Here is a 58,059-nt window from a genome sequence, read left to right on the forward strand (position 1 = left end):
AAGCTCATGCTCAAATAAATTGGTTAGTCTCTAAGGTGCCACAAGTCCTCCTTTTCTTTTTGCGAATACAGACTGACACGGCTGCTACTCTGAAACCAATGATTAATTAACCTGTTGAACTGGCGATAGTTCACCTCCCAATGACTTCATAACTATCGGCTTCAGTTACCTTTGGTAAATGAAATAACCAAACAATCATTCACTGCCTGATAGTAAAACTAATCTGAAAAGTTTCCAAAATAAATCACTTTAAAAATGTACAGTGTGTACCTTCTAAAAATGAAACCTACATCGATCTCTGAGTTATGAAGAATATGTATTAAGGTTATAAAAAACCAACAAGAATGCACTTTTAGGTATGCATCCGATGGAGTGAGCTGTAGCTCACGAAAGCTCATGCTCAAATAAATTGGTTAGTCTCTAAGGCGCCACAAGTACACTTTTAGGTAGAAATCCATGATTAAATCGAGCCTTCCTGACTAGTGATTTAAATCATGAATTAGAACAGGATATAAATCAAATCCACCGTCACACACCCAGAGCCCTGCACAGGAAGCAGCCAATCCCCCCCCATATACTCCCCCGCACAGACACGGATCACCCCTCTCCCGGAGCTGGCTGGGGGCCGGGCAGATCCCGCGGGCTGCAGCTATGCACCCCCGCTGCAGTGGCCTGGCTGATGGGGGGGCAGCTGCTGCCCGCACCCGCCCCGCTGAGCCCGCTGGAGGGGGGCCGACCGGGCCGGCTGCAGCGAGCCCAGAGCCGCCCTGGGCCCGCTGAGCTGCGCACCCCGCCTCGCCCCCGGACCCGCTGCGGCGCCCGGCCCTCGACCCGGCTTTACCGAGCTCCGTCTGCAGCCCGCGCTCTCCACCCGGCTCGGCTGCAGCCCGGCCCCGGCTGTTGACCAGGGGCCTCGCCCGCCCCGGGCGCTGTGCAGCGCGGGGACGCCAGGCGGCCGCACGAGTCACGGCAGGGCAGGGCTCCTGCCTCTCACCGCGGGGCTGGCCGCGCTCACGCAGACCCTGCCCTGCTCCTGACAACCCCCCCCGGCCGTCCAGCCTGGCACCCGCAGGAGCCAGGCCAGCTGTAGCTCACGAAAGCTCATGCTCAAATAAATTGGTTAGTCTCTAAGGTGCCATAAGTACTCCTTTTCTTTTTACGAAGACAGACTAACACGGCTATTACTCTGAAACCTCCTATGGACCGTCACCGCCAGTTCCAGATCGCTCAGGGCAAGAGCCCATGTTCAGACAGGTCACCAGTGTCCTTGGGCCAGCCCGGGGTGCAAAGCCAAGGGCCTCATGAATGGCCTGTTATTGCCAATACTCCCCTACAGAGCAGCGTGTGCCCGATGGGACGTGACAAGCGGCCACCCCATGTAGAATCATAGACAATTAGGGTTGGACAAGACCTCAGGAGGTCATCATCCAGCCCTTGGTCTCACCGCCCTCCTGCCTTTTGTATTTGGGATACCAGGTGAGCCCGAGCCCTTTGCAGAGGCACCCAAGGGAATTAAATTATTTGGGCAAGATCACTGGCTCAGGGACCTTTGAAAAGCCCGGCTTCGAAGACTTCCGGGATTGTGAAAACCCCCTATATAGTTAGGTTGTCAATCAGCGACCCCATGTTCAAATCACTCCACGTTTCCCAGGAAAATTCCAGTCCAGATTCAGCCTTAAGCTGATCTGACCATTTTTGTTTCCATGATTCTCAGTAGCTTCATATTGTTTTTCCAGTAATATGATGATAAAACAGCTGTATGGTGTGCTAGCATGAGATGCCTGTCTGTGGGCTGTTGAACTAATGGCTTCATACCATATAAAGTCCTTTTTCCTAGGAGCAGGAATGTTAGCCTTGTTCTCCTGGCTAGCTCCAAGATCCAGCTCCAAGGTCCTGTCTCACTCATTCAACGTTGAGTGAAAGTATCTGCGGGACACAGGCCTTTCTGGCTTTTCCAAAGCTGCTGACTCATGTTGCTGGCATAGCTGCTGTTACGTTCCACTCCACTTGAGTGGTCTGTGACTACATCTCTGCACAACACAGTGAGCTAGGTCTTTCGTTTGTTTCTAAGGTGCTTGGGATCTTTAGGGAGAGTAAGGGTGCTAATTAAATGCAAAAAGAAAAGGAGTTATTTTTGCGAATACAGACTAACACGGCTGCTACTCTGAAACCTGTAATTAAATGCAAGATCATTAATTTTACTGATAGCCAGTCTGGATGTGTGCATTGGTAAGGAGAGCAATGAATGAAAAGAGGAATCCCCAGGTTTAGCACAGCCTCAATACACTGAGATGAGCTGCACAGCCTTCACCCCACCCCAGCTCTGACCCAAGGAAGACAGAGACTGTGGTGGAGGGAAGAATGCAAGGGAAAAAAAAAAAGAAAGAAAGAAACCCAGAAACTAGAGGAGAGAGAAAACCAGACAAAACCAAACAGATGAGAGCATAATGGTTTTTTAAAAAATGTTTTTTTAAAAATACATCTGATGAAGTGGGTTCCAGCCCACAAAAGCATCTGCCCAAATAAATGTGTTAGTCTCTAAGGTGCCACAAGGACGCCTCGTTGTTTTTGCTGATGCAGACGAACACGGCCACCCCTCCAAAACCTGTCAACATTTTTCTGTAAGAGGAAAAATATGCATCAAAATTATACAGAAATAAAAGCCAATTTCAAAGAACCTTGCAGATGGACTTTGGATCCACACACACTGGTTTCATTGGAACTTACGACCTGTGCCTAACCATCATCATGCTCGCTTTGTATCTCGTCCCTACCTGTTTCATCGGCTTGGGTTGTAAGTTCCTCAGGCCAAGGACAGCGCCTGCCATAGGTAGGGCCCTACCAAAGTCACGGCCATGAAAAATGTGTCACGGACCATGAAATCTGGTCTCCCCCTGTAAAATATGCTCTTTTGTGTGCTTTTACCCTATATTATACAGATTTCACAGGGGAGACCAGCGCTTCTCAAATTGGGGTTTGCAGGGGGGTTGCAAGGTTATTTTGGGGGGGGTCGCGGTATTGCCACCCTTACTTCTGCGCTGCTGCCTTCAGAGCTGGGTGGTCGGAGAGCGGCGGCTGCTGACTGAGGACCCAGCTCTGCGGGCAGCAGCATAGAAGTAAGGGTAGCGGTACTGCAACCCCCCCCTACAATAACCTTGCAACCCCTCCCCCCCACACACAGCTCCTTTAAATAGCTGAAATCATAACATTTAAAATTTTTAAAATCCTATGCTGTGAAATTGACCAAAATGGACCGTGAATTTGGTAGGGCCCTACTCATAGTGTGGCACTGTCAAATATAATGATTGTACCCTCTGAAGGACAAACAGCAGCGACTTCTCTTTCGTCACATTGATGGATTTTAAGTGCAGAGTGCCAGCAGCTGGATCACAGGCACCGACTTTTGTTTTTTTTCCAGTGGGGGCTTCGCCCCTGCTCCACCTTTGCTCCACCTCTTCCCACCCCCTGCCCTGAGGTCCCACCTGCCACTCGCTCCTCTCCACCCCTCCCCTGAGTGCCTCCCGCTCGCTGATCCACAGCCAGCCCCACGGGTTCCAGAACAGCTGATCCGCAGCCAGCCAGGGAGCCGGCCAGCCACTGTGGGTGGCGGGTGCTGAGTGTCCCCTGTTTTTTTCCCCCGTGGATGCTTCAGCCCCAGAGCACCCACGGAGTTGGTGCCTATGAGCTGGACCTAGGTACAGAGAATCCCCAATACAACTGTTTTCCCTCTGACAGACGGCAAGGATATGGAGTTGAGCGTCTCCCTGGTGCTTCAGAATTTGCCAAAATCTTGGTATCACTGAGGAACAAGCAGATGCCGAGAGGATCTGGCCCACCTTCACTTGCATAGAAACAAGATACAGCAGGTTGCTAGCGCCCCCACCCCTCTGCTGCCTTAAAAACATAAGGTGCATTTTAAAAAAATGTATCGAGTTCGATCTAAATTGATACAATTAGGTTGAGTAGAAAAGTCGGGGCGGGTGTGCGGGCGTCCCTGTGCATACAGTAGCACTTCAGCTGAGCTCTGACGTCTCCAATTGCCCTTGCGCTCCGTTCTGCCCTCTCGGCATAAGTCCCACAGGCTTGCTGCAGATCCAGTATCGCACCGTGTCGCACCAGGAAGAGGTGACGGCTTCATCATTCAGATACGCACACTCGCCGTGCGCTCTGACTGCGAACCTGCATTGCAAGCAGCACAGAATTAAAGTCAAGGCTTCGTATTCTGTGCAGCGCAGCAGACAGAAAGCAAGCGGCAAGGGCCTCTAAATTATGTAGCACTGTCCCCTTTCACTTTTGTACAGTCCAGTTCGTCTAACAGCCCCTTGTTATGGTTCACATTAAACGCTGCTCTCCGATTTTTAATTTCACTGTGATGCAAAATTTTGGTGCAAAGTTCCAAACACAATTGCATCACAGAAGTTGTCAAGGAGAACTGGGAAGTTTAAGCAGCTAGGTTAGGAAGAGCTGGGGCTTTTCTTATCTAGGAAAATACTGAGTTTGGGGACCCAAGCAATTGAAATGTTGGTCACTGGGAAGGGGATGCATCACTTTTGTCTCTCCCCATTTTGGGGACATGAAGGAGAAGACTAAATTTGAGGGAGGGGGTTGAATTTTTCTTTCACAACGCCAGCAATCCGTGATAGCAACTATCTGCCCCAGGATCTGGGACTTCATCCAGTGGCGATGCGGAAAGTATGCTGGCTTGATGCTTCTGTTAAAATGGTCAGCAACAAAACAGTTGTGTGTGGACGTTGAAAACAGCCTTAGTAGGGTTGGGTTAAGTCCAGCTGTAATCAGCTGAGCTATTAAGACTTGTCTCAGAAGTATCCTTTCAAGTTACAACAGCAGTTCTGTCCATTTCCTCAGGGATATGTTTTACTACTCAAAACAGTTCAACATAAAGCAAAGAACTAAACCGGGCTCTGCTTCCAGCAAGCACCTACCTGCTCCCTGCAGCTCTCAGCGGAGCAGCTTGCTGACCTTTGATCTAAGCTTGCAAGTCACCTGATCCTCTCTTGTGATCCCTGGTCTCAGCCCTATCAGCTGGGAGGCAGCTAACTCGTCACATCTGTAGCTAAGCCAACTTCCCTGATAGGGCCCCCCATTGACAAGAAAGACAACTCACCAGTGATTGAATTCGGTGCCATTGGTCCATTTCCAGGACTGACCCGGTTCCCTCCGGAGGCCGATCCAGTGCTCAGAGAGGTCTTTATGGCGCTTAATGAAAGCCTTTCCAAAAGAGGAAGATATTCATCATAAAATATCAGAGTCGGAAGGGCCTCAGGAGGTCATCTAGTCCAACCCCCTGCTCAAAGCAGGACCAATCCCCCAATTTTTGCCCCAGATCCCTAAATGGTCCCTGCAAGGATTGAACTCACAACCCTGGGTTTAGCAGGCCGATGCTCAAACCACTGAACTATCCCTCCCATCCTGTCACAATCTGCATTTGAGTCTCTCTGTGCTGCCGATGGGGCCTAGTGCAGTCTGCAGAGCTGTTCTAGCTGCCAGCGACAGCAAAGTCGCCCTTGTTAAGGTTACGGCTGGGGCCTTACCAAATTCACGGCCGTGAAAAACGCGTCATGGACCATGAAATCAGACCTCCTCCTTGAAATCTACCTATGCGGGGGGTGTGGGGGGGTGAAGTGCAGGGCTGGGGGCATCCTAGCTAGGGGCTCCTACTGTGCCCCCGACTCCAGTTGCTAGTCCCTGGGATGGGGTGGGACAGGACTTACACTTCCCTTGCACAGCTGCTCTCAGGGGAGATCAGACCCACCTCCGGGTACCTCCCCCAGCTGCAGGAAGCTCCAGGGCTGGGCAGCAGCTCCGGAGGTACCCAGAGGTCGGTCAGATCTCCCCCCAACTCCCGCCTGCAAGCAGCTGTGCCGGGGAAGAGCAAGTCCTGTCCCTCCCGAGCCCAGCCCGGACTAGCAGCTTGGAGCCTCGGGCTGGGGGGCTCCCAGCAGCATGGGGGCGATTAGATCCACCTCCAGGAACCTCCACCTCTGGGGGAGGAATGATGGGGGGGGCACAACCCTCAAAAGCTTGGGGACCACTGCTCTAAAGTCTGAAAGGGTCTCTCTCTCACCATTTCCTGCTGGGTGTCAATCGCAGCCAAGGAGGCACTGGAGGAGGAGCAGTTCCTCTGGCTGTTGTTCCAGTTCCCTTCGGCCTCAGAGAAATAATAGCATTTCCCTCCGAACCCGACCCAGCCGTCCAGGCAGCAGCGAGCAGCAGCCGGAGGATCAGGACCAGCGGACGGTGGGTTAGATGCTACCACTGAAAATGAGAAAGTCAAACAGGGTCAGAGATTCTCTCCCTCTCTGTATAGGAGGGGGGTAAGGGGCAATAAATGTTCTCAGAACTAGAGCCCTTCATTAAACCAACCGGAGGATCTGAGGGACAAAAAGGGGCATGAGAAATGACCCCAAATCACAGTCAAACTCTCAGCATGGAATAGGAAATCTTGGGCCTCAGGAGGAGAGGGGATACGTAGTCTGGGAGACACCATCATCCCCCTAGTCTCCAGGCAGGGGTCACGGTCCCCTAGCTGTAGATGCAGGGGAGCTGCTCTGGGAGTGCTGTGGGAGTCAGGGCTGGTACCTCTGCCCTAGCCCCAGGCACCCCACACCAGCAAAGCCCCAGGGAATGGCCCAGCCTCTGCCAGGGGAGGCTGGTGACATGGGCAGTGGGGAGGTGCCACTCAGAGCCAGTTCCCAGCCGGGACGGACGTCCCTCTTCTGTCACAGACTCGGAGGCAATGCTGAGAGGGCAACTTTGGCCCTCCCCCTCCCTTGATTCTCCCATGATCCCCCCCCCCCGCCCCGCGCTGTGGAGTCGGCTGGGAACAGACACGAATGTGCAGAGGGGGCGATGAGCCCATCCCCAGGGCTGCAGATCACAGGAGCGATTTAGGCAGTAGGGGGCTGGGGACTCATATTTTGAGGAGTCTGTTTCGGTTCTTTGCATTACTTCCTAGGAGGGCAGGTGAATGAGTTACACTCGCATTTCCCTGAAAGGACGGAACATCTCCAATTCCTGCATCCTACTGCACAGGTGACACGCTCCCCCAAGACGCGGGCCATCAAGGCAATATCGCTCTTGGTTTAAAACGCAGCAAGAACAGCAGAAAAGCTTCCAGCCCCAGGTTTGAACCCAGCTCAGTGCACCACAGGTGCTGGAACTAGGGGGGCTGCTGCACCCCCTGGCTTGAAGTGGTTTCCATCATCATATCCAGGGTCTACAGATTGGTTCAATGGCTCTCAGTGCCCCCAGTAGAAGTTGTTCCAGCACATTCTACCTCCACATGAGACAGAGGCCTTGTCTACACTAGAAAGTTGGATTGCTTTAGTGATCCTGATAGAAATTAAGCCATCTCACCCCCTAGTGTGGATGTGGTTATGCCAGTATAAAAGTGCCCACAGCAGCATAGCTATTCCTGTATGGGAAAGGGGAATACGCTATATTGGTGTAAGGCACCTTTCTCACACTATAACTGTGTCCACACGAGAGGTAATACCGACGTAATCGTGTCAGGAATAAATCACACCCCTGACACTGTTATACTGGTACTATTTCCAAGTATAAATCAGGCCTGAGAGTCACATGTTACAGAGTGAAAAAGGAAGAGTTTGAAAAAGGCTGTGATGATCAGTCATGCTTTGATACAGTGGCACGGCATTAAAACCTACTGTCCCTGGTGTGTGGCTGACGCATAATGCCCCCTCTTGTCCAAGGATAGTGCAGCTGCCGCTCTGGGCCTCAGTTTCCCTCTCCAAGGTTGGTCTCCTCAGCTTCCCAGCCACTGCTTTGTGCTGCAGATGTGGCTTCATCCTCCATTCAAGTCCACAACAAACATATCCCCTTCCAGGTTACCAAGGGTCCAAATTAAGAAGTCCCAAACAAACAAAGATGTCCCCCTGAACTTCCCATCAGCTCACCCTCTACACCCAGTTCCTAGCCCTTTTCCTTACAGACCCTTGCTCAAGACCTTCCAAGGGAGCCTGCCTGTTCCCTGTGGGTCTAGCTCTCAGTCCCTTTATAAGACCCAGGTGATTAAGCTCTCACTTGACCCTCCTTAGTCCCCCTCCCTCAGGCTAGGAAGCAACTAATTAACTAGCGCAGCGGTGGGGCTGGCCCCATCTCCCCTTAAAGGGACCAGTTCCCCTGTGACACCTAGATGCCATTTCATGTTACTGATTGTCACAGCGATTCCAGACACTGTCTATGGCAAATCTCTGGCCCCCTCTACCATAGGTGCTGACTTCCTGCATTCCCGGGGGTGCTCGAAATGCAATCCTTTCATTGCAGTAGAGGCACAGGGATGGTCACCCCTGGGTGACAGGAGAGAGCTGATTTAAAGGGCCAGTGATGAAGTAGTCAGAGGGCCAAGGAGTGGAAGTTGGAGGCTGAGGAGGTGTGAATGTGTGACTGTGATCCCTCCAAGGCGAAACAGGAAGTGCAGAGACTGAGGGCTGGGAACTCACCAGCCAGAACAATGATGATAACGATCAAAACTAAGAGGACTCCAGCTACGAGAGCACGTTTCTTGAACTTGCGGTTACATGAATATCCTAAAATAGGGAGAGAAAAACAATTAGTGCACTTTGGGGAAGCAGTGTTATCTAAATAATAACAGAAATTATTTGATTTCCAGTGAGACAAGATGTGTGAGGTAATAGCTTTTATTGGACCCATTTCTGTTGGTGAAAGAGACAGCATTCAAGCTACACAGATCTCTTCTTTAATTCTGTGTAAACTCAAAAGCGTGTCTCTCTCAGCAACAGAAGGTGGTCCAATAAAATACATCACCTCCCCTGCCTTGTCTCTGTAATGTCCTGGGACCCACACGGCTGCAAGTACACTGCAGTGGTTGATTTCCAGTAACATCTACAGACTCCAGCTGAGATCAGGGCCCCATTGAGCCAAGCCCTGCACAGACACACAGGGAGAGACAGTCCCTGCCCTAAAGGGCTTACAATCTAAATAGACAAGACACATAAAGGAAGGTTTACTTTCCCCATTCTACAGTTGAGGAACTGAGGCATAGAAAGATTAAGTGACTTGCCCAAGGTCACAAAGGAAGTCAGAGCGAGGAATTGAACCCAATTCTCCTTAGTTTTAATCCAGTGCCTTAACCACAAGTCCCCACAGTTTCTCTAGGGAAGCACATTCCCTACTCTCAACCCACAGCACCGGAGCAAGGCCCTAGATTTCTGAAGAGTTGACTCCCAGGTCTCTGTGTCTAAACCACAGAAAATACTTCAGGTCCATGCTGGGCAATGGCCAATACCAGAACAAGGCACAGCCTTCCAGCAGGGGTCCTGATCTCAGCAGGACCTCTAGGTGCTGTGGTAATATAAACAATAATGTAGGGATCCGTTCTATTATCAGAGATCCAGGATAAGGTACAGAACACTGATTCTCTTGGGAACTAAGGCATTAACTGCACAAAAATTTGTATTCCTTTAATGACGCCAGTACAGCCCCCCCCTAGTGTGAACACATTTATATAGGTATCAAGGTACCATAAGCTTTTTCTACAGGTGATAACCCCATCTTTGCCAACCACACCAGGAATCGAACACACACTGACCAGACAAGTGGTTCTTGAGCTGTGGCCCAGCCAGCACAGAGCTGCGGCCCACGTGACATCCTCAGGGCCACACAGGTCGTATGGGATGCGGCCCACAATGGTAATAGGTTGAGAACCACTGGACTAGAGAATTGCACATGCACAGACCAGAATAAGAGAGTCCACATGGGGGTTGTACTGGGGTAGGTATATCCGTTTAAAGTCACATCTTAGCTTATATGGGGATAATTTTCCCATGTGGCCAAGCCCTTAGTCTCTGTCTCTCCCGCTAAGCATTTCCTAGAGAGTGAGGGTTAAGGGCGCTTGTCTCCATGGGAGAATTTACTGGTACAGGCCATGCCAATAATATTAAACCACTACGGTTATACCGGGGTAGCTCCCCATGGAGATACATTTATTCCAGAATAGGAGTGTCCACACAGGGAGTTATACTGGTATAACTACAATGGTATAATTATACTGGTAAATTTCTCTGTGCAGACAAGCCCTAAGTTACCTGGTTTGTCTCCTCCGTCCAGGTGTCCATGACAATTAAGAGGCTCCATCAGCTGCTGGTGCTGCTGAATAGAATTCTCTCCTCCTCCCTCTGCATTTTCATTGCCATTAAGACGCTCTTCCATTTGGAGTTTCCCCGCAGAACGATCTCCGTGTCCGTCCTCTCTCTGCAAGGCACACGAGCTATGGACACTGCTGCATGTGCCGGGCTCTCTCTCTCTCACTATAACCGTGTCTGAGCTGGAGGTAGCAGAGTCCAGAGAGCTGTAGAGATTCCAGCCTCCGATCTCCTCACCTCCAAAGCTTGCTCATGGTTCTGAAATCACAGATAGAGGACACTGGAAGGATTAGTGACATTTGTCATTCGGTGCTTTGCTGATCAAAACAAACACCCAAAACTTTTAGCAGTAGAATAAATCTTACACTTAAATAGCATCCTTAATCCAAGGGTACTTTAGGACAGAAGTGTCAAACATCCGGCCTCTCTGATGTATTTATGTGCCTTGCAGTATTCAGATAGCCCAGGTAAAGGAGTCTTTGTGGCACCTCAGAGACTAACAAATTTATTTGGGCATAAGCTTTCATGGGCTATAACCCACTTCATCAGGTGCATGGAGTGAAAAATACAGTAGGCAGGTGTAAATGTACAGCACATGAAAAGATGGGAATTGCCTTACCAAGCAGGGGGTGAGTGCTAACGAGGCTAATTCAATCAGGGTGGATGTGGCCCATTCCCAACAGTTGACAAGAAGGGGTGAATAGCCCAGAACCTCATCTTTCATTAAGAAAAAAGTAAAATGTCTAGGCCTTATGGTTGGGACGAAAACCTTCCAACGGTGACACAAGGGTAAATCAGTTCACTGTTATCTGCCTGAACGTCAGCAAAGAGCCTCAAACTATGACTTGAGGAGGACTTGTGAGCTCCCCATATCCCATTTAATCTCATTGGCGTGTCAGCTCTAAAGCCCAATACTGACATTGAAGTGTCAACATTAACTATGTAATCACTGATCATTTTAGCAGAGGACGGTGGGGAAGAGGGTGGAAATTGTTGCAGGGAAGGAAACACAGAGAGAAGAAGGGAGGAGAGACAGAGGGAAGAGAGAGAGAAAGGGCTTTTCTATAGGTGCAAGTTGCATCAGTACAACCAGAGGGGCGAATTTAAACCCATTTAGTTAACCTGTGCAAACTCCTGAGTGGATGCTCTTAGGTTTAGACTTTAAAAAGGGCAGAAGTAGCAGTGGGCCTAAAGGTGAGGATATTTTCTCACTGAAGGATACTGAATGAGGCAATGAGTAGGGTGACCATACGTCCTGTTGTGGCCAGGATAGTCCTCGTTCGAAGCCCTGTCCTGGCCAACCCGACTTTTTTGACAAAAACGGGCATTTGTGCTGTTTGCTGTTCCCAACTGATCAGTTGGCAAGCACAAACGAACAAATGCCCAGTTTACCAGAAAAGATGGGTGTGCCCCCCTAGGGGGGGCATGGAGAAACGGGGGGAGGCGAGGTGCTGGGCAGTGGGAGGTCAGCCACAGCCACGGTTGGCATGGAGCTCGGGGGGGTCAGTCACAGGTGGCACGGGGCACGAAGCTCAGGGGTGGGATCAGCCCCAGCCCTGAGCAATGCAGATCTCACGGGGGAGGGGTCAGCCCCAGCCGTGGACAGCATGGGACGTGGGTGCTCAGTCCCAGCTGCGGGCGGCACGGGGCTTGGGCGGCATGGGGATCGGGCAGCATGGGGCACAGAGCTCGGGGGACAGGGAGGAGTAGCCTCAGCCCTGGGCAGCACAGAATTCTGGCGGGGGGGGGGGGGAGGTGTCAGACCCAGCCGTGGGCAGCATGGGGCACGGAGCTTGGGGTGGGATAGGGAGTCAGCCCCAGCCCCGGGTGGCGGGGGTGGCTCTGGCTAGCCTTGTGGGGGGCGGAGGGGGTTTGCGGGGCAGCTCAGGCGAGCCCCAGGCCGTTCCATTTTTACTTCAGGAAATATGGTCACTCTAACAGTAAAGCATGCAACAAATACTAAAAGTTCAGTCCCCATCATTTACCGTTTGTATTACAGTGGCACACAGAGGTAGGGCCCCTTGTGCCAGGTACAATACAAACCTATAACACAGAGACAGTCCCTGCCTGAAGGAGGGCACAATCAAAGGGTCTGCCCATGCTGCAATCAGGAGTTGAGATTGTAGATGTATCTGAATCATCTTTGATGCAGCTAGATCAAAGCGAGCTGGAGTAACAACAGCTGCACGTCACCGCGGGAGCACGGACAGAGGCACGAGTTAGCAACATGAGTTAGCAACATACGCAGGAGACCGACAGCTTGTTCAGCCCACGCCGCCATGGCTGTGTCCGTGGCTATTGTTACTGGAGCGAGCTCTGGTATTCTAGCTCGGTACGTCTACCCACTCTGCAATCACACCTCCCAGCTGCAGTGTAGACGTACCCTAAATCCAGGGCAAGGGGCAATAGGGGAAGCACAAGGTACCAATGAGATAGTTATGAACAGTGGGCTAGGCAGCGGTCACAGCTTTCCCGCTGCCTGACCATGGCCATGTGTTCTGCCAGCAGCAGGGCAGGAATCTGGGTGTTTTCCTTCGTGCCCCAGCTACTGGCATGTGGGGGTTATCTCAGCTTTCATGAAAAAACAAACAAACCGAAAAACACCCTCAGAGCGTCTAGCCCTCGCCCTCGGTGAGAAAAACTCGAGGCCGTGATGCGAGTGCAGCTACCGGCTAGAAAAAGGACCCGCATGGATTACTTTTCAAAAAGTCATTCATTATTTTTATGCCAGTCTCGTGATGACGCGGGATTTTTGGACGCTTGGGGTTGGTGAGACTGTCTCTCCCCAGGGTTGTGAGTTCAATCCTTGAGGGGGGCATTTAGGGATCTGGGGCAAAAATTGGGGATTGGTCCTGCTTTGAGCAGGGGGTTGGACTAGATGATCTCCTGAGGTCCCTTCCATCTCTGATATTCTATGATTCCTCCATGTCACCCGGCCACCCCATGCAGCCCAGCCCCCCTATGCCACCCAGCCCCTCTCCATGCTCCCAGCCCCCCTCCATGCAGCCGAGCCCCGCCCTTCTGCCCGGCCTGCTCCCGCCACTCCCATCTCCCCCCTCCACACGGCCCCGCCCCCCCTCATTGAACTCAGTGCGCAGCCGCAGGGCCGGGCGGCGCGCTCAGGCGCCGCTTCGGCTTCTGTATTCTGTCCCCTTCGCCTCCCCGTAGGACGTTCGCCGCAGCCGCCGCCGCCATTTTGGTATTGGCGTCGGCCGGGCCTGGGAATCTTCCTTCGGGTCTGTGATGGTTCACGCAGCACCCCCCCCCCCCCGGCCAAGGTGGAGCCGCCCCCAGAGCAGGAGCGGGGGGACCCAGGCGTCCTGCCCGGAACACGAGCGCCTCATAGCCCCCTCCCCTCCCCCCCTTTTCATCTGCGGGGCCCTCGCCCCCCCCCCGGCCTTCGCTCCGAGAGCGGGGCTGAAACCCCCAGGCCGCCCCTCATCAGTGTGGGGGGGATCGAGGGTTCCCCCCCGAAATAGAGGTGCGCCCTCCCCAGACCCCCCCCCAGGATTAGTGCAGGAAGAGGGGAGGATTAGGGGTGCCCCAGCACAGCTGCCCCTATAAAAGGGGGGAGGTGCACCCCCCCCAGAACCGCCCCAGGATTAGTGCAGGAAGAGGGGAGGATTAGGGCTGTCCCAGCACAGCTGCCCCTATAAAAGGGGGGAGGTGCACCCCCCCAGAACCCCCCCAGGATTAGTGCAGGAGGAGGAAGGGGGGTCTCTAAGCCCCCCCAATTCCTCTTCTCCCACGACCAGACACGGGCAGCTCCACTTCCAGGTAGTGAGGCAGTTACCACCTTTGTATCCGCTCCTGCTGCGGCGCCCCTGGCCCAGCAAATCTCATCTGGATCCCGCCTGCAACTCCCTGGCTCGGTAATACTCTGCTTCCTAAACCTCGGTTCTTCTCTTATCTAAACTCTGCAGGTGCATCCTTGCCCCGGTCTTTGTAATACACCCCCATAAAGGGATTAACCTTAAAAACCATCAGAGAAAGTACTGAGTGAGAGTCACAGTGAGCTGTCCTAACTCACTTCAGGCGAGAAGCCAGAATGAGTCAGTTCATTTCATAACCAGTTGTGATACAGTCTCAGTTTGAAAAAGTGCAAAGCAATGTGGGACAGTGCAAAATATGGGCTGTGAAAGGGTCTCAACCAAGTGTGTGGGGGCTGCCCCTCAGGACACAGGTGTATAAGAGGTTGGGATGGATTTGCTATCCCCCACCAGTGTGAAATGGGGGCTCTGAGGGTAGGGCCAGATTAACTCTCCTGTGGGCCTGGGGCTAATAGATTTTGTGGGGCTGCAGGAGATTTCGAGTGGGCTCAGAACAGGGGCAGGGGATTGGGGTGCAGGAAGGGATGCTGCTCCAGCTGTGGGGTGGGGCCAGGGATGGGACGGGGTTGCGGTGCAGCAGGAGATGGGCTCTGGGAGGGAGCTTGGGTGCGGGAGGGGGCTGTGGGGTAGGGGGTTGGGGTGCGGGAGAGGGTGCGGGGTGTAGGCTCCGGCCAGGAGGCGCTTACCTTGGGCGGCTCCTGGTCAGCGGTGCAGCAGGGCTAAGGCAGGTTTCCTGCCTGCCCTGGCTCCGCACTGCTCTGCTCCCCGAGGTGGCCAGCATGTCCGGCCACTAGGCAGAGGGGCCAGGCTGCTCTGTGCGGTGCACACTGCCCGAGCCCGCAGGTGCCGCCTCCGCAGCTCCCTCTGGCTGTGGTACCCAGCCAAGGGGAGCTGCGGAGCCAGCGCTGGGGACAGGGACAGTGTGCAGAGATTCCCCGAATGCCCCTTGCCTGGGGCACATTGGCGAGCCGGCGCTTGCGGCTCCACCCCAGGGTGAGGGGTGGCTCGGGGACTGGTGTCCGGCCTGTGGCACAGAGACTTGCTGTGGGCCGGATGAAAAGACGCAGCAGGCTGCATGTGGCCTGCGGGGCCCCCCTTAGCCCGAGGCTGCAGCCCCTAAAGCCCCTACATTAATCCGGCCTTGTCTGAGGGGGTCCCAATGGATTTGAGTTTGAAGTGATTTTTACTCCTTGAGGGCATTTGGGGGTGTAAGCAAATGTAGGCAGGGAGTGAGGTCCTTCGTCCTTCTCTGTCAGAGGTAGATTCATCAGGCATCCTCCCCAGATGTAGTGTGTGTTTGGAGTTTGGTTCCCCACTACATCAAGCGTCATCTGAACAAATGTGGGAAAGCATGGAAATGCAGAGTTAAGTTCATCTAAATACCCTGAAATCTGTCCAGTGTCCCCATCACCCAGTCTGTCCTATCCATGACATGGGCCCTTTCCCTTGGAATTTCTGTCCCCCCGGCTTGAATTTTTTGACTTTCCTGGCACACTGCAAAGCTCATATGCACCGAGGATGGGATTTGTGGCTAATGGGAAAGTGCACTGGGGAATTTTAAGGTGCCTTGATCACATCTGATGTTTCAGTGGTGTGTGGGGGAGGAAGTAATGCTGCTTTGGTCACATTTTACTTCATATCTCCTATATCCATGTGTTTTGTACATGTGTGTTCAGCCCAGGTCCTCTTTGGTGTGAAACTTGTTTAAATCTGAAATCTAAATAAAGAAATAGATACATGCTGGTGACAACTGTCAGAACTAGTTGGCATCTTAATCCCTGTTTGCCTTGGCAGTTTGTCATGGTCCCTGGGAACACAAAAAGAAAAGGAGTACTTGTGGCACCTTAGAGACTAACCAATTTATTTGAGCATAAGCTTTCGTGAGCTTCCGATGAAGTGAGCTGTAGCTCACGAAAGCTTATGCGCAAATAAATTGGTTAGTCTCTAAGGTGCCACAAGTACTCCTTTTCTTTTTGCGAATACAGACTAACACGGCTGTTACTCTGAAACCTGGGAACACAAGCACTGTATACTTCAGTGGCTGGCTGTGGACTCTGAAGAAGTCTCCAGTTTTCAGGTGTTGGTCTTATTAGCTATATCCCCCAGAGTTTATGGAGCAGGATATGTGTAATTGAATCACAAGTGTATACAGGATTCAAGGCTTCCAGGATAAAATAAAGTCTAACCTCTTGTATATAATAAAAGGTTAAAATGGCTGTGAAACTCCCCATGGCTGGTGTGAGGGAATTATAAGGGAGAGATGGGGAAGAGGCTGGATACTTTTTGCTGTGTAACTGAAGTGTAAGAGGAGAGAGAGTGGCTTGGTAGATTGGGCCTTCTCTTCAGGAGGAACAAAAAGTGTGTTTAACATGTGTTAGGTGTTAGAACCTTAGTGCAGACAGAGCAATTTGTATTTTAACATGTGTTAGCTGGTCAAGGTAAAACCTATGCTCCCTCCAGTGGTTGACCCCCACCAGCTAACACATTAAAATATAAATCACCCTCTCTATATTAGGGTTGTAACATGTCTGCAACACACCTTTTTTCCTAGTGAAGACCAGGCCTTAGAGGACAGTCTGATCATGTAGGGGGCAGATACAGAAACAAAGTTAAGGCCATTTGTGGGAACCTGAACGCTTCAGTTCAATGCTGTCCAGTTTTTTAAAGTTTCCCCTTAACTGAAAAACTTCCTGTTTCGGTTTTTAGAAATGTCATACATTTTATATTCATAAAAACCGTGCTGTTGACGAAAGCTCAGGGCATGAGTACATAATTTCATAACGCACTGCAGCTGACTCCTACAGGGAGCTCTCTAGCACACCATGCTCTTTAGATGGCTGGTTACGTGCTTTGTGCACAACAAACTCAGGGGCTGGTCCCGTAAGCACTGCAAACACTAGGCTGTACAGGCTCTAACTCTGTGTGGGTTCTCTTTAAATACACCCAGTAAGCAAGGGGAGGAATCTTTAGTACATCTGGCAGGAAAGAAAAGGTGAAAATACCCTTAGTCATTGTCCCCAGATGCTACAAACATTTAAACACCTGCTTAACTTTATGCACATGAGTAGTCCCACTCAATGGGACTATTCAGACATTAAGTCAAGCACATGTAATGCATAAGTATATGTATAGCTCCACCCTAGACTGTCTCAGGTATGCTTTGGGTGTTCAGTTTATTAATCTCCTGCTTCTGGCATTTCAGGAAATTCCCCAGGCACATAGAGGCAGACTCACTGAGCAATTTTTGATCACATATCTGTCATATCTTAATTCTCCTCACTCAGATTGAAACCTCAATTCAGGCCCTAGTTCTCTATTCAACTGATGTGGATATTTCTCTCTCTGCTGGCTCAACGTCAGCGATGTCTACGCTACCATGGTAAGTCGACCGACGCTCCCTGGAAGGTGGTACCTGTAACTGAGGCTGCAGAAGAGTTTTCTTTATAAATCCAGGTTTTCAGATACTTCACTTCTTGACCTTTTGCAGGTCTCCCAACGTGGAGAAGGGACAAACTAAGGTGTGGTTTAGTTCCAAATATCTGTTGTTGTTTATTATTTATATTGTGGCAGCACCAGGACCTCATGGTGCTGTTTTTAGCATTAATTTAAAAGGGGGTTGCTTAATAGGTGGAGATATAGGTTTGCTATATCCTATCCATAAGTAGGTAGGACCATAATGGGAAACTAGGACTGGTTGAAGCCATGAATACTTCCCTCTAATGAGCGGAGATCAGCAATGAGTCTGTCTGTGGTTGGGTTTGATTTTCTAGAATGCTGTGTTAGTGTGAGATTGATGGAAGGTTTATGCTATCTTAGGCTTTTCTATGGTGCCCATCACCATACTGTCTAAGTTTGTGGTTACTGCTTTGAAGGGTGAGTTTTCTCTTCTTTGTGAAAGCAAAGCATCCTCTGTCATACTGAGATCCCTATTTGTTTTGATTGTTACTGTTTTGAAGTTCTTTTTTCTTCGTGGAAACATTGTCATACTGAGATTCCTATTTGTACTGATGGGTTATTTATATATTGGTGTCTTACAAATCGTTGTTATTATTTGAGGATGCCTCTTCATATTCCCACCAATGGGTAAGAAGTCCTCGGGTGATTGAACCCTTTCAGAATTATGCTCATTTGGAACCTCATGACCCTTATGGCACTGTGGTATGAGATTATATCAGGGATGTGGTCCTTATCACTGCATTTCCTTTCTGTGGGTGTCTCTTTATTCCTGTAGTCTAGTTTGACCAGACTTCAAGCCCCTTTGTACCTTTAATTTTATAATAAGGTATGTCTTCACTGCAGAGTTAACCCAGGTGAGTGGCACTGGAGTCTGACGCACCTGGTTTAGCCTAGACTGGCTGAGATCAGCCACACTGGAAAGCTATACTCAAATCACTGTGTCCTGGTGTGGCACTCACTTGTGTGACTCACTAGGACTTCTGGGGCCATACCCCAGGTTTCTTTGTGCTGCAGGAAGGTGAGCTGCTCTACGATTCTTTGCCAGTGAGTTGTCCCCCCTGCAGGGCATACAGCAGGAATTGTGTGAAGCCATTGGAGGACTATCAGCATTGGAGTGGCTTAGCCTGTATCCTCACTACAAAGTAGGCGGGTTACCAGACTCAGTGAAGTGAACACCTAGGCTTTTGCCTGTAGTCCGAGGGTTTAAAGCACCACCAAACTCAGGTTAGAGTTTTGGGTATGCGTACGGGACAGGGGTTGGGGCAACATGTGAGTAAAAGCCCGAGTTAGCTGTGCAGTGAAAACACACCCTGAATGATAAGATGGCTGAAGTGTGCGGCAGCATCGATCTGACTTGATGGCACTCTAACAGACTATGGTGGGTGCTTTTAAAAAGACAAAAAAAGCTTGTTTAAAGGAGAGTTGTTCTCCAGAGCAATGTGAGGATTGTCAAGGTTTTATCTCCCGCTTTCTCAGGCCCAAAGGCCAGGGATCTCCTTATCTCAAGTGGCTCTTCAGAGCTGGACATTGGAGCACAGCAAATTCTGGCTGTGGTTCCATGAAGGACCACGATAGGCCATCTTTAGCTGCCAAAACCCCATCCTCAGGTAAAGGGAAGCCTCTGGATTCCTTAGTCAAAGCTTTCAATGCTAAAGTTTGGAACCGGTTCTGATCCAGGCTCTACACTAAAGAACATAAGTCATCTGTAAGTGATGGTGCAAAATTACCACCCACACTTTCTCCAGTACCACAAATGAACCGGGAGCTGTTGTGCTGGCAACCCCCTCAGGGCTGAACATTAAGGACTCCAGGAAGCAGTGGGGCCCCAGGACAGGCTCCCCCTCCAGTGCTGAGCAGAGGGCCTGCCAAGATCCCAACTCTAGTTCTTGGCTAAGACAGTGCCAGGCATTGATGAGCCCACCTCTGGTGGGAAGGACTCGGGAGGATGTTGCATATTTGGTGGCTCTGTTGGGGATGCAAACGTGCAGCCTTGAGCCTCCAAATCCAACAGTTTAGTTGGAATATGTCAAAAGCTCTTGGTTTGCTTTTCTCTGCCCTTAAACTTGAGTGGCAGGGGAAGCATTCTGAGGAGAAAGGCAGGCCCTGGGAAGAAGAGGAACCATTATGCCAGCGGAGGTCATGGATCAGATGTGGATGGATCAGATCATTCACTTCTACAGACCTCAGTTCTGGAGGCCTCAGATACCATCCCGACACCTCAAATCCATTTGAGGTCTAGATTCCATCAGTATTCTGGTGCCACTGACTCTCTTTCTCCTTCACTTGGCACTTTCCCATCAGGTAGCTCTGGTGCTGTATAGTGCAGGACTCTTCAGTGCTCAGATGTCAGTTCTAGGGGTTGTCAGGGTTAGCACAGCTGCCTGCTAGCTAGGGTTGCAAACCTTCCAGGATTGGCGTGGAGTCTCCAGGAATTAAAGACTCATCTTTAATTAAAGATTAATGTCATGTGATGAAACCTCCAGGAATACATGCAACCACAATTGGCAACCCTACTGCTAGCTAGAAACTTTTTTTAAATGAAAGTTTAGATCCTGCACAATCTGAGTATGTTAAAAGTCACATAAATACCGCATGTGAGCCAAATCCATTTTACATGCCATATATTCGATGTACACCCTGCTCTAGATTCTCAAATCCACGTTGCATTAAGATCTTTCTGCTTCTTCCTGCACTGTAAATCTAACATGTGACCTTTCCTTTCCATCCACAGTAGTAAACCTCGTCACCTTACATCTTGACCACTGCAGATCCTCCTTTGTGGCCTTGGAAATTCCCCTCTTGCCTCATTTATTCAAACCAAAACTGCATTTTTCTGGCTCATCACTTCAACCACATCACCCCTCTTTTTGCACCCCTTCCCTTTCTCCACTGCATCAAACAGAGAATTTGTCTTCCCTTTTAAGGCTCTCTACAGCCTGTTCTCATGCTACCTAACACCTCTCATTTGCTGTCAAAATGTTGACTCCCCCCATCCGTTCTGCCACTGATGCCAGCCTTCACTGCCCATTGGTCAAGTTTTCCAGTAAGCACCTTCAGGCATTCTCCCATGCTGCCCCTTATGCTTGGAAGGAGTTTCCCATAAAAATCCACACAGCCACCATGTAGTCCCCTTTCAAATTCTTCTTTGCTGTGCTGCCAAGGTAGCTTGAATCTCTATGGATAGAAATTCCATGCTTGAATAATAAGAGTATAGAAATAGGAATATACTACCAACCACCTGACCAGGATGGTGACTGTGAAATGCTCAGGAAGATTAGAGAAGCTACAAAAATCAGAAAACCCAATAATAATGGGGGATTTCACTTATCTCTGTACTGACTGGGTACATGTCACCTCAAGATGGGATGCAGAGATAAAATTTCTAGACACCATTGATGACTGCTTCTTGAAGCAGCTAGTTTTGTAACCAACATGAGGAGAGGCAATTCTTGATTTCATCCTAAAACAGGATCTGGTCCAAGAGATGAATATAGTGGAACTACTTGGTAATAGCAACCATAATATAATTAAATTTAACATCCGGGGGAGCGGGAAGGGGGAAATACCAAAGAAGCCCATCACAGTAGCATTTAACTTCAAAAAGGGGAACTACACAAAAATGAAGAAGCTAGTTAAATAGAAATTAAAAGGAATAGTCAGAAGGGTGAAATGCCTGCAAGCTGCATGGAAGCTATTTAAAAACACCATAATAGAGGGATTAACTAACATGTATACCCCCATAACATGTATACCCCCAATAAAACCAACAACAGTAAAAGGACCAAAAATTGCCACCATGGCTAAACAGAGTAAAAGAGGTGGTTAGAAACAAAAAGATATCCTTTAAAAATTGGAAGTCAAATCCTACTGAGAAAAATAGAAAGCAGCATAAACTCTGGCAAGTCAAGTGTAAAAGTATAATTACACAGGCCAAAAAAGAAGTTGACGAGTAATTAGCAAAAAACACAAAAACTAACAGTGAATTTTTTTTTAAGTATATCAGAAGCAGGAAGCCTGCCAAACAATTAGTGGGGACCACTGGACAATCGAAGTGCCAAAGGAGCACTCAAGGAAGATAAGGCCGTTACAGAGAAGTTAAATTCTTTGCATCTGTCTTCACTGCAGAGGATGTGAAACCTAAACCTTTGACAGCCAGAAGCTGTGGATGACCTGGATGGATCACTTGATAAATTGCCTTGTTCTGTTCATTCCCTCTGATGCATCTGGCACTGACCACTGTCGGAAGACAGGATACTGGGCTGGATGGACCTTTGGTCTGACCCAGTATGGCTGTTCTTATGTTCTGCTATGGTGCCTAGGCAGCTGGCGTGCTGAGACCACTACTTATTATGCTGATAATTGTCACGTTATTTCCTTTTGCTCCCGTCGTTGCATTTATTTGTTGTATCACCTTATACTTAGCTTGTAAGCTCCTTTGAGCAGGGACTGTCTCTTTGTTATATCTGTACATTGCCCAGCACAGTGGGGCCCTGGCTTCTGGGCAGAATCTCAGTACAAATAATAATAATTGGGTCTCATGCTTGTTGGAGATGTCATGTATCTCCTGATCTACTGACATAGTGAATGGAGTGGTGCTTCATCTGGTAGCTTGGGTTATGGAGCTTTAACTGTCACTGGACTCTCTCTTTTGGGGTACAGGACACCCTTTTGCTTTCTAGAAAGCCCTCTACCATGAAGTGTTATGCACAAACCTAAAGGAGATTTTTTGCACGAGCATCTTACGATAACCTGCCTCCTGAATCTGCACCAGTCCCTCTTGTCTTGAACTATTTGCTGCATCTTAAAACATTTGGACTGTCAGTCTCTTTTATAAAGTTCTATTTTTCTGCCATCTCAGTTTATGATTCTGTGGATTGGGGTGAAGCCGTTTAGTCATCTGACCATATCAAGGTTTATTAAAGGGCTGATTAATGCGTAACCGCTGCTCAGAGACCCTATTCTGATGTTGAATTTGAATGTGGTACCAACAAGACTGAGGGAGGCACTTTTTGGGCAGCTTAGGAGAATTCCACCTGTCCCTAAAGTCAGTTTTGTTGATGAACATAACATCTGCAGGACAAATGAGCATGCTGCAGTTCTTAATGGCTGATCCACCCTTGACAGCCTTCCACAAAGTCCAGGTGGTTCTGCAGTCTCAGCCTAAGCTTCTCTCTAAAGGCATCTCTGAAATCCACCTAAATCAGCCTATTATATGGCAAGTGTTTTCCCCTCAAGCCACATAAACAACCTGAAGTGATTAAACTGCACACTTCAGATGTCAAGGGGGTCCTTAATTTCAATTTAAGCAGGGCGAAGCCTTTCAGAAAGTCTCAGACTTCCTGTGGAATAAGATTAATGCCGTCTTCTTTCATATTTGCTAAATACACACACACTGGCACGCACTGGTGAAGGTCCTGCTGCCTGTAAATCTTAGAGCTCATTCTGCCAGGGCCAAGGCTGCATCTGTGGATTACCTCCAGGAATGTTTGAGCTTTGCAAAGCAGCTGCAGGGAGTTCTGCATATACATTCGCGCAGTGCTACTTTAGATTTAGCATCCCGCTCTGATGCTAGGCTAGGGAGAATGGGCTTACACAACCCTTATTTAGTTGTCTTTAGTCCACCTTCCACCTGGGTTATACTCTTTTCTGACTCCCATCTCAAAAAAAAAGATAATTTATTTACTAGTTCTTCCAAAGTGTTGTCTCTGCATAATCATACCACCCCTGTCCTTTTCCCTTTCCTTCAGAGTTCGCTGTCCGTGTGAGTTTCAGGTGTAAGGAACTGAGGCAGTTACTTCCAGAAATGTTTATTCCTTTGTTGAATTTGACCCTTTATATAACCTCTGACCTCCTCAGCTGGTCCTCATAGAGCTTAAAATGGACATGGCTTTTAATGAGCTCTGAAGCTCGCAGAGCCATAGGATGCCACGCAGAGTCAGCCCTTCAGCAACAGTTACTGGTGACTAACATCTTTTGATAGAGACCAGATCTGCGGAAGCTGGATGTGGACAATTCTCAGGATGGAAATGGCTTGGATCTAATAATTCTTCTGTGCCAAAGTGTTAATATTTAAATTCTCTCCCTTTGGGTTTTCCCCAGAAATGTTGTTCTTATTAAATGACTTGTATAGTTGCATCACCCTATGAAATGAATGTGCTGGAATCTTTCCTCACCTGGATATTTCTAAAAATATTTTGTGTCTGTGCTATTTCTTGTCGGACTTCACTGAGGAAACATGTTTTTAATTTTGGATAGTAGTATATAAATGTTTCTACCACTTTCTGGTCTGCACTTAAACTTACCAGCCTAGCTATATTGGTCAGGGGTCTGATTCTCTCTCCTCCCACCACCGAACGACCTGTCGACAGAGCTCCCCAGTAGATTGCAGCTAAGCCAGCAGAAAAGCACTTCTGTCGGCTTAGCTTATTTCATTTGGGGAGGTGTTGTTATTACACTGCTAGAAGTATCAGCTTCTGCTGGTGGGCATGTGTCTACACCAGAGGGCTATGCTGGCACTGTTGTGGCAAGAGAGCTGTGCCAACAAAGCTCCATAAGCCTAGACCTGGTCCCAGTTTGCTATGTCCGTTGATGCTTAAAAATTGTAAAATATTGAGATTTTCTTATGAGAGTCTGCCTGTTTCTCTGGTATAGAATTTTGTTGTATGGGTCTAGTTGTGAATTGGGAGAAACATTGCATTGTAGCTGCCTCCCCGAAATTTGTAATGCCTTGTGTGTCTCAGTCTGACAGGACATTTGCGATCTAAGCCCTGATTCTGCAAGCTTTTAAACTTTATTTGTTAGTTGAGCACATGATTAGCTCTACTGAAATCAATGGGATTACTTATGTCCGTAGTTCTCAAACTTTTGCATTGGTGACCCCTTTCACACAGCAAACCTCTGAGTGCGACTCCCCTTACAAATTAAAAACACATTTTTTATATTTAACGCTATTATAAATGCTAGAGGCAAAGCGGGGTTTGGGGGTGGAGGCTGACAGCTCGTAACCCCCACTTAATAACCTTGCAACCCCCCAAGGGGTCATAACCCACAGTTTGAGAACCCCTGATTTATGTGCTTAAAGTTAATCGTGTAAGAGTTTGCAGGAATGGGGTTCTAATTTGCAAGGTTGGTGATAGTGAGTCTGCCCCTTGGTGTAAGACCTCATTGGTTTAGGGCAGTGGCTGTGTAAAATACATTGTCTTGGGGAGGGGGGGGAAATAGCCTCTGAGAATGTGTACTTTGAAGCCATACATTTTACTGCTGGTTTTTGGCTGTTGCTAAAAGTTGTCACTTTTTCATTGGAGGTTTAAGAAATATTTGTTTAGAAGACATGGCTATGGTGAGATATTAAGAACGTTTGTGACTTTTGAAGCTACCTATTCAGATTTAATGTGTTTAATAATCTTCTCTGTAATTAATTCCAATTGTAATCTCTCTCCAACAATTTTGAAAGGGAGAAAACACTTTTTAAAAACGTTACAAGATTTCTTTTCACTCATATATTTTCGTGATGGTTTTGTATCTATTAGGTGTTGCTGCTTATGATTTTCAGTTAGTTGTTGTGCTTTAGCAGTAATATTAAGCAATCTTGGTGAAACCGTGGGCCCACTGAAGTGAATGTGAGTTTTGCCACTGACTTCAATAGTCAGGATTTTATTTTGAGTCTACCTTGCCATGATTTCAGTTCTCTTTTCTGAGAGGGAATCATGAGTGTTGCATAGCAGCTTCTGTGAGCAGGTTATGTTGCAATCTGATTTTTTTCTTTTTATGCTTTGTTTCGAGTACAGATTTTGCAATTCTTTATCTGCATGATCTGTGTCAGATTTTCATTCTGATATGAATGTGTTTAACAGTGCAGAGTATGTATGTCTAAGAATTCTGTGACGCTACCCTTTTTAAGAAAATCTTTTGGAACCCATCGCAGATTATTAGAATAAATTTCTTTGGGTTTGGGGATGATTTTTTGCCTAATATTATTCACTTACCGTAGCCTCTGGGATTTGCTTCCAAACGAATTTTAAACGGGATCTAGAAATGCTGAGTGGGAATGTCATGGAGAGTTTTATAGCTGTGGTTCTTAACAAAAAATTGAAGCATAAAAGTGGATGTTGCCCGGTTGATTTTTGTGGTGTGCTTTGAGCTGGGCTGGAGACCGTGGGTTGTGTCCGCTGCCTGCTCAGGGCAGGGAGGTTGCTGCGGTGTGTTTAATTGGTGGGAGTGTGTTAATTGATTTCCGGAATTAAGGGAGTGGATATGAGGACCAGAGGCAGCTCGAGATCAGCAGATAAAGTAGCAAGGGCGGCCGGCGTTAAAAAAGCAACTCGGGAGGCATCAGAAAAATACCCTCCCCCTCTCCCAAAGGGCTCCCCCGCCCCCGGCTAATGGATTTGGCTCTTCCCAGAAGAGGCAGCTGGAGAGTTTGGCTGCGTTGAACAAGCTGGCCCTGACCTCAGCACGCAGATCTGCAGCAGGGTGTGATCCCGCGGCCGGGGGCGGCATCCAGCCAGCCAAGCTCGGTCTGGCGCCAGTTCCCCCGTCTGCCCCCGGACACACGCCCCCCGCGGCCGGCCCCTCTCCAGGCCTCCCCGGGCAGGGGAGCGGCGCAGAGACGTGGGCAGCCCTGGCCGCTCTTCGCTCCTAACGCGCCGGCTCAGCTCTCCCGGGCGCAGCTGGTTAAAGGGCTGCCCCAGCCCGGCGCTCCCGCGCAGCCCCCCACCTACCTTCTCGCCGCTGGGGCTGGAAGATCCCCGGGCACAGCGCTGCTGCCGGGGCCGCTCCACGCGATCGCTTCTGGGGCGAGAGCCAGAGGGGCGGGCCCGCCTGCCGCTGGATGCCGTCGGTGTTTCCTCCCCCCTTGAGGTTTCCACTCTCCTGATCCCAGGCGGGGACTTCACCGCTCCCCCCTTCTCCCTCCCAATTCGCGGTGCGGCCCCCTCTTCCCAGTGGGCTGTTACGGGAGGCGGAGGGGAGTTCCCATTGGAGCGACGGAAGCACTCACCTCACACCCAAAGGGCGCCCCTCCCTTCAGTCCTACATATACTGTGTAACTGCACCCACATACGTAGGACCGAGGAGTTCAAGGGCACTGCTTACGGTCCCGACCCTACTTCTTGTATATGGGTTTGTACAGGTTCCAGGGCCCATTGCAAGGCCCGTGATAAATGATTTCTCCTAAGGGAAAGTCCCCCACCTCACTGGGTAAACAGCAGAGGGGAAGTCCAGAAGTTCTCTGCCTCCGTTGCTAGGGGGACTTCTCCCCCCTAGCTAACAGCTGTAACAAGAAAACCTGGTTGTAGTTTGAAGATGCCACAATTGGAGAAAAAAATGATCCTTCACTGCCTAGGGGATATGTATCTTGTTACTCACACCACTGTGCATACCTAAAACCATACAGGTGTAAGTCCTTGTAACTTCACTGACATTCACTGGTATTTAAACAAATAAATAAAAACAAAAAGACCTCAAACAAATGCATAATGCAACCATTGAACTGAACGGAAAAAGAACCTTGCCCTATGTGGAGTTTCTGTACCCCAGAAAGGGAAAAGACTCCATTAAGCCCACTAGGGAGTTTTATTCCCATCACTGTTTCCCTGCTGAAGGCGTTGTGATATTACAGGGATAGGCAGCAGTAAAAACCCCGAGATAGAGCAATTCCTTAGGAAAGGTTCAAGGAAATCTTTAGCTGTTACCCCTCAAGAAAGAGATCTTGGAGTCATTGTGGACAGTTCTCTGAAAACATCCACTCAATGTGCAGGGGCAGTCAAAAAAGCAAACAGAATGCTGGGAATAATTAAGAAAGGGATAGATAATAGGACAGAAAATACCATGTTGCCTCTATATAAATCCATGGTACGCCCAGGTCTTGAATACTGCGTGCAGATGTGGTCGCCCCATCTCAAAAAAGATATGTTGGATTTGGAAAAGGTTCAGAAAAGGGCAACAGAAATTATTAGGGGTACAGAACAGCTTCCCTATGAGGAGAGATTAATAAGACTGGGACTTTTCAGCTTGGAAAAGAGACGACTAAGGGGAGATGTGATTGAGGTCTATAAAATCATGACTGGTGTAGAGAAAGTAAATAAGGAAGTGTTGTTTACTACTTCTCATAACACAAGAACTAGGGGGTCACCAAATGAAATGAATAGGCAGCAGGTTTAAGACAAATAAAAGGAAGTATTTCTTCACACAATGCATAATCAACCTGTGGAACTCCTTGCCAGAAGATGTTGTGAAGGCTAAGACCATAACAGGGATCAAAAGAGAACTAGATAAATTAATGAAGGATAGGTCCATCAGTGGCTATTAGCCAGGATGGGCAGGAATGGTGTTCCTAGCTCTGTTTGCCAGAAGCTGGGAATGAGCGACAGGGGATGGATCACTTGATGATTCCCTGTTCTGTTCATTCCCTCTGGGGCACCTGGCACTGGCCACTGTCAGAAGAGAGGTTTCAGAGTAGCAGCCGTGTTAGTCTGTATTCGCAAAAAGAAAAGGAGGACTTGTGGCACCTTAGAGACTAACCAATTTATTAGAGCATAAGCTTTCGTGAGCTACAGCTCACTTCCTCAGATGCATACGCAAAAAGAAAAGGAGGACTTGTGGCACCTTAGAGACTAACCAATTTATTAGAGCATAAGCTTTCGTGAGCTACAGCTACAGCTCAGATGCATCTGAGGAAGTGAGCTGTAGCTCACGAAAGCTTATGCTCTAATAAATTGGTTAGTCTCTAAGGTGCCACAAGTCCTCCTTTTCTTGTCAGAAGAGAGGATACTGGGCTAGATGGACCTTTGGTCTGACCCAGTAGGGCCATTCTTATGTTCTTTGTTCTTATGAAACCAGACGCAGAAAGGGTCTAAAACTGTGGAACTAGGTAAATAGCCTGTCCTAATGCATTTAACAAGTGTATAACAGAACCACAGGGAACAAATAAAGAGGCCGCTTAGAAGGTTTTCAGAGTTGTGAGTCTGGGAATGTGTATCTTTTTTAGAGGAACTGGGCATGCCCAAATTTTAGTGCAGGCGCTGCCTTCTACTCCCAGTGTGGCCTGACACAACATAAACTTGCCTTACCTCAGTTTTCCAATCTGTAAAATGGGGATGGTGGTAATGACCTAGCCCACTGCTATGTTGTGTCGACTTCTCCATTAGTGTGCCAGATTCGTGAGAGGTATGTGCTAAGTCTGATTATTGCTGAGTTTGTTTAACCCACCACCACATAAAATAGCTCTGTCTGGGCCTGTCAGTATTGCCAACTTTCATGATAACATTATAAGTCTTATCATATTTAGTGTTTTTTCTTACAGCTACAGCTCCTGGTGTCAAGTGAAGACAGAATCTCAGCTTTCATTTTAAAAGAAAAAGTAAATATCTAGCCCTCTGTGACTGCATGTGACTGCTAACGGCTCAAAAACCAGACGGCAAAGAAAGAACCCACCATGTATTATTATTAAACTCACGATTTTTGGAGGCCTGCCTCAGCATTTTTAAATCCTTGGGGCTGGCAATGCTGAATAAAAGTGGTATGTTTAAAACTTGACAACTAACACGTCTCAAAATGCCAGTGCAGACAGGGCAAGTTGCATTGTCACATGTGCTAGCTGTGGGTAGCCTGTCGTTTACCTTGACCAGCTAACACATGTTGAAATACAATGCGACCTATCTACACTAGAGTTTTAAGCACGTTAGCTCTCACACTTTTGAACCACCCCTTTTATCCTAGCGTGTGGACAGGCCCTCTGAAATACTGGTTAAAAACCCCCAGTACAGCTGTGTGGCAGGTGGGCTGCTTATTTCCTGAATTGACTGACTTCTTATGAAAAACCTATTGCTGAGTGTGAAGTGAAGAGAGTGTCAGCCGTGGTAACCACAACAGTGGCATAAAAGATTGTTAAAGGAAATAAGGAAAGTCGTGAACTCCTTGCCCTTCCTGCTCTTTCAAGCAAGGACAAAAATAGAGAAGATCTTTGCAGAGTAAGATCACGCTCAGTCATGGATGCCGTTTCAGATTTTGGTAAGGGGGGACAACTTTAACTGTGATAGCAGGGGCTACTTAGGCAACTGAAAACTCTACGTTTTTTTGCAGACAATAACTTAGAAAATTACCTGTCCCTCTCCCTCTCTCTCATATCTCTAATACTCAGCACTAATGCTAACACGTTCTAATATCTTGTGTCATGTCACTTAAAGGACACTGGTTAGGTTTAAAATTTTAAAGTATATTCTTACTCTTGAATACAACAATTGTAGAAAAATCTAGATTGCTTTCTACCATTTAAGCCACTTACTTCTTGAAGTTCACCAAGCTTGGAATAGATCATTTACCTTTTGAAAACATCCTACTAGGGCAAAGCCCCCATGAGTTTATACCTGCACCTGCCTGGGGTGTTACCGTACTAAATAGAATAGACCAGAAATTGACTTTAAACAGGAATGAAACCGACACTTTCAAGTTACTTTCACAGTATTGCCAACCCCAAATGTTTAAAAATCATGAGTCAGGCTCACCAAAAATCGTGAGATTGGCTTAAAAATCATATTTTGTAAAAATAATAGATGTAGTATTCTTTTTATTTGCCTTCTGCTTTTTGAGCCTTTAGGGTGCACTGGGGTCACGTTGTGAAGCTTTCTGCACAGCTACAAGGGCCAGAAACTTACTTGTTCTTTAAGAATGAAGGCTGAAATCCTCACATCTCCACTTGACTCCAGGAGCCGGGGCTTTAAGGAAAACAATAATTATTGTGAGACTCGTGACAAAATCACGAGAGTTGAAAACACTGCTTTCACTTCTGTTTGAGACTAGTTACTTTCCTGAAGGCTCTTAAGAAAAACACTACGGTGATTGAGTTGCAGTTCTCACAGGAGAGTACTTAAAACCAAACACCAGGAAAATCCCACATTTTAAAGCTGAGAGAAAAAAACGGAGTCTTCTGAGATATATCAGGGCCACTGCAGGGAGGAAAGGAAAATAAACAGGCACATGAGCTCAAGAGGAAGAGCTGTCCAGAAAGGAAGTTGGAGGGTCAAATCTTCCAGTGCTTAATCAGGTAAAATTTCTGTTGCCATCAGCGCCTCCACTCATAGATATTAACATGTTCAATAATTATACACTTCAGACTTAAATATCTTGAGCCACCTTATCCAGGGCTACACATTTTATATGCATTGGCTCAGGGACTATATTTTCTGGCATATTCTGAACAGTGCTGAGCATACAGATGGTGTCAGTGAATAAGAACGGCCGTACTGGGTCTGCTAGGCATCTAGTGGGGTTTACAAAGCACCTAGCCTTGTGGGCGCTTTTGAAAATCCCACTAGGCACCCCTGCACTTAGCTAGTTCCTGAAGCCCTTACTCAGTTTTCATCTAGTCTGCTCAGGTCAAACTCCCAACAGGGCCTTGTCTACAACTAGCTTCTCTCGATTAAGCTAAATTCAGCAACAGAATTAAATTAAATTGATATAAGGCAGTTGTAAACCGCTTTAAGAATGACCACCCAGGAGTTTGCATCAGTTTAACTACATTTATTTAAAAAACAATTTTGGTTAAACCAGCGTGTGTAGCCTATGTTTGATTCTGATTGTCTCTTGACTTCAGTGGAGTTTACTCCTTATATATGCCCAGGGTGAGCAAGAGGAGAATCAGGCCCAGGGGCTCCAGTGGGGTTGCTCCCGATTCACACTGAGAGCGAATGAGAAAAGAATTCAGTCCAGTGACTCTGATGAGAGGATAGCCCTGAGGGAGGACTTAGTAAAAAGAGTACTGGGGACTCGAGATTGAGCTCACAGCCTTCAATGATCTCGCTGGGGTGGGACTCTCTGCAGAACTGAGGGGCTGGGAGGGAAAACTTCTGAGCCTGCTGAGGGATGGGGCAGGCACCAGAATTATTCTCTGATCCTTCATTTAAAAAAAAGGAAGAAAGACTGTGCTGTTTTACAGCATGGTCCAGCACTGCCAAAGCCTTTAGAATAAGCTTCAGTGTTTGGGACTAGAACTGTAAAATATAGTAGTGAGATGTTTTCTCACTGAGAGAAGGATGCATCAGGGGGTATGGGAAAAATCTCATCCCTCACAATGGAGTCTCCTGATTTTGTGTCCTTTTCCTTCCTAGTATTATTCCAGATTGTAACTTCTGGTGCCCGTAGTGCATGGGGGTGACTCCTTTGGTGCTCTTTCTCACAGCTTGTCTGAACCATTTTTTATTCCCCACTGTAGCTGGTCTGCCTTTTTTTCTGAAGTCTGATTGCATCCCAAAGAGGAATCACTGAAATATTGGAGCGTGAACATCAGGCACCTCAATTCAGGGAGAGTACAAATGGGTTCTGCCCTTACGTTAAAAAAACAAACAAACAAAAAACACAACAAAACTGATCAATAAGACCTCAAAATAATGACTGTAAACACAGAAGTCCTGGTGGTATGTTATGTACTATTAATATTGAGTATTGTTGTACTTCCTTATAAGCATGTTTCCACCAGGACATGTAGAAGTCTGTATTAAATATCAGTTATATTTCATGCCCAGCCTGATAAATTTCCATTGTTGCATTTTGGTGATTTGTGATGGACTGACTGTGGGGCTCTTGTGTTGGACACATAGAATATCCTGAATTCATATCTAGCCAACCTATGTCACTGGGCACGGAGCTGATTTCTACCCCCACTTTCCCTTCCTTCAAGACATGGAGAAGGAGCCATGCTACTGAAATAGTGCAGCTTTTGTAGACTAAACTGAAAGAATTTCCCTCTGTGCTAACTTTAACCCCATTCTTCACTATTTGGAAATTGGCCCAATAATTGAAATGTAAAAACTTAGCAGAGAATCTGACAAATTACTCCCACAGGTGGGAGTGACCAAATCTATTAGGATGTAAAATCTTTACATGGGAGAGGGGAGAAATGGTCACATAGATAATTTAGGGTTCCGTTGAAATCGATGGGAGAGTTGTCATTGACCTCAGCAGCAGGCCCCCAATGGATTACACATTTAGGATCTGATCCAAACTCCACTGAAATCAGCAGCAGTATTTCCATTGGCTTCAATGGGCTTTGGATGAGACCCTTCAATGGGCTTTGGATGAGACCAGATTTTAGCGCTTTGGCAACCCTAAAAGAAGAAGGGTTTCCAAAGCGCTAAAACCTGGGCAAGGTTTTCAAAAGTGACTGGTGTCCTTGGGTGTGAGAACTTAAAGAAGCCTGACTTTCAGAGGGTGGGTACTCAGCAGTTTTTGAAAACAAAGCCCCTTTCAGGTGTCTCAAACTGGGACCCCAAAATCACTTGCCAAGATTTTTTTTTTAAAGTGATCACCTCTCATAAACTAGATGCCTGTTCCTGGTCCCATTGGAAGGCCAGTTGACTGAAAGGGAAGCGGGATTGGGCCGTGTAGGTAATAAAGGAAGTATTTCAAGCACCACTGAGATGCAGCCAGCTTTGCAGCTGTACGTGGTGGTGTTTAACAGTGCTTTGCAATGGAGTGCTTTTTGTACTAGCAAAAGAGGCATAAAAAGGAAATGAATTGACCACAAGAATGCACCCAAAGGGAATAACAAATACTCAAATAAGACTTGTTTAGAACAAAGCCCATTTGGGACTCTGAGTAAAGAGGAAGCCTCCTCTCTTGGTGATATTTTGGTAAGATTGTGCATGAATAGAGCAACAGAAAAAAACATTCTGGTGCTAAAAGCTCACTCTGCCTCACCTCATGCAAAATAAAATCTCTAGGGAAACTGAGTCACTGGGGTTTAAAAGCAGGCGGAGTGGCATCTGGGCTAGAAAGCAGAAAATCCAAATAGTGCTAGCAAGGGCTTTTTCTCTAGCTGTGCGCACTTTTCTGTCTGTAGCATTTGGTATTTATTTCCCCCCTTTTCATGATGGCGCCCTCACAAAACACAGACTGTGTCATCGTTCTTGACAAACTGATTTGCTCAGAGTTATAGAGCTAGAGAAGGTAGAAGCGAACGTAAAGCTCTTTACTATCTCAAAAGAAGTTCTGTGTTTCATACTGTGGATCCTAAAGTGATGAGACTAGATCAGAAGAGCTTTGGGTTAGAGCTAAGGGTTTAAGGGCTATAGTCCTAAGGAGGGTTTATTTTTTAACATCTGTGGCTAATATTGAGATCCTGGATCTCTAGATCAAGGCCCTAGGGAATTCCCAGTCTCTCCCCAATGCCTCTGAGGCAGGGTGTAGTTGTTAGGTGTGATCCCTTTAGCACAAATACAAGAGCGGATGGTAGGGGGCTTACATTAATTTATAACCCTGAGCAAGTGTATTAGCCCAGCATCAGCAGCTGACAAACTAGTTCTTCTGCATTGCGAAGCAGGAAGCCTGGCCTCAGGCAGTGAGCAGGAGTGCCACCCCTCCCCAGCCCCCCAAGCCTCTCTCCACCAGTTAGCATCTGCAGAAGCTGTGCACTTATTCCCAAAACCAGGGACACGGGGTGTAATTACAGGGGCATCCCAACACTGTGAACTTTCACCGTAGGTTTCATAGGCTGGTGTGGGATTCACGCTGAACAAAGCAAAATTGTATCTCAGCCCTGCAGGCTACAGTGTTTCTTACGAATCCAGCTGTACCCTGGCGGTGATCAAGAAACCGGTATCGAGGGTGGGGCAGTGAGGGAAGGGCAGCTCTCACTGCTCCCTGGAGGCTGAGAGCCAGATTCTCATCCTGGTTATCAAGGTAACTCTGAGGTAACTTCAGTGCCCCAGAACTGGTGTAAATGAGAGCGGGATCTGGCTCTATGGGTCTAACTCTGCTACTCTGGGCCTTTGGCACTCAGGAGATTCACCCCTTCTTCATCAGCACTGAGCATACTTCAGGCACCTGAATTATCCTCCACTCCTGAACCCCAGTGGGATTCTTTCCTGTCACCTGCAAAGACCTAAAAAATAGCCCAGTCATTCATCCTAACCCCAGCTGTCTCTGCCTTCACCAGCTCCCTGAAAACACCCCAAGCGGCAAGCTGGAAGCAGGGTTGATATAACCCTATCCACCTGACCTCTTTCTGTCTCAAACAAGCCTCCTCTACAAATACTGAGAAGCCACGTGATCCAGATTCCTTAGCTTTCTGGAGTGCTATTTATGCACCAGTTTCCTTAGTTTTCTTTGGTGCTATTTTTCCCATCTTGTGACTAGTCAAACCTCAGTCACGGAGCCTCACCAGAGCACAGTCCTACAGCGCTCAGAGCGACAGCTCACCCTAGATGTTGTGACATCACACACGGTTCCCTGCCAGTTGTGTGGGGCAGCAGTTGCTGCTGACTTCAAAGTCCTGGGGATGAACCCCTCAGCATTCCTGAACAGGATTTTGGAACAACCAAAGAGGAGCTGGTCTGGGACAATGCACTGGGCCCAGTGCACTGTGGGACAGGACCTCGGGAATAGCCAGTGCTGAGCGGATAACCGTGCAGACAGGTTTAGTGACACTGCTAGCTAGGTACCTCCTAGCTCTATATCTCCGTACCGAGGGCTTCGATTCAAGGCGACCCCAGTAATCAGGGACAGAAGAACAGCTGAGAACAGGGAGAAGAAGGTATTCGTATTTGTAGTATTTTATGTGTAGAGGCTTGTAGGAGCTTTGTGCTGGGAGAGAAGCTGAGCCCTGATTAGGGGGCAGGGCTTCTCTGACTAGGGGTCCTATAAAGGCAGCAGCACAGAAGCCAGCAAACAGAGCTGTAAACAGGGGAGTTTGAGGGGGAGTTTGTATTGTGGTGCTTTTTTGGGGTTTGTTTTTGCTGTGGGTGGTGGTGTTTTGATGTGGTTTGTGTTTCCCAGATTAACAGGATGTAGGTGGGAAGGCGATGATAGCTACAGAGGCAGCAGTGGGAGTGACCCATGTCATGGAAGACGCAATGAGGATGACTGGATGTGGAAGCTGCGGTACGTACATGATCCTGGAGGGGATACCTGGTAAGAGTTTTATCTGCATGAAATGCCATCTGATAGAGCTGATGGAGGAAAAGATCCGCGGTTTGGAGATGAAGGTGGAAAGTCTGGTTGAGTTTAGGAAGGGGTTTGAGCAGATTATGGAGCAAAGACATGAGGCATCTGAAGGGAAAAGCTCAGACTTGCAGATGGAAGCAGGACTGAGGAATTCTGAGGGGAGACTGGGTAAGGAAAGGTTTCAGAGTAACAGCCGTGTTAGTCTGTATTCGCAAAAAGAAAAGGAGTGCTTGTGGCACCTTAAAGACTAACCAATTTATTTGAGCATAAGCTTTCGTGAGCTACAGCTCACTTCATCGGATGCATACTGTGGGATTATTTTAAATCAAAGCTGCAGAAGCTATCGGAAGCCTGCATCCCAAGAAAGGGGAAAAATGTCATAGGCAGGAGTTGTAGACCAAGCTGGATGAGCAAGCATCTCAGAGAGCTGATTAAGAAAAAGCAGAAAGCATACAGGGAGTGGAAGATGGGAGGGATCAGCAAGGAAAGCTACCTTATTGAGGACAGAACATGTAGGGATAAAGTGAGACAGGCTAAAAGTCAAGTAGAGTTGGACCTTGCAAAGGGAATTAAAACCAATAGTAAAAGGGTCTATAGCCATATAAATAAGAAGAAAACAAAGAAAGAAGAAGTGGGACCGCTAAGCACTGAGGATGGAGTGGAGGTCAAGGATAATCTAGGCATGACCCAATATCTAAACAGATACTTTGCCTCAGTCTTTAATAAGACTAAAGAGGATCTTAGGGGTAATGGTAGCATGACAAATGGGAATGAGGATATGGAGGTAGACATTACCATATTTGAGGTAGAAGTGAAACTCAGACAGCTTAATGGGACTAAATCGGGGGTCCCAGATAATCTTCATCCAAGAATATTAAAGGAATTGGCACCCGAAATTGCAAGCCCATTAGCAAGAATTTTTAATGAATCTGTAAACTCAGGGGTTGTATCATATGATTGAAGAATTGCTAACATAGTTCCTATTTTTAAGAAAGGGAAAAAAATGATCCGGGTAACTACAGGCCTGTTAGTTTGACATCTGTAGTATGCAAGGTCTTGGAAAAAATTTTGAAGGAGAAAGTAGTTAAGGACATTGAAGTCAATGGTAAATGGGACAAAATACAACGTGGTTTTACAAAAGGTAGATCGTGCCAAACCAACCTGATCTCCTTCTTTGAGAAGGTAACAGATTTTTTTAGACAAAGGAAACACAGTGGATCTAATTTACTTAGATTTCAGTAAGGCATTTGATACCGTGCCACATGGGATCAGGGCTGCAGCACGTGAGACACTAAACACACATGAAAAGCTAACTCTAAATAGACCCGACAAAAAGTGTCAGGAAGGGAAACTGAGGCACAGTCCAGTGATGTGCCTAAGGTCACCCAGCAGGTCAGTGGCAGAGCTGGGAATAGCACTCAGGTCTCCTGATGCCCAGCCCTCTATCCACTGGACAGCACTACCTCTGATCTGGTTGCACTTCACACTCACTTTGCACTGGTGTAAATGACTACACAAAGGACAGGCCAAAGGTGAACGTGGCCCAGAGATGCTAGCAATAGGGCAGTTTCTTATCTCAGCAAAGGGTCCCTCTGCCCCCAAAGCCAAAGGGGAGGGGAATCTGATTTAACTGCCAGCGTAGATGGGATAAACCCCCTTTCAGCTCAGTTATAAAGAGCGTTTCATGGGTCCATTTCCTGGTGGCTGATTTAGTCAGGCTCAGGGGCCCTGCAAGGAGGGACGCCAAACGCCTTTTTAAATGTGACCTGGAAAGCTTGTGTGCTTTTTGTTTTGTTATATCTCTTTGGGTTTGTTTTTTTTGCCTTGGGTACTATGAATGATCGTCCTTGATTTTGCTGGGGGGATTGTTAGGGGTCGTTGAGGATGTACTCTGAGCTCTCTTGTGTACATATTGTTACTTGACAAACACCCCAAAACATTTATTTAAATTAAAAGTTTATTGATTAAAGAGAAGAAAGATCAAGACATTAAAACAGGCATTTATACTGAAATTGGGTGAGTGATTATGCAAAACAAGCAGTCAAAACTTTTAAAACTTTTTTCTGGAGGCAAAATATTAGTCTCTAATTGCAGAATAGCCTTTCTTTGAAAAGGAAAAGGTTAATTTTACTTTCATCTCTGGTGTATGAAGGGTATTTACGGATCTTGTTTGTAACAACCAGACACACAATTTGGAGAAGAGGAGATAGAAAAGATGGGTGAAATACGGCTTTTGTTCATGTTTTTGGCACGCTGGATCACTGGTTAGTTAGGAGTAGATGGCTTTTGGCTGACAAGTCAACGACAACACCTGCTCTTTGGATTGTGGCTTACCGATTTGGTCAGGAATGCTATTTGCTTGGGGTTTTTTTGTTTGTTTTCTTAGATCAGGAAGGCGTGGATGAACCCAGCATGGTTGACTTCAGGATTCAGTGAAAAGTCTAGAAAATGCGAGAGAGGGTAGAAGGAAAGAAAAGAAGGGGGGCATAAGATAACACAACATGGGAAGGGAAAATGATGCAGGATCTTACATACCTCTGCAGTGTGGGAAGTTGAATACGCCCACTGGTGGGCTGAGGGCTGCGTGGCATGATAATGTGATGACTTTCAGCACTCACAGATGAAAACAAAATTCCTTGAACAAGATTATGGCCAGCCAGCCAGCCTTCCTCTCAGGAAGAAAGTCCTTAGGTGAGTCAAGATGAATGGCGATGCTGCTGGCAGTTCGGGGGATGAGCTGTGTTGCAAGGCAGGATGGGCAGATGAGAGGGAGAATAGAAGTGAACTATCTGAACTGATCATGTCCCGTCCCCCTCCCGCTTCCCCAAGGAAACCCAAGGAGCAGGAAAGTGGGCATCGTAGTTCATCCCTGTCCTTATTTTGTCTGCAATTAGGCTTAATATCGGTCACACTAATTGTGGTTTATTCGCTTCTGGTTCCACATCGGTTTTACCCAGCGTAATTTTAACAGCCCTTGGATTTTATTAATGTGGCCTTTTCAGTTTAGACTAATCCAGCTTTTTTTTTCTGGTTCTCCTATTTTTCATGGTTATTGGAACCTCTCAGGAACGTTCACATCTTTTTTCACAGTGAAGCTCACAATAGGGGTACACTGGGTAGGCCCAGTTGTCACAACAGCTCTCACACCTTAACTGAAGTGTTGCATCTCCTACAGCTACTGCCTTTTCCCAAATGTTCATTCGGCTTTGAAGTAAATAAAAAATTTTTCTTTTACATTTCTGTTCAGTTTGTTATTAACAGCCCCACCATAATCCTTCCCCCCCCCCAGTTTTAAGCAGTCTGATATGCCCCTCTTATCGCCCAACTTCCACTCTCTTGGGCTCTAAACTTGCAAATTATTACATGTGAGTAGAGCCCTGTTGATTCCCCACTATGGCCAGTTTTACCCACCAGGGATATTAATTGGCAGCTCCTCCATGGAACTGTGAGCACGAGCATGGACCAGGCGTGGTTCATGAACTCCCCTGAGGCCTGTCCCTTCTGCAGCGAGAGGGAGACCCTGGTGCACATCTATGTAGGGTGCGTCAGGTTGCAGCCCCTCTTCCGGCTCCTCCAGAACCTCTTACTGAGGATCTGGCTGCACTTCTCTGCGTATCTCCTGATCTGTGCAGACCCCATCTGTAGCCCCACAAAGCTGTGAGTCCTCCTCCTCAACCAAGGTGGCCATCCATCACTCTAGGAGGAGGAGGAAGCTGGACAGGGTTTGCTTTGTGATTGTGGGGCCTGTTTCTGGTCCGTTGCACAGCCATGACTCTGGGCAGAGTTCCTCTGGGCAGTGCCCGCTGACTCCTTAGACATCTTTGAGGAGCGGTGGGGGCTGTCGGGGGTTCTCTGCTTGGTGTCCCCCTCCGAATCTCTAATTTTCAACCTTTGATAGCGCTCCCATCCCTGTTTTTTCCTTTGTTGTCCCCAGCATTCAGTTGTGGTCAGGGTCCAGCTGGCTCCTCCCCCTTGGGTGAGGGGGCAGGCCTAGGCCCACCCGCCTGTCACAGTAGCTGCATATAGTGCTATGGGTGGTTCTGCTTAAGCTAGGGGTGGGCAAACTACGGCCCAGGGGCCACATCCGGCCCTTCAGACATTTTAATCTGGCCCTCGAGCTCCCACCAAGGAGCAGGGTTGCATGTGCACATCTTGCAGCCTTCTGTGTGGCTTAAGTTTTCACACTGTAACAGGAAGATGGGAGTGGGTAAAGTGGAGCAGGTCCTCACAGTGTGAGGTGCTAAGAATTCATTTGGAAAACAGGTTTCAGAGTAACAGCCGTGTTAGTCTGTATTCGCAAAAAGAAAAGGAGTACTTGTGGCACCTTAGAGACTAACCAATTTATTTGAGCATGAGCTTTCGTGAGCTACAGCTCACTTCATCGGATGCATACCGTGGAAACTGCAGCAGACTTTATATATACACAGAGAATATGAAACAATACCTCCTCCCACCCCACTGTCCTGCTGGTAATAGCTTATCTAAAGTGATCATCAGGTTAGGCCATTTCCAGCACAAATCCAGGTTTTCTCACCCTCCACCCCCCACACACAAATTCACTCTCCTGCTGGTGATAGCCCATCCAAAGTGACAACTCTTTACACAATAACTTGATTATCATGCACAATCAAGGGGGAGCTGTGTTAGTCTGTTTCAGCAAAACCAGCTAGGAGTCTTGTAGCACCTTAAAGACTAACAAATCGCTTAGAGCAGCGGCCTCCAATAGAAATGTGATGCTAGCCACGCTTGTGGTTTTGAATTTTTCTTATTAGCCACATTATATAAAATAGTCACATGCATAAGCCCCAATTCAATAGCCTATGAGCCACGTGTGGCTAGCGGCGAATGTATTGGACACCGCTGGCTTAGAGCATAAGCTTTCGTGAGCTCCAGCCCACTTCTTCGGATGCAGAGGGGCAAGCTGCAGTTTGGCAGATGAATAAACGTATACCTGCAAAGAGGGGGGTGATGCAATACTATGTGGAGGACCAGTGCTAAGGAGGTAAATTCAGTCAGGGGGGATGTGGCCCATTCCTACAAGTTGATGAGAAGCTGTGAATGCCAAAATAGAGAGAGAACCTTTTGTCGTGAGCCAGTCTTTTCTCAGGCTGAGTGTGCTACAATCCAACTGGCAAATGAATTCCAGCTCAGCAGTTTCGCGCAGAAGTCTGTTTTTGAGGGGTTTTTTGAAGTATGGCAACTTTCAAGTCTGTGACTTTGTGTCCAGGGAGATTAAAATGTTCTCCCACTGGTTTTTGCTGTGTGAGGGTGAATTAAAGCAGCCCCACAGCGGGAGGACACCACATGCCTGCTGTAGGGCCGGCAGACCAGCACCCTCACCCCCTTCCCGGCAGGATCACACAGGCACGTCAGCTGGGACTGGCAGAGAGCCCTGTCTAGCCCCCACAGCCACTGCTCCTTCGCATTAGCGCCAATCCTGCTTGTTCCTAGGGCGCTTGGCAAGGTGAGCAGCCAGCCCCCCGAGGTAGAGAAAGGGCCGCGCATCACACTCACCCTCACAGGAGGAGACGATGCAGGTGTTGCTGTGGGAGGGGAGCGGCTCTGTGCAGGACACCCGGGTGTAGTTTCTGGCGTGCACGCTCGCTCGCTCTCTCTGTACGCCTCGCCTCCTGTCCAGCCCGTGTGGCAGCCCTGATATTAACTTACTCGCTGGGAGAGTAATCTTAAATATTTCCCCTGACACACTGTTTAAATATGACTAAAAGAAAAGGACGACTTGTGGCACCTTAGAGACGAACCAATTTATTTGAGCATAAGCTTTCGTGCTCAAATAAATAATATTTGCTCAAATAAATTGGTTCGTCTCTAAGGTGCCACAAGTCCTCCTTTTCTTTTTGCGAATACAGAGGAACAGGGCTGTTACTCTGAAAAAAGTAATTTTGCCTCTTGCCTGCCACTGTGTCCAGAAAAGATGGGCAGCTGGCCCGCTGATGGGGGGATTTTTTGGACAGTGCCTCGCTGCTCTGTGTGTGTGTTGGGGGGTTTGCAAACCGCTGCCGCAGTGGCGGCGGGGAGGGAGGTTTGGGACATCAGATTCGGGGGCGGGCCCGGAAGTGACTCTCTAATTGGCTGCCGGCCTGCGCTCAGATTGGGTTGCAGGCGCCGGGTTGATGTGGCCGGGGTGAGTAGCGGATCTCGTCTTTTCCATGGGGGGTCGCCGCTGAGCCCCGTGTCCTCTTGCGGGGGGCCAGGGCGCCTTGCCCCTGCGGCGGGGCGGGGCTATTGTGCGCTTTGGGTGTGATGCGGGGGGCTCCCCTGGAGTGCAGCGGGACCAGGGCCGCCTCTTATGCTGCCTTGTACAGCGCCCTGCACCGGGGCGGCGGCAGCGCGGGGCCAGGTGATCCGGTCGCCTCCAGTGGGACTCGCCTCTCCTGTGTGCCCCCGCAGGCGCGGTCCCGGCTGAGCGCAGAGCCGCGGGGCTGAACCCTGCCAGCCCTTGGAGGGTCCCGCCCAGGTGGTGTCCCGAGGCGGCCCGGGGCAGCAGGAGGTGGGGGTGCAGCAGCGGCTCCGCACGCCTCTTCCACGGGATTGCCCTAGGGCTGAACGGCGCAATTCAGTGATTCTCTGGACAGCCTCCAAGCGGCTCCTGGCAGCACGTGATACTAAAACGGGTGATTTAATGTAACCCATCAGCAGGCTTTGAATCTGGTGGGAACTAATGAAGTCATCTTGCACGGAGCTGTGAACCAAGGCTCCCAGGGGAGCAGCCTTTTCCCCGGGTGCTTCTGGATGTGTGGAGCGAGCAGGGATCTTACTCCCGGGGGAAGCTCGTTGTAAGAGTGTTTGGGGGGGAAAGGGGGTTAAGCCCGTCTACAAGAGGGGGACTCAGGAACGCTGGCGCTAGCCTCACTTCCTCTCCACAGCGTACATGTTGCATCATATGTCGGGGGGAGCTGTGTTAGTCTGTTTCAGCAAAACCAGCTAGGAGTCTTGTGGCACCTTAAAGTCTAACAAATCGCTTAGAGCAGCGGCCTCCAATAGAAATGTGATGCTAGCCACGCTTGTGGTTTTGAATTTTTCTTATTAGCCACATTATATAAAATAGTCACATGCATAAGCCCCAATTCAATAGCCTATGAGCCACGTGTGGCTAGCGGCGAATGTATTGGACACCGCTGGCTTAGAGCATAAGCTTTCGTGGGCTCCAGCCCACTTCTTCGGATGCAGAGGGGCAAGCTGCAGTTTGGCAGATGAATAAACGTATACCTGCAAAGATGGGGGTGATGCAATACTATGTGGAGGACCAGTGCTAAGGAGGTAAATTCAGTCAGGGGGGATGTGGCCCATTCCTACGAGTTGATGAGAAGCTGTGAATGCCAAAATAGAGAGAGAACCTTTTGTCGTGAGCCAGTCTTTTCTCAGGCCGAGTGTGCTACAATCCAACTGGCAAATGAATTCCAGCTCAGCAGTTTCGCGCAGAAGTCTGTTTTTGAGGGGTTTTTTGAAGTATGGCAACTTTCAAGTCTGTGACTTTGTGTCCAGGGAGATTAAAATGTTCTCCCACTGGTTTTTGCTGTGTGAGGGTGAATTAAAGCAGCCCCACAGCAGGAGGACACCACATGCCTGCTGTAGGGCCGGCAGACCAGCACCCTCACCCCCTTCCCGGCAGGATCACACAGGCACATCAGCTGGGACTGGCAGAGAGCCCTGTCTAGCCCCCACAGCCACTGCTCCTTCGCATTAGCGCCAATCCTGCTTGTTCCTAGGGCGCTTGGCAAGGTGAGCAGCCAGCCCCCCGAGGTAGAGAAAGGGCCGCGCATCACACTCACCCTCACAGGAGGAGACGATGCAGGTGTTGCTGTGGGAGGGGAGCGGCTCTGTGCAGGACACCCGGGTGTAGTTTCCGGCGTGCACGCTCGCTCGCTCTCTCTGTACGCCTCGCCTCCTGTCCAGCCCGTGTGGCAGCCCTGATATTAACTTACTCGCTGGGAGAGTAATCTTAAATATTTCCCCTGACACACTGTTTAAATATGACTAAAAGAAAAGGACGACTTGTGGCACCTTAGAGACGAACCAATTTATTTGAGCATAAGCTTTCGTGAGCTACGGCTCACTTCATAGATGATCTCCCAGCAGAGGACTGGGGTGGTTGTCTGGATAGAAGAGGACTGACGGAGTCCAGGTGTGGCAGACATGTAATATGTAGGGCGTCAAGGGATGAGATGTCCTGGGATTTTAATGACTGCTTGCACTGCAGTGATCAGTGGATTGAGTGTTGGGATTTAGGTTTTCCCAGGGAAGGGGTACTGTTGGGGCAAGAGGTCCTGTCCAAGAGTCCTTAGGTTATCTGAAAGGAGGAAATGAGGTAGGCCCGCTGATTGTGCCATGGCTTGCCACCAAAGTACACTCTAATTGGCAGCCCTTTGTACAGCATCTAGCACTCTGGGGCTTGTCAATCACGTAACTAAAATGTTGCCCTGGTACACAGCAGGGAAAGAAACCCGAATGAAAAATCAACTAGTGTAGGTGGGAAACTGGTCTCAACTTCCTCCTTTGCAAGGAAGTTGGACACGCGGGGAAGAACCTCATGTGTGGATTCTTCGTCAAAAACTGCATTAAAATGGCATTCCAGTTGAGAGCACACATCAGTAATTGAAGATAAACAACATTGCTGGGATGTTGTCATTATCTCAAAAGGAATGTATAAATCTAAGGAATTTACCATTATGGTTACACTTGAAAGCAATCTAAATGTGTTAAGGTTTGGGTGTCCAAACTCTGCCTTGTCAGATTCTTTGAACTTCCTGTGTTATTAGATCACTGCCGTCTTGTGTACAGGCTACCTTTGAATATACATGTATTTTTAGGATTAATGCTCATTACCCCCCTCAGTATTTTAATAATAGAAAGATTCTCCTTTCTGAGAGAACTTAACTCTGCTCTTTAGTGCTATAATGAGGATAGAAGAAGTGAAAACATTTTAATGTCTCTAAAAAGGGATGGATAGAAATCAGTTTTTAAAAACAAAATCAAATGTTGTTTAAAGTAAATACCGGTTTTCTTTTAAAAAATATAGCTATTTAAAGTTAAATTTGAAATTGACAACCTGAGTTAGAATTAGAACCTAAACATACTATAATTTCTTAATTAAAAAGAATTAAGCAGAGCTTGTCTTCTGCAAGGTCTTAAATAAAGGCAAACCACTGAACTGGTGGAAGGCACTGGCTAAGCACCTGGAACCAGAGGTTGCTGAAATGATAAACCAGCTTTTGACAGCAGTAGCCTCTGGTTCAGAGAGACTATTTTCTTCATTTCAGTTTATTTAAATAGTTTGTTGCCTAGTTCGTTCCTAGTTGGAAAAACAAGCTTTTCTATGTTTTCTTTCTTCCAATCCATGAATAATAACTAGATGTAACAGGATGAGATCTCCTAGTTCTAAAAAACTTGAAGGAAACAGTGACCAGAAACAATCAGCTTAATTCATTAACTCTAGATACCAGCAACGGGTTTAAATGAGGGCGCCGCTACTGGGGGGAGGGGCCAGCAGGGGCTGCCGCCGTGGGGGCAATGGCCCCTGTTGGGGGGGGCCCCCCACATGTCACCCCTGACTTTTGAGAGTACTTTGTTTAATAAATCAGTTTTAAATGCAAAACATTTTGATAACATGTTTCTTACCTACCCAGCACATTTAAGGTAGTTGTATTTAACTAATAAATTAAAAATGTTAGTGAATATATAATTGAATTTGATTTTCCATCTAAACAGAGCTTGCAACAAATCATTATTGTTGTCTAGTAAGTAAGAAAAACATCACTCATCACTTTCTAACATAGATATCTACACACATTTATCTAAGCAATTATATCGCAACTTGATGGCAACTTCCACCTTCTGTGTGTGTGTGTGTACTATATATATCTTTGTATCTGATGAAGTGGGCTGTAGCCCATGAAAGCTTATGCTGTAATGAATTTGTTAGTCTCTAAGTCCACAAGTACTCCTGTTCTTTTTGCAGATACAGACTAACAGGGCTGCTACTCTGAAACTTTAGCAATGTTACTACAGTAAGGCAGACAGCTAGTGCCTCAGAGAATGAATCCATTAACTCAGGCAGGGCTGCTCTTTGTGCCTCTAGCCTGCCTCTTGCGTAAAGAAGATGCTTCGCTCCCTCCAAGAGTACTCACTCAGGCACACGCATACACCCGGTTCCATGCCCCTGTTTCTGGGGCTGATCCTCCAGACATGCTGGGCTCCCAGGGAAGAGGCTGATTTTTAAAATTAATTTATTTATTTGCATTTTTCTGCGTGGGGGGCACAGAAAAATGCAGGCCAAATGAATTGTGTTACCCCACAGGGACGCAGAATCCCCCCCCAGGAGTAACAGTGGCATGGTATCACTGAAAACATCGCTCGATTTGCAGTGGCAGTCAAAAAAAGCCAACAGACTGTTAGGAGCCATTAGGAAACGGATGGAGAACAAGACAGAAAATATCCTATTGCCTTTATATAAATTTGTGGTATGCCCAAATCTTGAATACTGTGTGCACGTCTGGTCGCCCCAGCTCAAAAAAGCTATATATTGGAAAAGGTACAGAGAAGGGCAATGGAAATGATATGGGGCATTGAACAGCTTCCATATGAGGCGAGATTAAAAACACTGGGACTTTTCAGCTTGGAAAAGAGACGAGTAAAATGAAGTCTGTAAAATCATGACTGGTGAGCAGGAAGTAAATAAAGTGTTGTTTAGTCCTCATAACACAAGAATTAGGGGTCACCCAATGAAATTAATAGACAGCAGGTTCAAAACAAAAGGAAGTGTGTTTTCACACAATGCCCAGTCGACCTGTGGAACTCCTTGCTAGAGGATGTTGTGAAGGCCAAGACGCTAGCAGGATTCAAAAAAGAACTAGATAAGATCATGGAGGATAGGTCCATCGATGGCTGTTAGCCGGGATGAGCAGGGATGCAACACCGTGCTCTTGAGTATCCGTGGTCTCTGTTTTCCAGAAGCTGGGAATGCCCAGCCGCCCCCTTCTTCACAGCTGTGAAAATTTAAATTGATAAATATAAAAAAAATTACAAGTAAACCAGTGTTATCCATTGAAATTATAAAAATTTAATTCTGCTTAGCCTAACAAGCAAAATCTTCCTGTTGACCCTTTACTGGAACAGTGCCAGGCCGATACTTTCAACACAGGAAAACAATGACTACAATAGTAGATTTGTAGAAGGGGATGAGAGTGCTGCTTATCTTCACCAAGAAAAGAGAATGGGTGGGTTGCTTTTTGTTGTTTTTCCAGATCTAGCCCCAATCTCCCAACTATGAATACAAACTTGTATGAAGGAGAATCTGTTTAACTGCTGGATCAAAAATGCCTTATGATGATGAGGTTCAACTGAGTGCACTGAGGTCTCAAAAACGGTGTATATTTTAGTGAGTTTCATGTACAAGATTCTCAGGCAGACACTCACTAACTTCTTGCTCTTTGGTTGCTAGATCTGATAGGAGGCACTGCATGACTGCCCATGCTTGGGGGAATAGCAGTAACCAAGGGTAAATGACTTTCTGTGAATGGAGACTTCCAGGTCTGTTACCTGCTACTGATGTGATTTAGAGGTTCTGGGCCAAAAACAGGAGCCAGTTGAGTCTAGATGCTGGATACAGGGTTTGAAATGTTCTTGCCGAGCAATGTCAGATTAAAAACTCTTGTTATCCTGGTAAGAACTTCACTTGTTAGGAGTAGCAGGGTGAGGGGCTGAATGTTGGTGGATTCCAGGGCATGGGGAGAGACTGCATCAATAAACTGTCATTTTCCTTTAGGCAAAGTCTTGAATTTGGGACCAAAAGCTGGCCTGATCCATGTGCCAAATGTGTGAATGTTTGTGGTGCCATTGAGCTGTTCTGGCAGGGTCTGGGTCCTGCTGGTGGATTAGGATCAGTTCTGCGGGCTCTCAACTTGTGCAGTAGAATTCAGAAGCCAAAAACTAACTGGGTGTTGTGATGCTTATGTTCTTGGACCAAACAGGGAATGACAAGAACTGACCTTGCTGTGCCCTGAACTATTCTGAGTGTTACACCTTCGCTTCTGCGCAGAACTGAAAGCTGCAGGGGGAGAGGAATCGGAGTGACTCTTGCTACAGCCGGGGAGGCGCGGATCAGAGGTGATCAGAGCAACCTGTGTGTGTCAGTGGAGAGATGGGGGAAACAGCAGATTCTACTGAGCAGAGTCCGCAAGGAGAGGTGCACCCCACTTGTAATGGAGACCCTGAGACAGGAGGGGAGATGGAAACTCGAAATAATCCTCAACAAGAACAATTATTAAAGGAGTTGCCAAGTAGGAATGGAGATGTAAGGAGAGAACAAAACCCAGGTAATCACAGCTTCATGATCAGGGAACAGGCTGGGGGAGACACATGCAAATTCTTCTTCCACTGAGGGTTCGTCTCCTTGCATTTGTCCAGGTAGCAAGGCCCTGATTGCCCCAGTGGGCTCCTGGAGGCAGTTACCCAGCCTGCACCTGTAACCACCTTTTCTATGTGCGGCGGGGGGTTGTGGATGAACAGTTCTGGGTGGGCACGTGTCGCTCCTGTTTAGAGAGTGAAAGATACCAAAATGCTTTGAACGAACCCCAGGACGCCGTGGGGTGCCCAATATCCACGTGTACTAACTACACATGGACACACCGGGCCCAGCTACATGCACACTGCTGCACGGGCCGGCTTCTCAAACCTAAAACACAGTGAGCACCACTGGAGGGCTCACCAGCTATTTAAAGGGGCGCTAGCCCTATTCCTACGCATTACAGGGTCTGCATCTAAAACACTTGGCCCCTGTCCTGTGTTCATTCCATCCCTTCTTCCCTCTGCTTACCATAAGAGCCAGACTTTCAAACGGGAGAGCATAGGTCTCCTCGCAGATTCTTGTATTTCTGTTCCAGCACCTAGAGACCAGCCAGCCTAGGGCCTGTTGTGCTGGGTTGGGTTCTGGACGGACGTACACACAATGGCAGTCCCAGAGACCTTACAGTCTGGCCACATCTGTGGCACATCCAGGGCCCCCCACTTGCGCACGGCGAGGAGCCAGGGTATGGGGACAGTGTGAAATTTCTCCCTTCCGTTGAGGAGGCCTGTGGCCACAGCCCATGTTCGAGCATGGTTTCCCCTGGGCCTTCTGAAAACGTGGCTCTGGGCATTTGGGGAAGGCTGGGTGGGGTCATAGAGCTGTTCTTCTTTCACACAGGGGCGGCTGGGGTTTGTTCCCCGTTCCTTCATTTTTCAGAGGGTCTGAAGTCTCGATGCCAAGGCGCTTTCTCCGCTCTCTGGAGGAATCAGAATGAAATGTTCTATGAACAGATAGTAGATTTTCCCCCCACACTCACCGAGGGAGGGGCAGGGGGTCATGTGTTCAATTGCTCTGGGCTCAGAGCTGCCTGGCATAAGGCAGAGGAGCTGAGTGCAGCTGGGCCTGGGGGCTCAGTGCCTGAGAGTCTAAGCCCCCAGGCAGGGGCCTGAACACAGCTTGGGGCCCAGACTGCAGGGAAGGGGAGGGTGAGACCCGTTCCCATCCCTGACAGCAGGGAGCCGTTCACCCTTCCGATGCTCCAGGAGAGTCTGGCCTGGAAGAGGGGGATTAACTAGCCCCATTTATCGTCTAACAGGAGCCGAGATCCCTGTAATTCGGTGGGATCTGGGGAGGCTGGTGTTAGGATTCTGCATGGTTTTAACTAATGTCCATGCGCCCACACATACCAGTGATACAAATAAATTCCTGGTCTATGGCAGCTCCGATGCTGGTGGTTACTAACGCTGGCTCCCCGACCCTCTGCTGTGGAGCAGCTGTGGGAACCTGCCTGGCTTCTCTTTCAGGTTCTCAATCTCCCTTCAGGGACCCATTCGTGTGTAAAGTCCTGATCTGTGTCTCCAGTATGGCAGTGCTTCTGTTCTTTGCCGTCATTGTTTTGGCTGCAACTCTGCCAGGTGAGTTCCCAGCCTGCCTGCCTTCCTCTGCGCTTCCCATTCATCCTGGAGCTGTCCCAGGTGCATGTTCTCCCCTCCCAGCCTGTCTGGCTTCAGCGTTGGGTTCAGGAAGGGTTCCCATGAGACATCTCTGATTCTCTGTCCCAGAGCCCATCGCTCCCTCTGTACAGCTCAGACACACATGGCCCATCTTACACCTGGAGCAATGTACCCATCTTACACCTGGAGCCCAGAGGGAACGAAACTTGAAGCGATTCAGTTATGAAATAATAACACTTTCCAACCGCTCCTAGAATGGCAAGTGTAATGTGTTCGATAATGATTAGAAACATCAAGAGGGTGAGGAAGTCTTTGGGAGCGTTTTCTGACGAGACCAAAGGTTAGGTGGCGAATTTTCAAGCCAGTAAAAATTAATTGTCAGGGAAATCGCTGGTGGGGTTAACGAACAATGAGTCTTCGCATGTCTCCAAACAAGCCAACACTGCGCAGAGACGGAGAACCTGAGAGTCTCAGAAAGAGAGGGGCAGTTTCATTTTCTGCCCCACACGTTCACACTACTGAACTTAAGTCCCACCACAAGATCTCTAGCTCACCTGTCCCGTGTTGCTCTGAGCATGCCGGCCTCCCTGCTTGTTGGCTACTCCCAGGACAGGGCTTGCAGGTACTACAGTGTCTTTGAGACAGGCTTGATTAGTCAGTGGGGTTGTCGGGGAGAAGGGGGCGCTCTTACAGCACAGCTGGGAATTAAACCTGCCCGGTCAAGTTGGAACGAAGATGGGAGGTTTCCCTCTCAGCTATTAACCGCTCTAGTTGGCACACGCTGTTGACACTATTCATGCTGCTAAATGTGAACCTTATTATAGATTCACCACACACAGACCTTCATTTCTGCCGGGGTTAAGGCTGCTGCTACGTTCCCCTGGCTCCTCCTGCTGGGGCCTGGCAAGAACAGCAGTTCAAATAACCCCCTCAACATTAAAACCCAGGCTGCCCTTAGCACTCTGGGCATTCAGGCCACCTTCGCTCTGCCCCCATAGACACTCCTAGAAAATCTAGCTGCCCTCTCCATTCGTGCCAAGCCCAGCCCAGGAAACACGCTGCCACCCTCTCTCTAGCCTGATGTGATGGGGTTCCCGATGGAGCCCTTCAGCTCATGCATGTTTATTATTCAGTATCGTTACCGCCTAGATTGGACACGGTGCTGTGCAAGGGCCATCAGAGCCCTGCTCCTCGTGAAGGACCTGTTCTGTTCTGGCACGGAGGGCTTGGCATAGCAGCGGCCCAGCCCCTCACAAATTGAAGCCCTCGGGATCCCTGAGGCAGGTGACTCCCCGTGTCACTAGAGCAGGGGTCTCAAACTGCAATCACCAGGAGGGCCACATGAGGACTCGTACGTTGGCCTGAGGGCCGCATCGCCCCCCGCCCCTGCCTGTGGGGTGCAGCAGGGGGCTCAGGGCAAGGGGTTGGGGTGCAGGAGGGAGTGCAGGGTGCAGCAGGGGCTCAGGGCAGGGAGTTGGGGCGCAGGAGGGAGTGCGGGGTGTGGCAGGGGTTGGGGTGCAGGCAGAGGGCTCAGGGCAGGAGGGGTTCGGGTTCTGGCCTGGCGCCGCTTACCTTGAGCGCCTCCGGGGTGGCAGGGGCATGCTTCCCGGAGCGGCGCGGGTCCCTCAGCACCACAGGGTTGGCAAATCCGTGGGCCGGATCCAAAGCCCTGAGGGGCTGGATCTGGTCCGGGGCTGTAGTTTGCCCACCCCTGCCCTGGAAGCAGGCTGGGGACGCAACGCACTGGGGAGGGGACGGGGTGGGCTGCGGGAAGCTTGGCGGGACGCAGGGAAGAACCCCGCGGGCCGCGTGTTTGAGACCCCTGTACTAGAGCCAGTTGCAGGTAGTCTAAATATCCAACCTCCCCCTGCCCAGGACGTCCCCCTGGAAAGCAGCACTGTCCCTGAGACCCCTGCTCCTCTGCTTGGCCTCAGAGACAAACATAGGCTTTGCATGTTATGCAGAGTGGGGTTCAGTTCCCTATTCAGCGTGTGACCGGAGCAGGCCAGTGTCACTGCAAGGGGGCAGAGTTAAGGTGATCGCGGGGGAGGTAACCTGAACTCTGCTGTGCTTGGTTCTTAATGTCTCTAATAACCCTGCCATCTTGTTAGGCCCTTGTTGGGCAGGCAGGGAATTAAATAACATGATCGATGTCCTTGGGCTGAGTGCCGTGGCCCTATCCCAGCTCCCACTGAAGTCAATGCAGAGCATCTAGGCATTTCAATAGGGACAGTATAACAGTGCTCTCTTGTGGCCAGACAAGTCCCAGCAGATGTGCGGCTTCCAGCTCCCTCTTGTGTGTCTTGTAAGGAGCTCATTCCCAGGCCAGAGCATCTTAAACTAAGATTCTTACACGTTTGTGCTGCCTCGTTGGGTCTGTTATAGCAAATCAAAGCGCTCTTTCGCCCATCAAGCCTAAGCCTTGTTCCCCTGGATTCAGGGTTCCCCCTGGCCTTCCTGGGCCTGTGCGATACTTTGGGTAGATTCCCCCTCCTCAGGCCAGGAATCGTGCTGCTGCCCTCCCTTGGCTTCTCCGAGCTGGCCCCTTCCAACTCTCCTTGCCCGCAGGCAATCAGCCCTCCTCTCCCTCGGAGGCTCCCTGCTGCCTCTCCGGGAGCTTCTCACTGACTTTGAACCCCATGCCCTGTCATGGGGCCCCTTTACCTTCCCCGCCCGGGGAGGAGGGTGGAGTGAGGGACAGGTAGGGCTGGGCCCGTTATTGTTTGAGGCCAGTCACACAGTGACAGGCAGGAACGTCCCCAATGTAACTTCTGCTACTCAACCCATTCAAAGTACTGCCCAGACCCCTTCCAAGCCCTCCCTGGTGCTGTTCATGGGGATTAAGGAGGCAGAGTCCTCATTCTGTGCGACAGCCAGGTGTGGGTCAGGCCTGTGGTTAAAACGTTGGCACGGAAGTTGGGACTTCTGGGTGCTGTTGCTATTGGGTGACTGGACAGAATGCTCCCCCGCTCCGTGCCTCAGTTTCCCCCTTAGTGAAAAGGGTATAATGTCACTTCCCTGCCTCACCGGGCGGGGGGGAAACGTGAGGCTAAAATCGATCTGTGCTTGTGGGAAACTCAGGTGCGGCTATGGTGGGTGGGTGGGTGTGCGCATGCTGAAAGGCCTATAAATAGGAAGGGTGGGCCAGGTGATCGTGCCTCTGTCTAGGTATCTATGCTACACCCACCACGGGGGTGCCTGAGCTTGGCCTATACAAGTGAATGGCAGCACCTGTGTGTGTCCGGTCCCAGCCATCTGGGGCAAATCACTGCAGAGCCAGAGCCAGACCCAGCATAACTGCTGGATTTGTGTGCCAGCCATCCCTGGAGATAGTGCCCCAGCCCCATCACTGCCCTGGCCCGATACGTTTTTCCAGTGGGTCTAACAACTCGCAGCACAGAAGCAGCTTCCCATGGCTGACGTGCTCAAGTTCCCACCTCTCAGAACCCAGTTAGTGCCACGGGCTGAGCGCGCCCCTGAAATTCGTCTTACAAAAGCGCTGTAACTGACACTTGTGTGAGCCCCACCCTGAACTCAGGAGGGGTGTGGTGTGAGCGAAGGACTGGCTGCCAGGGCTCCTGGGTCTGAATCGCAGCTCGGCCACTGACTCCCTGTGACCTGGAGCCGGCCCCTCCCCTTCTGTATCGCCAGCCCCCCACCCCCGGGGATAAAGTGAGAGGGTGATACTGACCCAAGTGAATTTCCCTTTGCTCAGTGAAACTTGCCATTGAACTCTCCGAGCGCTGTCCAGCCATCACCCCTCTCAGCCCCGGGGGCAGCAGGGCAACTGTCCCCTTCTACAGAGGGGCCACATGGGGATGGTGCTGCAGGGTGGAGGGATCAGAACCCAGAAGTCCTGCCTCGCAGTCCGTACGGAGGGTCAGCACGTGTCCCCGCTAATCAGGAAGAGGGGCGGGATCTGTCTCGGGCCCAGAGTCACTTGCTCTGATATGGGGTCCCTGCTCTCTACTCAGACGGGGGTGGGGTGTCTGTGTCTGAGGGGCTGCTCCCCTGGGGTGCAGGGCGGGGAAGGGGACAGGGACAGACTCACCCTGTTCTCTCTCCTTTCCAGGGGTACCATCAAGGGCACCTGTGGCCTGCCCCAATGGCTCGGTCACGTTCCAAGGGAAATGCTACTATTTCTCAGAGACCGAAGGGAACTGGACCTACAGCCGGAGCCGCTGCTCTGCACTGGGTGCCTCCCTGGCTGGGATCGACACCCAGCAGGACATGGTGAGTCCCTTGGGCAGCAAGAGGCCAGGCGTGGGCTGGTGCTGGAATGGTGCCAGGGCTCGGACCCTGCTGGGGTGGGATTGGGAGCCGGCGGGATGAGAGGTCAGGCTCCCCATCCACTGAGATCTCTTCTCCATCCATCCCTTTGGCCTGAGGAGTCGCAGCTCCCTGCCCTCCTGATTCCCTGAGCCCCAGCCCTGCTGCTTTCCCCTGGGCCTCAGTTTGTCCCTGGAGCGGCCGGCGTCCTGTGGCTCTTAGGCTACATCCAGGTGTTTCTGACGTGACTAGGGATGTGGGAGCCCAAGTGAGACACCCCCCAAGTAGGGCTGATTATCGCAAAGGACTGAGCCCCTGCCCTCTGACAGCTGGGGCTCTGGGAAGGGTCAGGGGTCCCCAGATCATGTCACTTTAGAATAATCTCTTCCAAGCCATGTGTTGGCTGCAGCCGGGGGCAGATGCTGCACAGGACATGTTTGCTGGATGGGGCGCGGGGCTGCCCCGTCTGTCGTCCCGTAGACTCAAACCCAGCTCGCTGGGAGCTCCGTCAGGCGTGTCATGTCGGTTTTCTTCTGCTCCGGTTGAAGGACTTCATGCTCCACTACAGAGGCCTCAGGGACCACTGGCTTGGCCTCCGGAAGGAGACGGACCAGCTCTGGACATGGATGAACGGCACCAAATTCAACAGCTGGTGAGTTCTCCCCGAGTGTTGGGTCACGGACATCTGGCGTGCCAGACTCGGACCGAGCTGGGACTCGTCGCTGACCAGGGAGACCTGAGTCTTGTATGACCTCAACGTGCTCCCCATGTCTGCGACCTGCCCCACTCCGCACTACTCTCTGTGGGAAGCAATGGGGGATCCGAGCTCTCAGATCCCAGTCCTGTGCAGTGCCGATTCCTCTCTGCCTTCAGAGATCTCAACCCCCTGCCCCTGAGGGCTTCATGGGGCTGGGAGGGGTTGGTTCCCTATGCACCAGTCTTCTGCCATGGGTCTTAGCTGCTTTTGCCGGGGGGCGGACCCCTCCTCCCCAGCCTGAGGGGGGCGAATTTCCAGCTGCTCTGCATCTGTGCTGAGATCTAACCTAGCTGCTCTCACTGTCTGTCTCCTCCTTCCCTGCCCCCGTCCCAAACAACACCATAGTCAGCAGCTCCCCATGTGCTGGGGTGACCTCTCTGCCCTAGGCTCTGCTTTTCCTGTCACCTGCTGCTTTCTTCTCTCTCTGGTCCCCCCCATGACAGTGGCGGCCAGCTCTGAGCTACGCTCTTTGGTGCTGGGGGAGCTGGTGCTGACTTGACTCTGCCAGGGGTGGGAGGAAAGCTAGCGGCTGTGTCTGGCTGATCCCTACTGGAGGAACTGCTGCTGGCTCTGTCCGACCACTTCCATCTGCACGTCCGTCTGTTGCAACAGGGAGACTCTGGAGCTGCACCGAACACTCACGTAGGTGTTGGTGGTGGGGTGGCTAAACCTGAGTGACGGGTGTCCTGATTCCACCCGCCGGGGAGCACGAAGGGGTTAAACGTGTCGCTCCCCAGCAACCACCAGGTCCGGGGCGGGAGGGAGAGGGCTGCTCTGATTTTGCCCCCAACCAAAGTACAGATGAATATTCACCCTGCAGTTGAAGGAGCCTCCCCTTAAGAGCCAGCGTGGGCCAGCGGCTAGAGCAAGGGATGGGGAATCGGGAGACCTGGGTTCTGATCCCAGCTTTGTCACGAGCTGCTGTGAAGGGACCCGCCCCAGGCAGCACCTCTGCGCCTCCACTTCCCCATTTATGCTACGGGGGTAATCCCGGTTACCTCCCTTGGCACGCGGTGCAACTGTCTGTCTGTGTGTGTTTGTGCTGTGACCCTGCTGTGTGACTGGGAACCCTCTGCCCATCAGCCCCTGCTCCCCATTGCTGACGGTCCCTTTGCTCCTTCCCGGCAGGTTTAAAATCGGAGAGGGAGGGGAGTGCGCGTATCTGAAGGAAGCAAAAGCCATCAGCTCCTCGCGATGCTCTATGGAGAGACACTGGATCTGCAGCAAACCCCACATGTGTGTAAAGGTTTAGCACAGCACTGGGCAGGGGGCTGAAGGCTCAACCCTGAAGAGATGGGCCATCATTGATGCTGACGGGCTCGGATGTTTCTCTGGCTAATGAGAGCGTTTGCAGTCATGCTAGTGAGGACTAAACCAAAAAGCATCTGAGATGGGCCAGACACTTCTGCTTCAGAGCATAAGATCCCTATCCTTGGGAGTAAACTTTCCGTAATGGATGAGTGATCTCTTAACAGTCCATTAGCTGACCTGCCCTTTCCTCTGGATCAGCTGGTACTGGCCACTCAGACAGGAGACTGGACTGGATGAACTGGGGATTCCTGAACCAGCCGGTTCTCACCTGAGGCCCCTTCCTCTGGTATGTCTGGGCACCAAGACAGGCAAATAAGGACCAAATTCTGAGCCACCTTTCAGGGAGCAGTTTTGATCTCATCTTCCCATTGAGCCGCCTCAATGCCGCGGAATCGCTTCCACAACCAGCCCTTCCAGCTGTAATGAGCCTCCTGCTTACCTGAGCTTCCAGTCGTAGGCCTGGTCCACGCTACAGAGAGAGGGCGACGTAAGGCAGCTTATGTCGACCTAATTATGTCAGTGTCCACACTACAGCCTTGCTCCCACCAGTGTAAGTGCCCTACTGCACTGACATCATAACTCCACTGGCACGGCAGGCGTAAGGCTTCTGTCTGTGTAGTTAGAGCGGCACAGTGTCCCTGTAGACACGGAGTTATGTCATTCTTGTCAATTTCACAGCTGCCTGCTGGAGCCAAGAAATTGACAAGATAGGCTGGTAGGCCCCCTGCTGTGAACCTCATACCTGGCCCTTAGCTAGGGCTGTCACAACCAGGTGGGTGGGGGGCTCCCCACTCCTAAGCAGGCTGTTGCCTGGTCTACCCTCTCCTAGCCGGGCTGCTTAGAACCCGGTAGGAACCCCTGCGGGGAGCCAGGCTCTCAGCAAATCCGCAAATCCAATGCTCTGGCTCGCGCTGTGTGCTCTGATTGACAGGGGATGTACCCTGTTCCTCCTCCTGTGGGTAATAGGTCGACTTAAGTTTGTAGCTTCGACATGACCTTAGTCTCTCTGATCTGGGGACCTAGGAATGTTTTGGAGGGCAGCAATCTCTGATCAAGAATGACCCAAGACGATACCATGCCTCATAGTAGCTTCTCCACTGTTGTGAGGGGCAGGGGCGGGGATCAATTGGAATTCAGCTTATCATAAGTTACTGGGCTCAATGCAGGAATCGCTGGGTGAGCTTCTCTGCTTTGTTAGGCAGAAGGTCAGGCTAGATGGTCATAATGGTCTTTTGTGACCTTGAAACCTGAGCTGTTTGGTTTTGGGAAGAATGGGAAGCTGAGAGGTGGCTCTGGATAACCATGCAACTGTTCTGATTTCCTACCTCTGCGCTTTACTAGCTGCTGCAGAAAGCAGGTCTTGTCTCGTGCAGCTGATAATCTGAGATCAACCCGAAGTGCACTGCATCTTAACGCTGAGCCATGGACTCCTCTTATGTTTATTTTTAAGTCTTTGTAAACTGTGATTTACTTAATTATGCTATTTATCACTAAGCTATATATTTTTTGACAGCCCTTTTTTGCACAGTATTTATAATAGGCTGTCATGCTGTAAATGAAGCATTATCGTTAGATGTGGTTTTGTATTGCAAGGTAACTTAATTGCAGTGTTAAGATTAATGATGCCTGACTAGTATTGTGCTGATGGCTGTACAAACCTCACTGAGACTAATGGGTGTGAATGGACCTTTCGATTAACATAACTGTCAGTATAAGGTCATTGCAAGCCCTTTCCCCAGACACACAGTGTATGTGACCCTGTCTGAGACTTCTGTACTAAATGGGTGGCAGGGTTTTGCCAGGTTCTGGAGGGGTGGGTGCAGAACACGGGGAACTACAGAGCTACACAGACAGCTGGAAGGAACAGCTGAAAGCAAGGCGTCTGAGCCTGGAGTGAGGTTTTGGGGTCAGAGGTGCAGGCTGAAAAATGTGTTCCTGGTGCTGTGAGCAAAATAAGCTGTTTCCTGCTACCTGTTTTCTCCGGTGTCCAGGGAAACGGGTCCTTTGTACTGGTTTTGTAAATAAACAAACCTTCATTAAATAAATAATGGCTTCTCACCAATGTCTCCTAACTGAGACAACCTACTAGACTCTAAACTTTTGGTGAGCTGCTCAGATCACAATGGAGAACAGTATTTATTCAAGACCACGCACACATCTGCACGCATGCCAGCCTGTAGTCTTGTTGAGGTCAGTGAAGATAGAGTTTGGGATTAGGTTACCAGCTTCTTAATTTTAGGAGTAGAGTGGGTTAAGCCGACCAGTCGAAAAACCACTATGCTGGTTTCCTAGTGTTGCTAGGATGTTGGGGGGGCATAAGAACAGCCATACTGCATCAGACCAAAGATCCGTCTAGCCCAGTGTCCTGTCTTCCGAC

The 58,059-nt window shown here is 49.2% G+C and overlaps 2 protein-coding genes across 12 annotated transcripts; one reads left to right on the top strand and one right to left on the bottom strand.

Moving 5' to 3' along the window:
- Positions 1-2,464: 2,464 nt before the first annotated feature.
- On the bottom strand, positions 2,465-26,580 carry LOC311530760 (C-type lectin domain family 2 member B-like). 3 transcript variants are annotated; one of them, XM_084647637.1, is made up of 6 exons: positions 26,430-26,580; positions 10,089-10,403; positions 8,484-8,570; positions 6,086-6,276; positions 5,126-5,229; positions 2,465-4,179 (listed from the first exon to the last, which is right to left on the bottom strand). In XM_084647637.1, exons 2-6 carry the CDS (start codon positions 10,210-10,212, stop codon positions 4,014-4,016), a joined length of 672 nt encoding a protein of 223 aa, XP_084503763.1. In that variant the 5' UTR covers positions 10,213-10,403; positions 26,430-26,580; the 3' UTR covers positions 2,465-4,013. The 3 variants fall into 3 exon arrangements, with proteins under 3 accessions (XP_084503763.1, XP_084503762.1, XP_084503764.1); XM_084647636.1 differs by lacking the exon at positions 26,430-26,580 and adding an exon at positions 26,152-26,389; XM_084647638.1 differs by lacking the exon at positions 26,430-26,580 and adding an exon at positions 10,511-10,792.
- LOC311530754 (C-type lectin domain family 2 member A-like) lies at positions 13,574-57,740 on the top strand. Of its 9 annotated transcripts, none has more exons than XM_084647630.1 (8): positions 13,574-14,017; positions 35,201-35,305; positions 47,424-47,491; positions 49,196-49,306; positions 53,418-53,578; positions 54,163-54,266; positions 54,880-55,013; positions 55,500-57,740. In XM_084647630.1, the coding sequence occupies exons 2-8, from the start codon at positions 35,292-35,294 to the stop codon at positions 55,535-55,537; spliced, it is 630 nt and encodes a 209-aa protein (XP_084503756.1). In that variant the 5' UTR covers positions 13,574-14,017; positions 35,201-35,291; the 3' UTR covers positions 55,538-57,740. The 9 variants fall into 9 exon arrangements, with proteins under 9 accessions (XP_084503756.1, XP_084503754.1, XP_084503749.1 ...); XM_084647623.1 differs by having other exon boundaries at positions 13,579-14,017; positions 47,356-47,700; XM_084647628.1 differs by lacking the exon at positions 55,500-57,740 and having other exon boundaries at positions 13,577-14,017; positions 47,356-47,700; positions 54,717-55,010.
- The last annotated feature ends 319 nt before the right edge of the window (positions 57,741-58,059 follow it).

The sequence above is a fragment of the Lepidochelys olivacea genome (assembly GCF_965140295.1).
Source record: "Lepidochelys olivacea isolate rLepOli2 genome assembly, chromosome: 14".
NCBI lineage: Eukaryota > Metazoa > Chordata > Testudines > Cheloniidae > Lepidochelys > Lepidochelys olivacea.

Coding starts and splice junctions, on each gene's coding strand:
- LOC311530760 (XM_084647637.1), bottom strand. CDS start 10,212: ATGGAAGAGCGTCTTAATGGCAATGAAAATGCAGAGGGAGGAGGAGAG. Junction 6,277..8,483: donor TATCATCATTGTTCTGGCTG/GTGAGTTCCCAG, acceptor TCTCATTTTCAG/TGGTAGCATCTAACCCACCG. Junction 5,230..6,085: donor TTGACACCCAGCAGGAAATG/GTGAGAGAGAGA, acceptor TCTTTTGGAAAG/GCTTTCATTAAGCGCCATAA.
- LOC311530754 (XM_084647623.1), top strand. CDS start 47,526: ATGGGGGAAACAGCAGATTCTACTGAGCAGAGTCCGCAAGGAGAGGTG. Junction 47,701..49,195: donor AAGGAGAGAACAAAACCCAG/GTAATCACAGCT, acceptor CTTCTCTTTCAG/GTTCTCAATCTCCCTTCAGG. Junction 53,579..54,162: donor TCGACACCCAGCAGGACATG/GTGAGTCCCTTG, acceptor CTCCGGTTGAAG/GACTTCATGCTCCACTACAG.